The sequence below is a fragment of the Pelmatolapia mariae genome, linkage group LG7 (assembly GCF_036321145.2).
Source record: "Pelmatolapia mariae isolate MD_Pm_ZW linkage group LG7, Pm_UMD_F_2, whole genome shotgun sequence".
Taxonomy (NCBI): Eukaryota; Metazoa; Chordata; class Actinopteri; order Cichliformes; family Cichlidae; genus Pelmatolapia; species Pelmatolapia mariae.
In genome coordinates this window covers 28,595,014-28,655,961 of record NC_086233.1, presented here as the reverse complement: position 1 = coordinate 28,655,961, position 60,948 = coordinate 28,595,014, and the positions used below count along the sequence as shown (strand labels likewise).

General features: G+C 41.3%; 2 protein-coding genes and 1 long non-coding RNA gene across 8 annotated transcripts in view; 1 reads left to right on the top strand and 2 right to left on the bottom strand.

Moving 5' to 3' along the window:
- Positions 1-6,707: 6,707 nt before the first annotated feature.
- Positions 6,708-10,413, top strand: LOC134632132 (G-protein coupled receptor-associated protein LMBRD2B-like). Of its 6 annotated transcripts, none has more exons than XR_010573756.1 (5): positions 6,708-7,911; positions 8,757-8,944; positions 9,118-9,221; positions 9,520-9,625; positions 9,762-10,413. XR_010573756.1 is itself a non-coding variant. In XM_063480736.1 (5 exons), exons 1-4 carry the CDS (start codon positions 7,861-7,863, stop codon positions 9,605-9,607), a joined length of 435 nt encoding a protein of 144 aa, XP_063336806.1. In that variant the 5' UTR covers positions 6,708-7,860; the 3' UTR covers positions 9,608-9,625; positions 9,762-10,413. The 6 variants fall into 6 exon arrangements, 5 of the variants coding, with proteins under 5 accessions (XP_063336806.1, XP_063336810.1, XP_063336809.1 ...); XM_063480736.1 differs by having other exon boundaries at positions 9,516-9,625; XM_063480740.1 differs by lacking the exon at positions 9,520-9,625 and having other exon boundaries at positions 9,626-10,413.
- A 14,922-nt stretch (positions 10,414-25,335) lies between these two features.
- On the bottom strand, positions 25,336-39,296 carry LOC134630940 (uncharacterized). The gene is made up of 3 exons (XR_010094324.1): positions 39,211-39,296; positions 38,494-38,556; positions 25,336-25,557 (listed from the first exon to the last, which is right to left on the bottom strand). It is a non-coding gene; the product is annotated as an uncharacterized LOC134630940 (long non-coding RNA).
- Positions 39,297-56,130: 16,834 nt separating this feature from the next.
- The window catches only part of LOC134630939 (G-protein coupled receptor-associated protein LMBRD2B-like), a 5,880-nt gene continuing 1,062 nt past the window's right edge, over positions 56,131-60,948 (bottom strand). Inside the window, exons 2-5 of the mRNA XM_063478765.1 lie at positions 58,727-58,815; positions 57,694-57,881; positions 57,417-57,520; positions 56,131-57,122 (exon numbers count right to left, since the gene is read on the bottom strand). Coding sequence (XP_063334835.1) covers positions 57,031-57,122; positions 57,417-57,520; positions 57,694-57,881; positions 58,727-58,777 — 435 coding nt within the window. The 5' untranslated portion in view covers positions 58,778-58,815 and the 3' untranslated portion in view covers positions 56,131-57,030. The remainder of the gene's footprint in view (positions 57,123-57,416; positions 57,521-57,693; positions 57,882-58,726; positions 58,816-60,948) is intronic.

Here is a 60,948-nt window from a genome sequence, read left to right as displayed (position 1 = left end):
TAGAATTGAAATGGTTAATTTGTTTTTGCTGTCTTTGATTAAAATGAGTGGTTCTAATAATTTTCATACACACATTGCAAATGTGCTCATAATGAGTTAGCGCTCGGTCTTGAAGGTCATAAGCTTCGTTCGGCGTGATTGTCCGGACTGATATATTGTAGGTATTGGCCTTGAGTGCAGAGGGGTAAATGCAAACACGCTTACACACACATAGATTATGGTTAGAATAAGTTGCTGGGTCAGAGAGCCCTGAACATGATATTCTAAACCAAATTTGCAGTACTGAAAGAACAATGAACAATAAAGTTAGATTATGAAGATTAGGTAGGGCGGTGTTTTGGTTTTCTGTCTCTTACAAAGAAAGGCACGGACACCAGACGACGTGTCTGACGAGTGTAAGGGGGATTTCAACGGGGTAAGGGGGTGAGAACGCCTCTTTGAACACCTGAGGTTGTTGACTCATTCCTGAGCCAGAGGACGGCTTGAGAGGGTCAGAGCGAGGGCAGTGGACCTGGGAACGGTGGTTCCGGGGCCCATGATGCCATTAATGGACATGGAGAGGTGGCTGTGTAGGTCGAGGAGTGACACAAAACTAAGTGTGGTGACCTCTGGAGTAATCCAGAGGTCATGAGAAAATATATTTTACTGTTATTTTATCATTGCATCAGAATCATATAATAAGCATTACATTAAAGCATTTATTGAAGCTATTGACATTACATTAAAGTTTGGATGACAGTGACTGTTATAACCTCATGTTAATCTTCTATTTACAGGTGTTAGTATAATCATATAATCTTTCATTGCAGGTGTAACCATGATCATCTTTATACATATTGCCCCCTGGTGCTTATTATGGAGTTGTGCTCAAGTCAGTAAGGGTTAAAAGCTACAGTCAGCGGGATGTCTGACTGATCTATTGAGGGAAGTGGCTCAGAGCGTAGAAGGCCGCACACGCTTACAAAACACATATACCATGTTATGCATCATTATCCTTTATTCATTTATATTCTTTTATTAAGCGTTGAGTAGTGGCATTTGATTAGAACATTTATTCAACATATTAGCTGTATGGTTTCAGTTAGGTTATTCCACATATGAAGAGTTGGCCTCTGTCCTTACAGACAGAGTGAATGCTGAGGTCGAGGCACACACGCACACACACAAGCAGTAGTTAAACTCATGTGAAGGGGAGAGTTCAAATATTTAGAAAACAGTTTGCAAGGCCTTGTAGCTGTTTGATTGTGCTTGCAGGAGAGACTGTTTGTTCCAGGGGATAAGCAGAGTTAGAAGATTACTGGGAAGGATCTGGCCTCGGGAAGAGGAAGATGTTCTTTTAATGTGTTAAAAGTTGTCAACATTGATTGTATTGTACCTACTTTACGCATGAGGGGGCGTTCTAATACCCTGAGGTTCATAAAAACTATTGTTCTGTGGTTTTCGGTGAGAGATCGATGCTGTCGGCGCGCAGTATTCATCTCCCACACGTGTGCATTAAAATCATCGTTTTGACTTGACCCGGCCGGACCAGTGTTGTTATTTTGGTTTTCCTCTTGTATCCATCCCCAATATTTTGAACTCGTAACAGTGTTGGTTGGTGGTCAGGGCTATCCAGACTGACAATTGGGACATTGAATGTCAACTCTCCAGTGGGGAGGGAGCCTGAGATTGTCTAAATTTGAGTCTGTTCTATACCAAATGCAGAAAAAAATATTTTAAGAAAGCAATTAAGTTCATGTTCCAAAAAATATGATTGTTTGCTTGCAGGACAACAGGAGAGATGGGTCCTCCGTCACAGATGGTGTGGTCAGTGAAGATGGTCGCCTGCAGGTTCAAGCTCATTGCATCTCCAACCCACATCCACTGCCACTCTACTTAAGGGAAGTTAAAGACTAGAGCAGGGCGATATGGCCAAAAATAATTATCACCATATGTATTTGAAAATTTGCGATAACGATATAACTGACGATATAATTGATGCGAGACAAAATACAACTCCACAACTTTACTAGCGCAAAAAAAAAAAAAACCCATCCATTTATTTTCACTTAAACAAGCAGCTGTTTTTTTTTATGCATTAAAGCTATATCAAAATTTAACAGTGCAAATGCAAATTCCTTGCTGAAAGTTTAACCCAAATGCATTTCCAGTAGAAATGGGCTGACATATCCTGAGCATAACCATTTATAATATCCACTGAAGTTAAAAAGAGGTGCTTTGCAACATTAAACTGCAGTGTGTCTGTGAAGGTTCTCAGTCATCCAGGTCATCGTAGACTAAGGAGCTTGGAAAGAAAAGCGTCTGGACTTCTTGAGTTGCTTGAAGACGTTTCACCTCTCATCCGAGAAGCTTCTTCAGTTCTAAGGGGAACTGAAGAAGAACTGAACTGAAGAAGCTTCTCGGATGAGAGGTGAAACGTCTTCAAGCAACTCAAGAAGTCCAGACGCTTTTCTTTCCAAGCTCCTTATTAAACTGCAGTGTGCCAAATAAAAAAGCCAAATATGTATTTTTCGGACCATAAGGTGCACGGGATTATAAGGCACTTTAAGCGAAACAAAGCAGTCAGATAAATCAAACTTTATTCAACTCATTCTTCTTGCTTCCTCCACTTCTGTACCATTGATTCATTAATGCTGTATTCTATCACAGCTGCTCTATTCCCATGTTGTTGCTGTATATTAATGACTAACCTCGTATTGTGGATGGATTATCTCAGTTGTTCTCCTGACTGAAGTTTGGTCCGTTTACAGCATCTTGCCATGTGATTGCATTTGTCCCTAACCACCACGAACCCTCACGTTAACCTTTATCGAGTGGAAAAGTGTTAGCGTTTATCCTCCAGCTTCACTGTTTATGTTATGCTAACATAGCTGTGTCGCTAGCGATCACGTAGCACATCATTATATACCACATAGCCCAACTTCAGTAACCCTACAAACGTCACTGCTGTTTAATTTTCTGTCTTCATTTATGTTGGAAGTGATAGCAGAGCTATACGTTTGAATTTTTTCAGAAATCACTCAGTCAGAACATGCTATACCATGCTTAGGTAACTAGCGAGCTAACTTCCGCTTAAATGTAATAAATTCTGTTTTCATGGATGCCTGGATGTTAAACACCTGGTAAAGCAGCAATGCTGATCGTTTTATTAAAGATGAAAGAATTTAGACAGTTTTTAACTCTCAGTGATGCTGTGTGTTCGGTTGACTTTGGGACCTGAAGCGACGGAGATTAGGACCCAGATTACTCCCAGATTTACAAGCACCTTAGTCCGACAAATATGGCAATAACGACGGCCCGCTTGCATGTTCTACAAAAAAATGTGCTTTGCTGTGTATCTGACGGACAAACACCAAACCAGTTCCACATCACTGAAGTTGCACCATTTTTACAAACCGATTCTGGTTCATCCATTTCACTCAACAATCAGCCATGTGCGTATGAAAACAAAGGCACTGCGCATGCGCGTTTTACCCATATTCTATCGCGATATTTCATTTTCTTATCGTTGCCTAACATTGTACCGGTATTACCGTGAACGGTATAATATGGCCCAGCCCTATTAAAGACTTTCTTCTGCACCTACATTTGGATCACCTCGATCCATGACAGTCATTCAGGCAGTAATGCCTGGACTGGAAACAAGTCATCTTTAAAATATTACAATATTCCAGCTCCTGTGTTGGAATGAAAAACAAATGTGTTGTTTAAATTAGAGACTGCACTTGTGACAGAACAATAAATATATTTTATCTTGATTATATAAGTAATGTAGGAGCCATATGAGTTGCTCTTTTTTGACTAAGTGGGTTGGTTTAAATGGACTCACTGTATTGGTGCACGGGTGTGGGGCGTGCCTCATGGGTGTGGTAGATGATAAATGTGGTTGCACTCACCTGTTCACTGCACCTGATGTTGGTGAGCAGAAAGGTAGGGTGAGCATGAGGCAAAACTTTCTGTTGATCGCAGCTTGAGCGCAGCTTGAATGACTTTGATAGATTTTGACTGTAACTTGATGTTTTTTGTATAGTTGTGCACTAATTGATGCCATAGGCCAAGTTGTTATTTGGCATACTAATTGGTAGTGATGGGTAGATGAGGCCTCGTGAAGCGTTTCAGCACATTCCCCAAACTGTGTGGACACAGTTTTGCTGTTTTGCTCCATACTGACACCTGCTGGACCTTAAATATCATTGTAGGCAACTTACTTGAGACTCACAACATTTCACAACTATTCAATGACCTAGTCATACTTATACACTGTAAGGTATTGTACTTTCTATGGAATCATTTTATATCTTTTATGTTGCAAATATTGTAGACATCACCAGTGTGTGAATGGGTGGATGACTGGATGTGTAAAGCGCTTTGGGGTCCTTAGGGACTAGTAAAGTGCTATACAAATACAGGCCATTTACATCTTTAAAATATAGTGTGAATCACATTAAATGAAAATTAAGATGAAAGTATTGTGAATGTAATATTACCCATTCGACTCAGTTTATTATAAATTTCTATTCAGAAATATAAGTTTATCCAATCTTTTTGCATTTAGTCTATTGTGTTGTTTTTTTTTTTTTTTTTGTTTGTTTGTTTGTTTGTTTGTTTGTTTGTTTTTTACACCTTTTCCCCAGCTTTGGAAAACTCACAGGCACAGATGAAGCTGGGGTACACAAAAGCTGTAAAGTCAGGTGGAAAAGGTTCTGATAAGATGTCTTCCTATTCCCCCAGTACGTTAAAGGATCCTCTGATCTTGGAATTTTTCTCTCTGACACTCTCCACAATACTAAGGGGTTGGCAGTCCTTTATAATAAAATTCAGGACTGCTTGGTCCAGAACAGTCTTCCTAGATGCTTGATTTGAAAAATAAAACGCATACTAATAAAAAAAAAAATGATGATAAAGCTGTTCAGTGTCAGTATAGGCCGACCTGTGTTCATTCTCAGTGTGTTTGTCTCCTCATTTTCATGTTTGGCTCTGTAATGCCTCTGTAACACTGAGGATTTGCTTTTGTTTGTAAGAAAGCTCTGCAGAACAGATGCAACATTTATCCTGCATAAAATGAAATAAATAATTTACACTTCAAGTCAAATTGCTGTTTTTCCTATTCTGATAGATTACACTGAAACAAACAGTTACCTTATTTGCAGTTAAAAGATCAAAATGATCCCACACAGCAGAAACGTTTTTCTTTCGGGCTCCATTTTGTTATGGAGAGATGTGTATTTTTTTTTCTTTGCCAGAGTAATTTTGTGGGGGGTTTTTTGGTGGCGACTCATTCCGTTGGCAGATACGGATGCGGTACCTGTTAAACAGAGTTCAGGGAACAAATGAGCCTGTACAGAGTACTCAAAATAAATAAGTTGTCCAAATTTAGTCATTTTTAGCTAAGCTTTACTCAACTTTTTTTTTAGTTCTGGGAACCAATTAGATTTTACAGTACACTTATACTTGTTTGCTATACCATAAAACAATAAAAGAAGGTACAACCTCTTCTCGTGACCGCAGGATGTGAGTGTGTATGCCAGAACACTCTGGAAGGCACACAGAGTCTTTACAGACTGCTAAGGATCAAACCTCTATCAACATGCAATTGATTATAAAACTCTAAGCATATAGGAGTAAATATTTCTAAGCATAAATGACTTATGAATAAAATAAGGGTGGAGGGGCCATGGTCATTTAGGGTGGGGGTGGTGATTCCAATGAGACCAAAATATTGCACATGAGCCAAAAATATTGCACAGAGCATGGAAAGAGTGAGATATTGCACATAAGACATTGCACATAATCTTCTTGCCAGCTGTTGTGCAACCAGCGTACCACACGGGGATGGCGTGTGGTACGCTGACCTCTTCCTTTGTTTCCTTGGTGTTTAGGGTAGAGATGGCACGATACCACTTTTTTATGTCCGATACCGATATCATAAATTTGGATATCAGCCGATACCCATATGAATCCGATATTGTGTGTTTCTTAATCAATAAAACTGTTTTTTAATATCTCGCTGCATTTTGTATAAGTTCATACTCAAGTTTAAATAAACAACAACACTAAAGCTATTCTGCATTATACCTGTGTGTGGGGAAAAAATACACTGCACCCAAAATATTTCATAGTTCAGCAACACTGATCAATCTAATAAACTTAAACCTACTCCATCCTCCCTATTCTGGTAGAGTACTTAGCATAAATATTAAGCAACCTAACTAATAGGGTTGCAAACTCCCAGCAAAAAAAAAAAAAAAGAAAAAATAGGGAACCACCCTCCACCTCATGATGCTTAATCGATGTAATCAACTTTAATTTGATGCAGGATGAAAACAAAATGCACAGAAACAAATAATTTTTCAAGAATAATTAAATAGATTCAACATCTTTCTTCAACAGAATTGCAGGATTCACAGATGGTACTTTCCCAAAGGAAAAAGTACTATAGCTTACTAGGGTATATTAGACTTAACAGTTACTATATACAGTAATGGACTTCTACACATTTTACATCAGATTAAAACTTTGGGTGTAAGATTCAGATAATTATTTATTAAAAGCTAGACATTTTAAATGAGAATAAGAAAGAAAGGTATGTCTTTGTGCCCCCCTTTTCCCTGTTCATGCCCTATCGGCCCCCCTGGCTAAACTTTGCTAGATCCGCCCCTGCACAGTTACCAGTTGTCAGCTGCGTAGAAAACGATCCTGGTCTAGAAAGTAATATTAAATATATTCTAACAACAGCTTATCAAGCTTAAACGTGCTGCTGTTGTTCAGCCGCTGGTTTTACTCTTTCTGGCGCAAAGTGGGCCAAAAACAAAGAAGAGAGACGGACTCGTGACAGAAAAGCCGATCACCTGATCATTAAGCAGTTTCACAATTGAAGTAGCAGCAGGAGAGCGACAGGCAGTCGCTCCATATATCGGTTGTTAAGCTTAACATGGGAACGCTTTACAAACATTCAGAGATGAACTTACACACTTGCTTTACTTCTCTCCGAGATAACTTCGGCGGAGATGAAATGGTCTGGGTCTAGGTTTAAAAGCTTGTCTATACGAATGTCTGGGATGATGGTATTGAAGGCCGAGCTGAATTCAATAAAGAGCATCCTTACTGATTTCCCAGGATACTCCAGGTGATGCAGAGGAGAGTGAAGGGCGGTGCAAATTGCATCCTCTGTGGACTTTTTTGCCTTGTAGGGTGGGAGGCAGTCCTTTATGTGCCTTAGGAGCAGCTTCTCGAAGCACTGTGCAATCACTGGAGTCAGTGCGATGGGTCTGTAGTCGCTGAGGCTACTGATGGTGGTTATTTATGGTCTGCTCTTGCTCTGCTGTACATGTCCTGGTCCCCAGATTTGTGTGTTGAGTTGCATGCCTTTAACAATGCCTGAACCTTTCTCGTCATCCAGGGTTTACGTTTGGGGTAGAGCCGGACAGGCTTTTCCGTGGAGACAGTGTCCATGCAGTGCTTGATGTAACCTGCGGTTGTGTGAGTCTCTAGTTCATCATGTTAAAAGACACTCCACTCTGTGAGGGTACTTGAAAGGGTTCTGAAAGCGTGAGGAAACACATTCCTGTAAACCAAGAGAAGACACAAGTACACGTGTTTCTTTCGGGAATGTTCCTCCTCATATACAGGGCGAACATTTGTACTGTTTTAAAAGACCTTAAAGTCTCCTCTTATTTTTCTTAAAGCACACAAACTACAGAGTTGTGCAGTGAGTCAACGTGTTATTAAACAACATATCATGTGACCCAGATGTTGACCCGGAGATAATGGAGGAGTCAACTTGATGGAGGTTTTGTGACTTTGTGGTGTTTTCCTCCTGCAGGCTGTCCTGTCGTCTCACTCCTCCCCTGTTTGATCCACATGGACTCGGCCATCTCCCACCACAACAAGCTGCAGACTGCTCACACCTCTGTAAATACCCACACTGTGTAACACACCTGCTGTTACACCTTTTTGGTGCAACCCTTTAAATTTGGGGTACCCCTTTGGCCTCTCCCCTTTTCTACAATTCCCTGTAGGAGAGGAACTGGAGCGGGCAAGTTAATTACTTGGAGGTCTTTCATTCTTTTTACCTTTCATCGCAGGAACACAATGCAGGAACACAGCGGTTACATATACAGTAGTGTGCCAAAGGTTTAGGCAGGTATGCAACAACGCTGTAAACATAGAATGCGTTCAGAAAAATAAATAAGTAAATAAAATTATATATATACTGTAGATATATAGCGCCTTTCTAGACAGAGTCATAAAGTGCTGCACATAAGATAACCAGTCATAGAAAGGTAAAACAGACAATATCAAACAGACAATTTAAAACAGGCAAAATTAACCAAAAGCAGTTTTTTTTTAAAACAACTACTCCATCCACAATTCTTAAGGTTTGGGGGAGAGAGTTCCACAGTCTAGGGACGTAGGGCTGTAGCAGATCAGAGATGTAGGCTGGTGCCAACATCTCTGATCTAAAAGTCAAGACCAGGATCTTAAAATGGCCTCTGAATTCAACAGGAAGCCAGTGTAGCTGAGATAGCAACGGTGTCACATGTGAATACAGATTTTGTCAAAACCCTAGCGGCAGCGTTTTGCACAACCTGCAGACGATCCAGAGAACCTTTGCTTAGATACATCAACAGTGAGTTACAGTAGTCCAAGCGTGAGGAAATAAATGCATGTATAGCAATCTCCAGTTCAATTCATTCCATTCAATTCAGTTCATGAATGATTAATGATTGTTTATTAACCCCAAATGTATTCTACAGCAGGACAACGACCCCAAACACACAGCCAAAGTCATTAGGAACTATCTTCAGTGTAAAGAAGAACAAGAAGTACTGGAAGTGATGGTACGGCCCCCACAGAGCTCTGATCTTAACATCATCGAATGTGTCTGGGATTACATGAAGAGACAGAAGGGGTTGAGGAAGCCTGTATCCACAGAAAATCTGTGGTTAGTTCTCCAAGATCTTTGGAACAACCGACCAGCTGAGTTCCTTCAAAATGCGACGTGATTTAGATTTCTCTTTTGTTCATTCACTGCATTTTGTTGATTGATGAAAGCTTTGCACAGTACTGTATGTAATTATGTTTGTGATTCTGTGTCGTAATCAATGTTCTCTTCAGTTTAAGGACCCGCTGCCTTGATCTTCTGGGCTTCCAGCAGTTTATGGAAGACAGTGAAATGACCTCTGACCTGATGGACGAGGGAAAGGAGCTGAACCGCCAGGGTGAGACTGTCGCCACCATCTGAATTCTGTTTAACAAGACAGTTATAATAAAATATAATATTTGTACAGTTATAGGAAGAGGCGGAGGGTAAATACCTCTTTGTTTCTTCTGTTTAGATTTCAGAGAAAACTAATCAGTGTATGATATAACAATAGAAGTCACTCACACACATCAAAGTCCTTTTACACATCTTATTCTAATAACATAAAATATATATTTTCATTGTGTATTAAGTGCACAGACTGCAGTTTACAGCAGGTTTCCTCACATATACTATATGATTCCAAAATAAGAAAGTCATCTGCTGGGAGAAGAAACAACAGTGAAACGGGAAGTACAAAGAAGCTGCTCATCACTGGATATTCTGCTTAAGATTGAAGATTGAACATCTGCCTCCCAGCAGGTCAGTAAAACCGAGACAGCTCTTCAGAATCGGCGACAACATCTCCAGCACCATCAGACTGAGAACAGGAGCTCCTCGAGGCTGTGTTCTCACCCCGCTGTTGTTCGCTGTCCTGACACTGCACTGCTCTACACAGCTCCAACCACATCATCAGGTTCGCTCATCAGCAACGACGACGAGTCGGCGTACAGAGATGAGTTTGAGCAGCTGGCGTTCTGGTGCAGCGAGACCACCAACACCACCTCCATCACCAAAATAGCCTAGCAGCGCCTCCACTTCCTGAGACGCCTGAAGCGGGCCAGCCTTCCTCTTCCCATCCTCACCGTGTTCTACAGGAGCACCATAGAGAGTGTTCTGACCAGCTGCATCTCCGTGTGGTTCGGCAATCTCATCCAGCTACAACGGATTGTTAAAGCAGCTGCCAAGATCACTGGAACATCTCTCTCCCTCACACGCACTCTTTTCTCTCCTCCCGTCTGGCTGACGCTATCGCAGCATTGGGGCCCAATCCTCCAGGCTGCGAAGTAGCTTTTTCCCACAAGCCATCAGACTCTTGAACTCACTACCGGCTCTCCCACTCCCCCCCAACACCCACACCCACACAAACCGTTACCTAACTCTATTGCACTCCACATACCACTGCCTTTGTAATGCAGATGCTGCTCTATGGACAATCCTTACACTCAAGAACTCTGCTCATGTTTACAAGCTGCTACGCTGGTCACTTTAAATCACTTCAAGGTCACTTTAAATCATTCAAATTGTAAATTGTTATTAATACATTTACCTCCAAGTCTTAAAGTGTATATTTATTTTTTCACTCTTCTTATATTATTATTTCTTTGGGGGGGGGGGGGGGGGGGATTGCACTGAATGTAACTGGAGCCTCATCATCTCATCTCTAGATACTGTACTGTATATAGCGGAGATGACAATAAAGCGTACATTGGCTTGACTTTGATGTGACAGACTGCAGGCCTGAGCTTCTAAACAGATCAAATCCTCAATTTACTGCCTGTCATGCCGGCAGTAGAGACAGTCTGAGCACATGAATGTGAATCACTTTAAACGCAGGTTTTATGAAGGTCTTGCTAATATATTTCATTTCTAGTGTTTAATGTTGTAGATTTATTTATCTGTCTGTCACGATGGGAGCTGTTAGGATCAACTGATTCAGTCACTGATAAACCTGAAGTCCTTCAGTCATGTAGGAGGTCAGAGCTTCATGTTTATGGGATTCATGTGCAGTTTAATTGCATCTGTATTTATGTCATTTAAAGTTGATTGGCAGGTGATTGTGTGTGAAACCATGTAATCACTGTAAGTTCATCAACACCTTCACCATGTTTAAATAAGATAAGATAACATGACCTTTAGTAGTCCCACACGTGGGAAATTTGTTTTGTCACAGCAGGAAGTGGACAGTGCAAAAGTTCTGAAGCAATAATTAGACTACAATAAGAATAAATACAGTACACAACTGTACAGAATAGAATAAAATCAAATACTATATACAGTAGAATAAAATATACAATAGGATAAAAATAGAATAAAATGTTGTACACAACTGAGTAAAAATACAACGATGCCAGAAAGGAGTATTGCACTTAGTGTTATTGCACATGTGTGGGTATGTGTGTTTGATCAGTTAAAGTCTTTGTTGTGGAGTCTGACAGCAGTGGGTTGGAAAGACATGCGAAATCTCTACAGAGTTTCATCTGTGTGCTGTTAGATTTCTATTTGTTTTTGTTTACATTAAAATAAACTGGAAATATGAAGCAGATCCCCGATGAACCCCAGGAGTCATTGTGGGCTTGTACTGATTGCTAAACCAAGCTGCACAAGATTGGACTGAAGTAAAGCAAAGGCTGCCTTGAATGTAGGAAAACGATATGAAACCATGACAGTGAGCTTTGGAGGATTTCTTCAGTCACGTTTTTATGAAGCATTTGTTTATAGCATTAAAATGAAGTGAGCTAAAACTGTAAAAACACAGAACTGGTCCTTTAAATGTGTTTAGCAGTAAGTGTTGTGGTGCTGGCAGAAGTGATCTTCAGTCAGAAAGGTTGATGGTCAGGATGAACCTGGACAATTCTCTGTTTATATGTGTCATATCTTTTGTATGATATGGGATAATTATTGATAGAGACAGACGTAGCCTTGTACTTACATTTCTTGCCGCCTGTCAACACTGCATCTCCTGCCGTTACAAACGGCTCTTCTGTGTTTGTGTCTCATCGTTCTAGTGATGAATATTTATCGTCCACCATGAACTCAGCCTATTGTTCTGGTTCTGGTTTTGGAGAGTAGACTGTGTGTTGATCTGAGTCCTGTGAATTATTCCCAAGACAAATTAAAAATGTCCTCTGGTGCCGTGTTGTTGCACAATAAATATGATCGAGGTGTCAGAAACGGTCTGGCCCTGGTTATTGTCTCAGATATGGTGCACGTCTTATCCTTTCTGCTTCTGTGGGTTTCCTTCTTTTACTTCTTGTTATTTTCCTAAAATGTTTTTCATTGTGACAAAAATATCTGCTGGAGTTTATGGTGCACTAAAACCTTTATGAAACAGTTGCACTCACCGTTAAAAGGCCAGCCAGAAAAGCAGTGTAATGCAAAGTTATTTAAGGGCTAGATTTATTGCAATGGGTGTGTTACGTTCCCCTAAAAGGGTCCAGGCGATGAAGGGGAAGTAACAAAATGTGTCTGGGTCAGAAAAAGGAGACAGAGGCAAAATGGTTAAATTAAAGAGTTTTATTAAAGTTTCTATCGATACTAACTGAAAGAGACGGACAAGCCGCTATCACCATTTAAAGAAACAAAACAAAACTCAAACGTTGGTCAATTAAACTGAGAAGTAAGCCAGAGAAGGATAAATTGCCAAACACACTACTCCCCACCAAGTAGGAGCAGAGCACACGCAGCTTACTAGCTGCAACCACCAATAGGCACAAAAAGCACCAGCAGCTCACTAGCTGCAACCATTCACATGGCACTCTGGCCCAGAGCTCACCTTTCCCTGGGCTTAAATACCTTTAATTACTGATGTGAGTTAGCTGTGTAAAAGAGAAAGGTGGCACCTCAGGCAGAAGAGATTGTAGGACACGCCCACACAGGCACCTTCAGGAGGAGGCCCTGCTAGGGCCGTAGCAGGATGAGTTTAACTGACTTACGTGCAGAAGAAAAGTTCTTTAGGAGCCCAGATGGTGTGAATGATGAGACCATAGACAGCAATTTTTTTGTTAAGGAAAACCAGAAATATACTGAATAAATGGGGCAAAGGGGAAGTGGAACAAAATAATAAATACTGTCTTGTGTCTGTATCGTCCTGTTCTGTCTAGTGTTGCACTGTCTTGTCTTGGTTTTTTTTTTTTTACAATTTTTGCATATTGCACTTTATGTAATCCTGTCTTGATTGTCTGTTATATGTCATATGTAGCACCAGCCTCGGAGGAACATTGTCTCGTTTCACTCTGTACTGTAGCACTGTACATGGTTGAAATGACAATAAAAGCCAATTGACTTGACCATCTCAACTTTTTCCTTTTATTGGCTTCTTCTTTGCCGCTCTACCCGGAAGCGCAGCAGCCTGGAGACCACTCTTCAGTGTGGATGTTGTGACTGGTGTTTGGTGGAAAACATAAAGTAAAGCTGTTAGTTTAAGACCTGTGGGACTCTTATGTACTCCCGGGTCATTCCATCTCAGTCCATCAAACATTTCCTTCAAGACTGTGATCACCAGTCTGTCTTGAATTAATTCCAGGGAAAGATGCACTAATTACTAGGAAATGTGCAGAAATGCCAGGACCTTATTTTCATTAGTTTTCTCCAATTTCAAGTGTTTTTTATCGTTGTATTAATATTCGATTATTTAGAAAACTGTCATAAGGGAGGAACGGACTCAGGCATAGAGCAGCTGAATTCAGAATAAAAGTCCCAAGTTTATTAACAACAACACTAGATGAAACTATATACAGTGCACAGGGCTGGGATTTCCAGGGATGCAAGGGAAACGGTTCCAAAACACACCACACGTCCGCTCCTCACTCTCCACTTTCACAATCCTCTTCACCACTCACGCTCTCCTTTGCTCCACACCTCACTGCCAGACTCAGGAGAACAGATCAGGAAACAGAAATGGGTCCAGGAATCTATATACAAGAAAACGTAGTTACAACAGACTAGTACTAGTAACAGGGCTGTACTGACGAGTGCTACTCAGCAAACCAGCGAAAAAAAATTCTTCTTCTTCTTCTTCTTCTTCTTGTGCTTCTTCTTCTACATTTTAATGGCGGTTGCAAACAACTTTTAGTTGCATTATCGCCACCTTCTGGACTGGAGTGTGGGTCGGAGAGGTTTCTCCGCCTCCGTTTATCTCAGATAAACACCTGTCGTTCTTAAAAATCCAAACACTAGCCTATAGATTACATCCCCTGTACTCCTTCGAAATATGTCAGATAACTGAATGTTGTTTTACAGTTTTTTTTCTTCTTTACTTTAATAAATTCAACTAATCCAGGTTTACTGTGTGGCTTGGCCACACACACACACACACACACACACACACACACACACACACACACACACACACACACACACACACACACACACACACACACACACATGTGTGTATTTATATCCTTGTGGGGACATCTCATTGACACAATGCTTTCCCTAGCCGCTTACCCTAACCCTAACCATCAAAAATGAATGCCTAACCCTGACCCTGACCCTAAACCTAACCATAACCTAATTGTAACCCTGACACTAAAACCACATTTTGAGTTTCAAAAATGCCTTCAAACTCGTGGGGACCGGGATTTTGGTCCCCACGAGGGCTGATTGTCCCCACAAGTATAGTAAACTACCAATTTTTGGTCCCCATGAAGATGTTAATACCCGTCCACACACACACACACACACACACACACACACACACACACACACACACACACACACACACACACACATTGTCTGTAGGACCTTTACTTCATCCTAAGTCACTGAAAAATTAGTTATAGCAGGCTGATGTTCATGTGATGTTCTGGCCAGTCTGAAATAATTTACTTAGCAGTAAATGAGACAGTGGCCAAAATGTAAAACTGTTCATTTAAATAAATAAACAAAGCAGTAGGAGATTTTTTAATTTTTATTTTCTTTATTTTCATTTGCTTTTAACTACATTTTCTCTTTTTCCATAGTTTTTTTAGTGCTCCCCATCAAGTGAACCCCTCACCTGAAGTTTTTCACTTCAAGCCAATTAATTTCAATCCAATTGGATTGAAATTATCAACCCCAACAATCAAATGATCCCCTATGAGCAAGCACTAGGCAACTGTGGAAAGGAAAAACTCCCTTTTAACAGGAAGAAACCTATGACAGAACCAGGCTCAGGGAGGGGCAGCCATCTGCCATGACTGGTTGGGAGATGAGGGGCCAAATAAAACATAAAGGAGAGCACAGTATAGTTACCACAGGTTGGTATGGTCAGTAGAACGTGGTTGGAAAACATCATTACTGTTCTTTAAAATGTAACTGGCGCACATCGACAATTGCAGTAGGGCTTGAGTAGATAATGAGCACAATTCCACAAATAACAGCTGGGACATTCACTTCAGTTGAACATCTTTGAGTAGGCCCAGTAAACTGCAGGAACAACAAGACCCACTGTGGCAAGCCCTAAACCTACTTTAGGTAGATGTTTAGCACCACGATGCCCCGAATCACTAGTCTGAACCTCTTCATGAGTGTCAGGAACTGGTTTTGCAACAGGAGTCTCAAGTGCCTCCGATTCAGGAGCAAGATTCTCCAGCTGCAGAGGTTCACCAGCAATCTGACATTCCTCTCTAACATTGTTCACGTCAACCAATACATTTTCGTTTTGCTTCATACTGACCAGCTCTTTAAGATCTTGGACCATCTGTCTTCTCATTTCTAAATCCTTATAAAGCTCATCTATCTGTTTCTGCTTGTCCACAATTGTCTTGCTCTGTTTTTCTATTATTTCATTATTTTGAATTATTAAACCCTGTGCTTCTCCCATTTGGCACTCAAGAGTTTCTAAATCTTTCCTGAGATCTGCATTCTCTTGACTGAGATCTGTGTTTTCTTTAATTTGTCCATCTCGCTCACTTTCAACTATGGAAAGCTCAGCAGTAATGCTGCTGTTCTGCTCCAGTAGAAGATCTTGGTTTTCCCGAAGCTCATACAGATGCATCTGAATGGTTTTAATCTCTGCCCTGGTCTGTTTTTCTATTACTTCATTATTTTTAATTAGTAAACACAGAGCTTCTCCCACTTGCCACTCGGGATTTTCCAAACCTGTCCTGAGATTTGTGTTCTCTTTCTGTTGTTCATTTCTCTCGCTTTCAGCCTGGGACAACTCAGCAGCAATGTTACTGTTCTGCTCAAGGAGAAACACTTGGTTTTTCTGAAGCTCATGGAGCATCATCTCAATGGTTTCAAACCCTGCCTGCATTCTCTGTCTTTGTGACTCCTCTCGATTCTCTCTGTTAGAAGGTGAATTATTTAATCTTTCCTGTGACATTTCTTTAAAAACTTAATGCAAAGTGTCGAAAGAAAAAAAAGAACGCTTGTTGAATTCTTTAAATGTAAAAGTATTCCCTTTCTCAAAGAATACTAGTTTGCAAGGACAAATCGCTGTTTCTGAAAATGCTCCAAGTGAAACTGTGTTTAGGAAGGTGAAAGTGGGGTATTTAAGCATTTCTGTGGCGGCGACAGTGACGTCAGCGCTTTGATCTTCTTTGATCTTCTCATACAAAAGCGCTGACGTCACTGTCGCTGGAACCCATCAAAGTGGAGCGTTTGCATTCCGCGCATGCTCAGATCATGCGTATTGAAATGAACGGGAGTGTGTTTGGGTTTCAATTGTTTACCTCTGTTTTAGCCATTGCTTAGGCTTCGGTTCTTTGTTGTGCAAGAAAAACAACACCACCGCAACTATAAAAGTGTATTTTTAATTTTTATATTTGTTAAGCTTGAACAGCGAACGTTTCCTTTGTTTGTTTTTCCACTGAGCGTCAAGAGCAGACCGATGTTATTTGGTGCGTAAACAAAAACTCCAGTCAGTTTAGACCCATGGAGTCGGCTTTAGGTCTGAGCTTTAATTATGTTTACATTTTGATTTCTAAAAGACAATATACTAGTTATATAAGAAAAAAAGTGCTAAGTTTGATGAAAATAAGTTGTATTCCAAAACTGACGGATCATTTAAAGTATGAGAAACCCGTAATGAGGTTTTGAGCTGAATCTTTGCGTTGTGGGGCAGATTTTTGCAGTTTTTGCTGGTTTTTTGAACATGTTGTTTGAGGAATTGGTTGACTTTAATTTCTGTATAGAGTGCAGCAGAGATGAAATGTTTTGTTCAGAAAATATTGTTCTCAAATTAACAACTTTTTGTTTTGTTCTCTTACACATTTTCACTAAAGGTGCAGTGCTAACATTTATGCTATAAAAGAACTACACCAGAGTAATAAGACTTGAACTTCACTGTAAGAGCCAAAGGGAATGTTTAGGTTTTCTTTATTTGTTATGGTGGCACTTTAGATTTTCCCCGCACCTCAGATAATTGCATCCTGGGGTCGCACGTTATTTACCTGACGTTCTCAACACGGAGGTTGGGGGAGTGGTTTGGTTGCAAACTTTTCTGCTGACCGTCATTTTAGCACGTCAGTTAATACATTTGTACATTTGTTTTGAATCAAAGCGCAAAGTTTGTTGTTTTGTTTTAAAATAAATACGCAAACACAAATGGGACTAAGTGGCTCATTGGAGACACGTCACACATCCACATTTGCGGATGGAAGTCCCAACATTCAAATGTGTTTTATCGCATGCATCAGAACAATGAAGAGGATTTGTGGATATACGTTTTGGAGTCACGAAGCTTTCAGATAGTCGGACGCTGTTCTCAAAGGAGTTATTGGAAACGGCACCGCCACAGTGACACGAAAAAGATTGACGCAACATACACATCAGAAGCGGTAGGACACGCAGATTCACTCTGTGTATTATTGAATGTTTTGAACACAGTTTGTGTCACCGCTTGTCCATTGGGTACATTGGTTTGCGTTGTGTGCTTGCATGTGCTTGATTTGGCAAGCTGGAGGAAGCTGGTCTGATTTTGACAGCTTGTGACGCTGTGGATACTGCGCATTGTTTGCACGTAAGAAAAGCATTGGATATGACGTGGTTGAAATGACAATAAAAGCCAATTGACTTGACCATCTCAACTTTTTCCTTTTATTGGCTTCTTCTTTGCCGCTCTAAAATCAAATCAAATCAAATCACTTTTATTGTCACATCACATGTGCAGGTACACTGGTACAGTACATGTGAGTGAAATTCTTGTGTGCGAGCTTCACAAGCAACAGAGTTGTGCAAAATACAATAATGTAAAACAAGCAAAATATAAAAATGGCTAATCTAAAAAGTAATAAATATATGTTCAATATGTAAAGGTATATACATTACTGAATGTGTATACTAAATTTGTTTTTCTACGTGTGTGTGTTTGAGTGTGTATATAGTGTGTATATACATGTTTTACAAATGAAATAAAGTAAACAATAAAATAAGATATATAAAATATACAGAGGTTGGTATGTGCAAAACAGTGGTATTTATATACAGTATGGAGTGCATAATGTTGAAGTTCCAGTAGTGAGGGTGAGGTGTCTATGAAGTGTTCAGCAGTCTGATGGCCTGATGGAAAAAGCTGTCTCTCAGTCTGCTGGTACGGGACCGGATGCTGCAGAACCTCCTTCCTGATGGTAGTAGTCTGAACAGTTTATGGCTGGGGTGACTGGAGTCCTTGATGATCCTCCCCGCTTTCCTCAGGCACCGCTTCCTGTAGATGTCTTGGAGGGAGGGAAGCTCACCTCCAATTATCCGTTCAGCACACCGCACTACTCTCTGGAGAGCTTTGCGGTTGTGAGCGGTGCTGTTGCCGTACCAGGTGGTGATGCATCCAGTGAGGATGCTCTCAATGGCACAGCGATAGAAGGTCCTGAGGATGCGGGGGCTCATGCCGAATCTTTTCAGTCTCCTGAGAAAGAAGAGGCGCTGCTGCGCCTTCTTCACTGTTTTGTTTATGTGTACTGACCACGTAAGATCCTCAGCCAGATGTACACCAAGGAAGCGGAAGCTGCTCACTCTCTCCACAGCGGCGCCATTGGTGGTGATGGGGGTGTGTACTCCTCTGCACCTCCGGAAGTCCACTATCAACTCCTTTGTCTTTGCGACGTTGAGGGTGAGATGGTTGTCTTGACACCAGTGGGTCAGGGCGCTGACCTCCTCCCTGTAGGCCGTCTCATCACCGTTGGTAATAAGACCCACCACTGTAGTGTCGTCCGCAAACTTCACAATGATGTTGGAGTTTCTAGTGGCCGTGCAGTCGTAGGTGTAGAGTGAGTACAGGAGAGGGCTCAGTACACACCCCTGTGGAGCACCAGTGTTCAGTGTGATGGGGGATGAGGTGGTGCTGCCCAGTCTGACCACTTGGCGTCTGTCAGACAGGAAGTTAAGGATCCAGCTGCCGAGGGAGCTGCTCAGTCCTAGATCCTGCAGTTTCCTGTCCAGCTTCGAGGGAACGATGGTGTTGAATGCTGAGCTGTAATCTACAAACAGCATTCTCACATACGTGTCTCTCTTCTCCAGGTGTGACAGGGCAGCATGGAGTGTCAGGGCTATGGCATCATCAGTGGACCTGTTGTGGCGGTATGCGAACTGTAGAGGGTCCAGTGAGTCGGGTAGTGCAGAGCAGATGAAGTCCCTGACCAGCTTCTCGAAGCATTTGCTCACGATGGGGGTCAGGGCTACGGGTCGCCAGTCGTTCAATGAGGAGATGGTGGAGGATTTGGGTACAGGGACGATGGTGGCCATTTTGAAGCAGGCTGGGACTACAGACAGAGAGAGGGAAAGGTTGAAGATGTGTGTAAACACTCCAGCCAGCTGAGCCGCGCATGACTTGAGGACGCGGCCGGGAATCCCGTCCGGACCAGTAGCTTTGCGTGCGTTCACCCTCCTGAAGCACTTCCGCACATCCTCCTCAGACACAGTGTGCGCACTGACGTCATCCGCGGTGCGCACACTGTCCGGTCTCGTGGTGTTCGCTGTGTCGAATCTAGCGTAGAATACGTTTAGATCCTCACACAGAGAGGCCGTGGTCTGCGGTGTGCTGGTTTTCCCTCTAAAGTCTGTGATCGTGTTTAGTCCCTGCCACATACTCCGAGGGTTGTCAAAATGTTGCTCCACCCTGTCCCTGTACTCACGTTTGGCTGCTTTGATCGTCTTCCGGAGTTGGTAATGTGCGTGTTTGTAGTCCGATGTGTTCGCGGAGGCAAAAGCGGTGCTCCGTGCCGCCAGTGCTGTGCGAACATCTCTGTTAATCCAGGGTTTTTGATTTGGGAAGGATTTAACTGTTCTGGATGGGACGACATCTTCCACGCATTTTCTGATAAATCCGCAGACTGAGTCTGTGTACTCATCAATGTCTTTAGCAGCCACGTGAAACATTTCCCAGTCCGCGTGATCAAAACAGTCCCGCAGCGTAGACTCCGATTGGTCCGACCAACGGTGCACCGCCCTCAGGGTTGGAGCTTCCTGTTTCAGCTTCTGCCTGTAGGCGGGCAGGAGCAGGATGGAGCGGTGATCTGATTGGCCGAATGGGGCGCGGGGGAGGGCTTTGTATGCATCCCGGAAAGAGGTGTAGCAGTGGTCAAGAAGCCGGTCTCCACGAGTGCTGAAATGGATGTGTTGGTGGAGTTTTTGTGAGACTTTCTTCAGGTTACCCTTATTAAAGTCCCCGGTCGTGATAAACGCCGCCTCTGGGTGTGCGGTTTCCTCACTGCTGATCGCGCTGTACAGTTCCCTGAGTGCTCGGTCAGTGTCAGCTTGTGGGGGAATGTAAACAGCCGTAATAATCACTGCTGTGAATTCCCTCGGTAGCCAGAATGGCCGGCACTTAATCATCAGGTACTCCAGGTCCGGTGAGCAGAAAGATTTGACCGGGTGCACGTTCGCATAATCACACCAGCTGTTGTTGATCATGAAACATACACCACCGCCTCTGCTTTTCCCAGTAAGCTCCTGTGATCTGTCCGCGCGGTGCACAGAGAACCCCGGTAGTTGTATTGCGGAGTCCGGTACCTTGTCCGATAGCCAGGTTTCTGTGAGGCAGATCACGCAGCAGTCCCGCATCTCTCGCTGGAATGAGATCCGTGCCCGAAGCTCGCACAGCTTGTTCTCCAGAGACTGCACATTAGCCAGTAATAAACTGGGTAACGGTGGTCTGTTAGTGCGCCGTCTCAGTCGAACCAGAACGCCAGATCTTCTCCCTCTGCGTCGGCGTTTGCGGCCTCCACGGGCCCAGAACAAGGCGTCTCAGGTGGGATGAATGGGGGGTCTGCAAACGGAGGGTCCGTGTTGCAAAACTTGAACTCCGGAAAGTGATGAGAAAGTCCATCTTTTATGTCCAGTAAGGTTTGTCGGTCGTACACAAGGAGACATGTGCTACTCGTGAAAAAATAAAGAAAAAGTAAAATTAAACACAAAAAACAGCTGTTGCTTGGGGGAGCTCGCGACGAGGCTGCCATACTCGGCGCCATCTTAAAAAAAGGGGCTCTACCCGGAAGCGCAGCAGCCTGGAGACCACTCTTCAGTGTGGATGTTGTGACTGGTGTTTGGTGGAAAACATAAAGTAAAGCTGTTAGTTTAAGACCTGTGGGACTTTTATGTACTCCCGGGTCATTCCATCTCAGTCCATCAAACATTTCCATCAAGACTGTGATCACCAGTCTGTCTTGAATTAATTCCAGGGAAAGATGCACTAATTACTAGGAAATGTGCAGAAACGCCAGGACCTTATTTTCATTAGTTTTCTCCAATTTCAAGTGTTTTTTATCGTTGTATTAATATTCGATTATTTAGAAAACTGTCATAAGGGAGGAACGGACTCAGGCATAGAGCAGCTGAATTCAGAATAAAAGTCCCAAGTTTATTAACAACAACACGAGATGAAACTATATACAGTGCACAGGGCTGGGATTTCCAGGGATGCAAGGGAAACGGTTCCAAAACACACCACACGTCCGCTCCTCACTCTCCACTTTCACAATCCTGTTCACCACTCACGCTCTCCTTTGCTCCACACCTCACTGCCAGACTCAGGAGAACAGATCAAGAAACAGAAATGGGTCCAGGAATCTATATACAAGAAAACGTAGTTACAACAGACTAGTACTAGTAACAGGGCTGTACTGACGAGTGCTACTCAGCAAACCAGCGAAAAAAATTCTTCTTCTTCTTCTTCTTCTTCTTCTTGTGCTTCTTCGTCTACATTTTAATGGCGGTTGCAAACAACTTTTAGTTGCATTATCGCCACCTTCTGGACTGGAGTGTGGGTCGGAGAGGTTTCTCCGCCTCCGTTTATCTCAGATAAACACCTGTCATTCTTAAAAATCCAAACACTACCCTATAGATTACATCCCCTGTACTCCTTCGAAATATGTCAGATAACTGAATGTTGTTTTACAGTTTTTTTTCTTGTTTACTTTAACCTCCCAAGACCCGAACTCTGCCACAACATGCATTTTTAATTTCTCTTGGATATTTGTGCATATTGGGGCCCAATGAATGTAAAAACAAAGAATTTCCAGATTTTTACCTTAGTTTTTGTTTTTTAAAAAATGAGAGCCACAAATGAGGATATTCATTTAAAATGTTGATAGAACAGTAGCAGTATAATGTCCTTGTAAGTAGATATCAGGCCCGTGTAGAGCAAATTTGGATATTTTGGTCTAAATAACGCAAGATGTGATGTCCACATATGTGGACGGCAGGTCCTAGGAGGTTAATAAATAAATTCAACTCATCCAGGTTCACTGTGTGGCTTGGCCACACACACACACACACACACACACACACACACACACACACACACACACATTGTCTATAGGACGATTACTTCATCCTAAGTCACTGAAAAATTAGTTATAGCAGGCTGATGTTCATGTGACGTTCTGGCCAGTCTGAAACCATTTACTTGGCAGTAAATGACACAGTGGCCAAAATGTAAAACTGTTCATTTAAATAAATAAACAAAGCAGTAGGGAATTTTTAAATATTTGTTTTCTTTATTTTGATTTGCAAATAACTACATTTGATGTTTTTCCGCAGTTTTTTTTAGTGCTCTTCATCAAGTGAACCCCTCACCTGAAGTTTTTCACTTCAAGCCAATTAATTTCAATCCAATTGGATTGAAATTATCAACCCCAACAATCAAATGATCCCCTATGAGCAAGCACTAGGCAACTGTGGAAAGGAAAAACTCCCTTTTAACAGGAAGAAACCTATGACAGAACCAGGCTCAGGGAGGGGCAGCCATCTGCCATGACTGGTTGGGAGATGAGGAGCCAAAAACATAAAAGAGAGCACAGCATATTTCCTTAAGATCTGAGTACAGGCTTTTCATTATTTTCAGTTTTGATTTTCTTATTTACTCGAAGGGCATGAACCTTTAGCTGCAGATTGTAATTTTCTGCCTAATTTTTTCTGACGATCATACAGGGCCGCTCTGAGACTTCTCATCTCTTTTTGATATTCCTCCATCAGATGTTCCAGATGGGCCACTTTATCATCGAGGTTGTCTTCAATCTCATCTGAAACTAATCTCTCTTTTTCAAGGTCTTCTGATGATAATTGATGATAATTCTTTTCGAGCTTTAGAGTGTTCATCTCCAACTGGAGATCTTTAATTTTCTGTTTAAGCTCTATATGCTCAGATAGTTCTCTCTCCACTGACTTATACACTCTGCGTAAATTCAGATGGCCAAAAATCTTTGAGAATCCCCAATAAGCTGCAGGAGCAAGAAGGCCCAGTGTGGCAATACCTAAACCTATGTCAAGTAGGCGTTTGGCACCACGACGCCATGAACCACTAGTCTGAACCTCGTCAGCAGGTGGTTCAGAGGCAGGACTCTCTGAACTGCCTGCTGTGGCAAGATGTAAACCTACTTCAAGTAGGCGTTTGGCACCACGACGCCATGAACCACTAGTCTGAACCTCATTAGGAGGTGGTTCGGAGACAGGAGTCTCAACTTCCTCAGGTTCAAGAGGAGGATTCTCCAGCTGCAGAAGTTCATCAGCGATCTGACATTCCTCTTGCACATTGTTCACATTAGCCGATACATTTTGTTTTTGCACCATACTGAGCACATCCTTAAGATCTTGGGCCGTCTGTAGCCTTGTTTCTAAAATTTTATAAAGGTCATCTATCAGTTCCCACTTGTACACAATTTCCCTGTACTGTCTTTCTATTATTTCATTATTTTGAATTATTAAATGCTGAGCTTCTCCTGCTTGGCACTCAAGATTTTCTAAAGCAGCAATGCTCCTTTTCTGCTTAAATAGAAACGCTTGCTTTTTTTGAATCTCATGCAGATGCATCTGAATGGTTTTAATCTCTGCCCTGTTCTGTTTTGTTATTATTTCATTGTTTTTAAGTATTAAACCCTGTGCTTCTGCCACTTTGCACTCAAGATTTTCCAAAGCTTTCCTGAGATTTGTGTTATCTATCTTTTCTCCATCTCTCTCACTTTCAACATTGGAAAGCTCAGCAGTAATGCTTCTGTTCTGCTCAAGGAGAAATTCTTCCTTTTCCTGAAGCTCATGGAGCTTCAGATTAATGTTTTTAATCTCTGCTGTGTTCTGTCTTTCTATTATTACATTATTTTTAATTATGAAAAACTGAGCTTCTCCCACTTGGCGTTCAAGACTTTCTAAGCCAGCAATGCTCATTTCCTGCTTAAGGAGAAACTCTTGTCTTTTCTGAATCTCATGCAGATGCATCTTAATTGTTTTAATATTTGCCTGCATTCTTGTCTTATGAGATACCTGTGCCTCAGTCTGTCTTTGTGATGAATTATTGAATCTTTCCTGTGACATTTCTTTAAAAACTTTACACAAAGTGTCAAAAGAAAAAAAAGAACGCTTGTTGAATTCTTTAAATGTAAAAGTATTCCCTTTCTCAAAGAATACTAGTTTGCGAGAACAAATCGCCGTTTCTGAAAATGCTCCAAGTGAAACTGTGTTTAGGAAGGTGAAAGTGGGGTATTTAAGCATTTCTGTGGCGGCGACAGTGACGTCAGCGCTTTGATCTTCTTTGATCTTCTCATACAAAAGCGCTGACGTCACTGTCGCTGGAACCCATCAAAGTGGAGCGTTTGCATTCCGCGCATGCTCAGATCATGCGTATTGAAATGAACGGGAGTGTGTTTGGGTTTCAATTGTTTACCTCTGTTTTAGCCATTGCTTAGGCTTCGGTTCTTTGTTGTGCAAGAAAAACAACACCACCGCAACTATAAAAGTGTATTTTTAATTTTTATATTTGTTAAGCTTGAACAGCGAACGTTTCCTTTGTTTGTTTTTCCACTGAGCGTCAAGAGCAGACCGATGTTATTTGGTGCGTAAACAAAAACTCCAGTCAGTTTAGACCCATGGAGTCGGCTTTAGGTCTGAGCTTTAATTATGTTTACATTTTGATTTCTAAAAGACAATATACTAGTTATATAAGAAAAAAAGTGCTAAGTTTGATGAAAATAAGTTGTATTCCAAAACTGACGGATCATTTAAGTGAAAATAAATGAATGGGTTTTTTTTTTTTTTGCGCTAGTAAAGTTGTGGAGTTGTATTTTGTCTCGCATCAATTATATCGTCAGTTATATCGTTATCGCAAATTTTCAAATACATATGGTGATAATTATTTTTGGCCATATCGCCCTGCTCTAGTCTTTAACTTCCCTTAAGTAGAGTGGCAGTGGATGTGGGTTGGAGATGCAATGAGCTTGAACCTGCAGGCGACCATCTTCACTGACCACACCATCTGTGACGGAGGACCCATCTCTCCTGTTGTCCTGCAAGCAAACAATCATATTTTTTGGAACATGAACTTAATTGCTTTCTTAAAATATTTTTTTCTGCATTTGGTATAGAACAGACTCAAATTTAGACAATCTCAGGCTCCCTCCCCACTGGAGAGTTGACATTCAATGTCCCAATTGTCAGTCTGGATAGCCCTGACCACCAACCAACACTACTACGAGTTCAAAATATTGGGGATGGATACAAGAGGAAAACCAAAATAACAACACTGGTCCGGCCGGGTCAAGTCAAAACGATGATTTTAATGCACACATGTGGGAGATGAATACGGCGCGCCGACAGCATCGATCTCTCACCGAAAACCACAGAACAATAGTTTTTATGAACCTCAGGGTATTAGAACGCCCCCTCATGCGTAAAGTAGGTACAATACAATCAATGTTGACAACTTTTAACACATTAAAAGAACATCTTCCTCTTCCCGAGGCCAGATCCTTCCCAGTAATCTTCTAACTCTGCTTATCCCCTGGAACAAACAGTCTCTCCTGCAAGCACAATCAAACAGCTACAAGGCCTTGCAAACTGTTTTCTAAATATTTGAACTCTCCCCTTCACATGAGTTTAACTACTGCTTGTGTGTGTGCGTGTGTGCCTCGACCTCAGCATTCACTCTGTCTGTAAGGACAGAGGCCAACTCTTCATATGTGGAATAACCTAACTGAAACCATACAGGTAATATGTTGAATAAATTTTCTAATCAAATGCCACTACTCAAAGCTTAATAAAAGAATATAAATGAATAAAGGATAATGATGCATAACATGGTATATGTGTTTTGTAAGCGTGTGCGGCCTTCTACGCTCTGAGCCACTTCCCTCAATAGATCAGTCAGACATCCCGCTGACTGTAGCTTTTAACCCTTACTGACTTGAGCACAACTCCATAATAAGCACCAGGCGGCAATATGTATAAAGATGATCATGGTTACACCTGCAATGAAAGATTATATGATTATACTAACACCTGTAAATAGAAGATTAACATGAGGTTATAACAATCACTGTCATCCAAACTAATGTAATGTCAATAGCTTCAATAAATGCTTTAATGTAATGCTTATTATATGATTCTGATGCAATGATAAAATAACAGTAAAATATATTTTCTCATGACCTCTGGATTACTCCAGAGGTCACCACACTTAGTTTTGTGTCACTCCTCGACCTACACAGCCACCTCCATGTCCATTAATGGCATCATGGGCCCCGGAACCACCGTTCCCAGGTCCACTGCCCTCGCTCTGACCCTCTCAAGCCGTCCTCTGGCTCAGGAATGAGTCAACAACCTCAGGTGTTCAAAGAGGCGTTCTCACCCCCTTACCCCGTTGAAATCCCCCTTACACTCGTCAGACACGTCGTCTGGTGTCCGTGCCTTTCTCTGTAAGAGACAGAAAACCAAAACACCGCCCTACCTAATCTTCATAATCTAACTTTATTGTTCATTGTTCTTTCAGTACTGCAAATTTGGTTTAGAATATCATGTTCAGGGCTCTCTGACCCAGCAACTTATTCTAACCATAATCTATGTGTGTGTAAGCGTGTTTGCATTTACCCCTCTGCACTCAAGGCCAATACCTACAATATATCAGTCCGGACAATCACGCCGAACGAAGCTTATGACCTTCAAGACCGAGCGCTAACTCATTATGAGCACATTTGCAATGTGTGTATGAAAATTATTAGAACCACTCATTTTAATCAAAGACAGCAAAAACAAATTAACCATTTCAATTCTAACATTTGCCCCCTTTTCACAAAAAACATGTGTTTCCTTTAGCCTACCGTCCCAGAGTTTCCTCTCCAGTGTGATACTCAGCATCTCGTGAACACAGGCATTTTATCTTCTAAACGCTATTCAGTTTATTTAAATCATTAACGCTCAAACATGGAAATATTGATATATGCTTCCCAGTTGCTCCCTAAAAAATTCTGGGAACAATAAGGTCATTATCAGCTTAAGTTTTACCATACCGACATTATTAAACACACAAGTAAAGTCATAAAAATGTTCATAACACCATTGTTTTATGTTAAACTCAACTTCCCCCCCTTTTGACACAATCCCTTGTGTCGGATTCATCCGAGCTAGAAAATTAAAAGAAAAGGTTAGTGACATCATATCTCAGAAAGTATCAGAAATTCTCTTCTCCCGTGTTGTTGCTCCAGCCTTGTCTTCCTGTGCTAGGGAATGAAATCAATTTAGTTATCATGATTGACCTGTTACACTCCGGGCTCCGCCCAGAGCCTGCATCCGCAGAATTGCCTAGAAACAAAACCTGTATTAATATGAACTTCACATATAAAACACCTTTCTAAATTTTTATTTCCCCCTTGTTTTCCCTCGCTGACCACAGCAGGGGAATCTATGTCTTGATTCAGCCATGAATCCAGCTCACCTGATTCATCACTGAGCCCAACCGTCACTGGCATCTGATAGTGTGGCACTGCATCTTCTTCTCTTAGTGTCACTATTTTCAATCTGTTAATTACAATTCTTGAACATGAAGTAGACTGTGTTTATAACAAGTCAATACAGCTGTAAATGTGGCCAATTATCAATCAATTAACAGTCAATAACAAAATCATAGCTTTTATTTTATGCATGTTTAAGTCAACCACTTACCCAGAGGATCCTCAATCCCAGAAAATTTCTTCTCCACCTTTAATACTGTCTGTCATCCGTCCATGCCCTGGCAACTGGGCTATCCAGAGCTGTATCATTTTGAAATATACATACAACAAGCCAAACCATACCTTGGTCACACCAACCCCTCTCTCCACCCTGAGGATGTCCAACGCCATCCTAGTCTGGACTGTGAAAGGTGACTTTAACGCCGACTGTTTCAACAATCCAGTTTACTGCCTTCCCTGGTCAGGTTAGCCAATGTCTGCACACTAGTATAAACATAATCAACATGGTCCGCATTATATTGCATGTTATTTCACAGTATTATAGACTCCAAACCTCCATCCTTCTGTGGGTCGCTAAATTACGTTTATCCAGAACTCCGTTCTGTCTCTAAATTTTGGAGAATTTTATGCTTGTTGTCAAGATTTGAAGAACCTTGAGTTGTTAAGTTCTCCCAATTCTTTCGGTCCTTTGGTCTAAAGGAAGGACACTGCTCGGTGTATAAATCTTGATCGACCATTACTTTATTCCATACAATTCAACACTTTTAAGCATAAACCATCGTAAAAGCCTAAACATGCACATTCTTTCTCTCACACGGCGCCTAAGTAGCGGCCTTGGCTCCCGTTTTATCTCCTCCTGATGAGATGAGGCAGAAAACCTCTCCGGTATATTCTGCTCTCTTCTAATCAGACAAATAAGGTCATAATTCTCTAAAAACAGTATTTCTTATAATTCCCCGGTATAATGCATTATAAAACAATATCATTCATGCACAATAAATCAGCAGTCCAATGTAATACAAATCAGTTTAAACAAGTGTAATAGTTATCACCTTCTTTTAATCCAGGAGAACAATGCAAACTAAAACTACATAATAGTTTCACCATCTAGTTTCACAATATAATAATCTTACAATTCCCCCTTTGTGATCTCTTTTTTAAAGAGATCACCTACACCTCATAATCCAGTTTTGTGAGGTCCATTGCTTTTTTTTGCTCCTAAATCTAAGGTCCTCTGTCCCCCTTTAACGAGTGGAGTATAATGACTTCTATGTTAGCGCATATCAGATGCAACACAAACTAAATTTACAACAACAACCCAGTTTTTAATTATAAGAATTCAATTCAAATCTATGGTTTTATCACCCCCATCGGGGCTTACCTTTCCCACTACTGATAATATTTCTCCCTCGAATATTGGCAATTGCCCTCCTTTGGTGGCGAAAAGCTGTTGGTGTGGTCAAGCGGGTGCTATAGGAAACAAAAGCTCAGGACAGAACAGTTATCAGTCATGTACTTCATACAGAATTTGCATACATTTTGATTTCATATTGATCCTCTGAGTGTAGTGGTACATTTCACCTGAATTTGTCAAAAGGAATTTTATAAAATACACGAAACACAATAGGTTTTCTTTCTTCACTTTGCTCTTGTTCTTATGCAGCGCCACATCCTATCACATGGCCCTGTCGGTTATATTCTACTTTTTAAATTTCTGACCGTTTCAAGAAAGAACCTAATTCACATGGACCAGTGTTTGTTATTACATATCTCTTATTCTGAATGTGAAGTTTTCCATTTCCCTGATAATCATGCATTTTATTAAAGTTTTGGCTTTTTCTCCATAAACGTTAATTGACTTTTTACAGTGGCCTGCTATGGTTAATAATAACATGTTCAGTCATTAGTAACATCAAACCTTTCCTTCACTGTAGCCTTTGACATTCCCCAACATTTTTAAGGTGGATATAATGTAATGACTTTAATCGAAACACAACTAATAAAACACAATTTTCTTAATGCAAACATCAATAACTCAAAATTAGCAACCAAACGGTTAAGTCCGCAGCTCCACACTCTCATGTGAAGCTACATTCTCCCCCTCCAGTCTCTGTTATCTTCCTACAAAAACAAGGCAAGACAAAACATCCACCCTTCTCTCACAGGCTGGGTGAATTGTCTGTCGACATTTATTAATCCTAAAGTTGGTGCAGTCTTTATCTCAGTCTCAAGTCAGTCCATCACAGTCCAGTTACATGCATACATTCACACACATTCGTACCAGATATTGCTGATAATGGAGTCTCACACGCAACCTATTCGAGTATCCATCACCAGCAAGATGACGCCATCATTTTAAAGGAAACAATTCCTTGTTTTTTAGACTGGATTGACTCGCTGCAATCCTTATAGACTCAGGACTTCTCATGTGATCAGTGTCCCATATAAGTGAAGTTCTCCCAAGCCCATTTTAATCATGGAGAAAAACACTTTGCGACTGTTTTCAGTAAGAATATTTTATCGAGCTTTAAAGTTCAATCTCTCAGGCCTGGATTAAAGAGCTGATTTGTTAAATCAGGAACTCTCAAAATACCAAAATATCACCACCGGTGGATCACACCTCTCAGATTTTCTTATCTCAGTGCACTGTAACAAAAGCAAAAACAAACGTCACCAATAAAATACTAATAAAATACCAAATACTGGGGCCCGTTGCAGACATGTCCACGCATAGACCCATCTCTCTCTCTCTTAGAGAAAGAAAACAACCCAAACCTCACTTATAAAAATCGACCTAGTGTTAAGCAAAACCCAAAAATTAACCAAAACTTCACCACAAAGTTCTCCTAACTCCACGGACAATATCGTGTAGGAATGCAGGTACCATAACTCCTTTTGCACTGAAAAACATGTTGGATTTACTTGATTCAATAGTGGACACCGGTTGCACACAAATATTTTGTATTGGCAGAAACTTAAACAACTGAGTTAAATCAACACAACTTTTCCATATTCAGTAAACCTGTGCCTTTTGTGTTCATAGAACATGATTGAAACATATTCAGATCAAGTAAGTTGAGCTCTTGGAATATTTCAATCCTTCACAATTCTGTCAATTTATTTCAACACTATTCAATAACACTTATATAAATACTACTCGGTCACTTAAATACTACATGTTGTCTTCATATCACATACTGTTTAACAAAATCTAGGTCCCGGTTACCATAAAAATTGAATGGGCCTACAACAACTACCATCCTCCTATCTTTATCCTGGTTGCAGGAGGGCTGGGAAACAACCCTGAAGAGATAGGTTACTAGGCGGGGACGGCTCGCCAGTTTATCACATAAAAACAAACAACCATTTACACTTACATTCACTGGTAATTTAGAATCATCAATTAACCTAGCTCTAATAACTGCATGACTTCTACCTGTGGCAGGAAACCAGAATACCCAAAGAGAAACCACTGCAAACTAGCCAGACTGTGGACTTGAACCCAGGACCTTCTTTTTTTCTTCCAGTGTGTTCCTCCTTTAATTAAGTCTCCATCACCAACATGTGGTGCTCTGAAATAAAACTCACACCGTTAATTCAACATTTTCACTCTGTACCACACAGGCTGTGTGAAGCACAGTAAACAATTCAGTCGAGGCCCTGAGCCATAAACAGACATTGTTTTCATAACCAAACTGCTTTAGACCCTGTCCCTTAAATCTACACAAATGCCCTCTGGGTGACATGAAACACATTTACCAATAAACAATCAATGGCTTCTTGTTGTTGTGACAGATTCTGTGTTTGGATGTTTGTGTGCAGCATTTTTTCTTTTTTTTTTTGCGTATCAGCATAAGCATTTGTTAGCAAAGCATTCTTCATTGCATCAGCGCATGTGTGTGTGCGCATCACTCTTCATTGCACAAGCGTGTGCATGTGTATGTATCACTTCTAATGCCTCAGCATTTCGATTCAGGTGTGTGGTTGTGTGTGTGTATGTGTGTGTGTCATTTCTCACTCAATCAACGAGTGCACATGTGTTCATGTGTGTGTTTCTCTTCATTCTGAGTCAGTGTATATATATGTGTGTGTTTGTGTGTTCATCACTTTCCTGTTCTGGTGTCTTGGGTAAACCACGGCCTGAAGCGTGCCCTGGGGTCCTGCCCTCCTCCATTTCAGCCTGTTCGCCACCCTTGCTGCTGTTCAAAGTTCAGTCTGTCCTGGTTCTGGCCCCAAATCAGGCAGTGCTTTTCTCCAGTGTCTATGTTCACCGCAGGTGAAACCTGCATCTTCTCCTTGTCCAGCTCCTCCTGAGCCATGCTCAGTTTCTGCTCTGATGCCTTGAGCTCTTACTGAGGACAGAAACCTCAGAGTCTTTTCCGTACACGTCAGATTGAAGTTTATTGATGTTTTCCTTGCTTTGCTCCACAGACTTCTGCAGCTCTGCTGTCCGGCTCTTCTCAGAGGTCAGCTCCTGGCTGAGCCCCGACACCTGTGCCTTCAGCTTATTTTCTTCTTGTGCTTTTGTCCGTTCTGAGGTGCCTCCTGACCTCAGTTACTCCTCCTGTCTCTGGCACGCCTTTTTTGCTGCCGTGTTGGTCCATCACTGTCCTGCACAGTGTTAATGCAGAGTTGTTAAGGTCAGCATTCTGTTGCTCGGCCTCACCTTTCATCCGGGCTTAATGGGCGTCTCGTCACAGCTCTGTCAGCTGAAGCTGTCTCAAAATCTCCCCCGTGTAGTGAAACGAGCCTTGGGTTTAACGCGCTCCGTCTCTGCTGCATGAGATCGCTTTCCTGCAGCACTGTTTACATTTTCAGGTTGTTGTTGTGGGTCCAGCTGCTGCAGCGTTTGGTCAGGGTCACATCAAAGATGGCAGAGGGGAGAGCAGGAGTCCAGGTCAGCCTCGGCTTTCCGGGCTGGCAACGCAGCCTGCAATTAAACATAAAGAGATAAAACAAAACAAAACAAAAACAGACGAACAGGAAAATGATGTTGTTTTGGCTGTGTTATTCAGAGAGGGGAGAAACACCGGGCCAGGCCCTGTGTCAGCCTTCTCTCACCCTTTTGTTTTTTCTCACCGTATAATCAACCCACCAAGTTGACAGGACAACACAGGTACATGTTAAAATTCTTAGGATCGTGTTTAAAAGCCCAAAAAGCAATTTCCTTCCTTCAGTAATCACTTATATTATTCAATCAGCAGAAAACATCTCACAATTTGACTCTTAACCACTAAATCTGTTGTTTCAACACTGGTTGGTCATACCAGTATCTTTCTTTTTGAAGTTAAGTTGTTGTCCTGCAACCCAGAGAGTTTATTTGTTAGTAGTGGATAAACTTCATCATTAAAACAACAGGTGTCTGTTCATTTTCGCTGCTTTAACCTTGCTGGAAAATCTTCACGTTCATGAGTGTAAGCTGTTTCTTCATTGCATGTGTGTGCGTTTGTAGGTGGGTTATTTTAACTTGCTTCTCCAGCAAGGCATTCCTCTAACAAGTGCCTTTCTCATACATTTCTCTGGTTGTGTGTGTGTTTTTATTTTGTTTCCCAACTTTTGATTTCCCACCTTAAATAACAGCATTCCTTGTCTTCAGCCAGGAGTTAGGGCTTGCTCGTGAGATTCAGGGACACATGGTGCTAACAACAATTTAGCCAAAAACTTGCCTGAAAATTTCCAGTGATGGTAACCGATAACCGGATGAGAAGATGTCTTTTAAGCTTCTTCTCAGGGTGGGGACCAAGTAAGAGGTCAAGGCTGTAAAATTTTGAGCCAGTCTGTCGTCCTAATCCTGTTAATCTATCCTTTTTCGCTGTACTCAGGTTTCCAGGTTGAGAGAAATCCACCTGTATTAACACACTAAAACATTCAATTAGTATTCCATTTCTGAAAACCGCCATTCACTTCATCTACCTAGATTTTACTCTCTCTCTGTCTGGGTGCATACTCCACACAGTCTGGCAGTTGCCTTTTATGGGCATGCAGAGTTCCTGTCACACACACACACAGCTACTCACACCCAGCAGCTGCAAAGTTGTCTTCACGGTATCTATCCGCACACTTAGCCACAATCATCCGCTCCTCAATATCAATGTATAAAACCAGTATTACCCCTAGAAACACACACACCCTCAAGAATTCACTGTATTTAATCCTTTATTCATACTCACTGAGACAAATGCAATTCATGTAAAGAAAATCCCCTATAGGTGAAATTTCAATTTGGCACGGCCCTGAAATAAGCATGCCCTTTATCTACACAAAATTAAGTTGCTACACCACATATAGTGGTGAAATTCATGCTTAATCACACCCTATATAATGATAGAACCAAACAGTAAAGTAAATTAAATGTAAATGCTTATATTATTCAACTAAAACAATAACCACTTAAAGATCTTATAAAATCATGCTTCACACCGCAAACATGATCCAAATCATTTTATGATTTTATCATTACAAATACAATTTTCTTTAAAGTCTGTCTGTAAGTACAAATCAATTTAAACTTTTCACCAGACTTAAGTTAAACTGCCCCTAACAAGTCCACTTTATTGCGTGCTCATAGATTTTTTTTATCAGAGAGATTCACCAAATGTACTTTGTTTAAGCTTATTGCTCTGTCACGCTCATTAGGCTACGTTCACACTGCAGGCGAAAGCGCATCAAATCCGATTTTTTCGACCCTATGCGACCCGTATCCGATCATGGTATGACAGTGTGAACGGCACAAATCCGATATTTTCAAATCCGATCTGGGTCACTTTCGTAAGTGGTACTGAATCCGATACGTATCCGATGTTTTAGAAAGCGACTGCTGTGTGAACGGTCAGGTCGCATTAAATCCGTCTTTTACGTCACTGACACAAGACAGACGCCGATTATCAGCGCCGGAGAAGCGCCCGATAGGACATCGCGAACGCTTCCTGGCCATCCAGTGTAGATGTTAGTGAAACTGTTGGGAAGACAACGTTGGAGAAACGTGAACATTTTATTTGTACTGTATAATCTGCAGAATCTGACAGTAATCTGCAGCTATCCTTTGAAGCACCGCTCCTCTAAAACAGCAATAAGGATAATTATTAGGTTATATACATTATTATGTAAATAACAAAATAACTTAAAGCAAAAATTGTGAAACGTAAAGTCCGAAGTCTTTATTTTAAGGGCCATCAGTCAAACAATATTGTTTGCTCTGGGTCTAAACAGCACCTTGTGTGTGACATCTTCTTTTGCGCATGCGGGCCGCTTTGAGCGTTCACACTGGAGAGCGTTTGCTGTCGCATTTTATGTGTAGTGTGAACAAGCAGACAAAAAAATCGGATTTGATCAAAAAATCGGAATTGAGCATTAAGACCTGCAGTGTGAACGTAGCAGCTCATGACTGCTTAAAGCCTGTGTCTGGAGTTGACCACAGAGGCAGAACATCATTCAATCCTCCACGATGGCAAACTCCACTTTCTCTGTATCAAGATAGCTCATACTCTAAATACACCATACATTATACTAAAGCCAAACGGTAACTTGATTTATCAAAAATATCTATCTATGTGTTTTCAAGCTGAGAGAAAAAGAAACTCAACCTTTTGTATCATCATGTATACATTACTTGAATCAAAAGCATTTTCAAACTCTAAAACATCCAGCTTTGCATCACAATATGCCAACCACAGCCATTAATCACATATTCACAACAATACACTTCTCATGAGGTTTTCACCAAAATCAAAACAGACCTTTACCAGTAATTTCAGTGAGCAGACTTTTAATTTTGTCAATGTCCAATTTGGCACACTTCGGAATAAATCAACAGGTAGTGCCTCACCTTTTAGATGTGACCGGTCTGCCCACTCACTTCAGCTCACTGGCTCGCGCCTGTCCGTTCGACCACCTCGGACCGTCCAAGCCTCCAGATTCAACTTCCACCCCAATACCTCAGGACGAGCCCCCATAACTGTTATGAGTTCAAAATATTGGGGATGGATACAAGAGGAAAACCAAAATAACAACACTGGTCCAGCCGGGTCAAGTCAAAACGATGATTTTAATGCACACGTGTGGGAGATGAATACTGCGCCGACAGCATCGATCTCTCACCGAAAACCACACAACAATAGTTTTTATGAACCTCAGGGTATTAGAACGCCCCCTCATGCGTAAAGTAGGTACAATACAATCAATGCATTAAAAGTAGAGATGGACCAATCCGATATTACGTATCGGTATCGGTCCGATACTGACGTAAATTGCTGGATCGGATATCGGTGAGAAATAAAAAATGTAATCCGATCCATTAAATATCAAAAAAGCACCTCACAAAACTTGCGACACGGCGTAACTCGGCTCATAACCGTAGCATGTCGGAGCAGTGTGCTCACGTGATAGAGCGGCTGTGTGTATTTGTAGCCTCGCTAGCAAACCAGCATTTCATCTCCGAGGAAGTTATCCCAGAGAGAAGTAAAGCAAGTGTGTAAGTTCATCTCTGAATGTTTGTAAAGCGTACCTACGTTAAGCTTAACAACCGATATATGGAGCGACTGCCTCTCTCTCCCTCCCTCTCCTGCCGCTACTTCATGAAACTGCTTAATGATCAGCTGATCGGCTTTTCTGTCGCGAGTCCGTCTCTCTTCTTTGTTTTTGGCTCACTTTGCACCAGAAAGAGGAAACCAGCGGCTGAACAACAGCAGCACGTTTAACCTTGATAAGCTGTCGTTAGAATTTATTTAATATTACTTTCTAGACCAGGATCCTTTGTATGTAGCTGACGGCTGGTAACTGTGCAGGGGCGGATCTAGCAAAGTTTAGCCAGGGGGGCCGATAGGGCATTAACAGGGAAAAGGGGGCACAAAGACATACTTTTCTTTCTTATTCTCATTTAAAATGTCTAGCTTTTAATAAATAATTATCTGAATCTTACACCCAAAGTTTTAATCTGATGTAAAATGTGTAGAAGTCCATTACTGTATATAGTAACTGTTAAGTCTAATATACCCTAGTAAGCTATAGTACTTTTTCCTTTGGGAAGATACCATCTGTGCAGTCTGCAATTCTGTAGAAGAAAGATGTTGAATCTATTTAATTATTCTTGAAAAATAATTTATTTCTGTGCATTTTTTTTTCCACACTGCATCAAATTAAAGTTGATTACGTTGATTAAGCATCATGAGGTGGGGGGGTGGTTCCCTTTTTTTTTTTTTTTTGCTGGGAGTTTGCAACCCTATTAGTTAGGTTGCTTAATATTTCTGCTAAGTACTCTTTAAAATACCAGAATAGGAAGGATGGAGTAGGTTTAAGTTTATTAGATTGATCAGTATTGCTGAACTATGAAATATTTTGGGTGCAGTGTATTTTTTACATACAGGTATAACAGAATAGCTTTAGTGTTGTTGTTTATTTAAACTTGAGTATGAACTTATACAAAATGCAGCAAGATATTAAAAAAACAATTTTATTGATTAAAAAACACACTATATCGGATTAATATCGGTATCGGCAGATATCCAAATTTATGATATCGGTATCGGTATCGGACATAAAAAAGTGGTATCGTGCCATCTCTAATTAAAAGAACATCTTCCTCTTCCCGAGGCCAGATCCTTCCCAGTAATCTTCTAACTCTGCTTATCCCCTGGAACAAACAGTCTCTCCTGCAAGCACAATCAAACAGCTACAAGGCCTTGCAAACTGTTTTCTAAATATTTGAACTCTCCCCTTCACATGAGTTTAACTACTGCTTGTGTGTGTGCGTGTGTGCCTCGACCTCAGCATTCACTCTGTCTGTAAGGACAGAGGCCAACTCTTCATATGTGGAATAACCTAACTGAAACCATACAGCTAATATGTTGAATAAATGTTCTAATCAAATGCCACTACTCAAAGCTTAATAAAAGAATATAAATGAATAAAGGATAATGATGCATAACATGGTATATGTGTTTTGTAAGCGTGTGCGGCCTTCTACGCTCTGAGCCACTTCCCTCAATAGATCAGTCAGACATCCCGCTGACTGTAGCTTTTAACCCTTACTGACTTGAGCACAACTCCATAATAAGCACCAGGGGGCAATATGTATAAAGATGATCATGGTTACACCTGCAATGAAAGATTATATGATTATACTAACACCTGTAAATAGAAGATTAACATGAGGTTATAACAGTCACTGTCATCCAAACTTTAATGTAATGTCAATAGCTTCAATAAATGCTTTAATGTAATGCTTATTACATATGATTCTGATGCAATGATAAAATAACAGTAAAATATATTTTCTCAACACACAATAATGTCATGAAAGCATCATTTTAAAAAGGGCTATGCAAACATGGCCAATAACTTTCATTCTAATGATGTGCAAAATGATTTGGGCACAAAACAAATTTTGCTGTTAGAAAACTTGCAGACTTCACTATATACAGTGTAAACCCTCTAAACTAAGTTTGGGGGATGTGATCTTTCAAGAAATGCAGACCAAACTGTTGTTGTTTGTTTACTTACACAGCATGTCTTGTAGAATTAACTGGAGTCACAGCAACAGCATAGTGCAGTCATATCTCAAGTCTAATAACAGAAGACAGGAAAAGATCAGTAAAGAAACAACTTTCCCAAACCATAGCAAAATTAAACAATAAGTAAAACAGGCTGATCTAAAGTATGATTAAAGTTCAGCCTGATTAATATAAATCTCACTGACAGTTGCTAATATATTGGAAAACCAAAACACTGAGTTGATTTCTTTTTGTCCAACAACAGGAGTGCTGGTCCCGAGCCTCAAAGACAGTAAGAAGCAAGCAGAGGGAGAAAAAAACAGAACATTTTTCAGAAACTGATTTCATCCTTAATGGCTGTGCAATCACGGGCGACCGTGGCTCAGGGGGTTGGGAAGGGCACCTGTAACCGGAAGGTCGCCGGTTCGATCCCCGGCCTCTGTCCTGGTCGTTGTGTCCTTGGGCAAGACACTTTACCCTACCGCCTACTGGTGTTGGCCAGAGGGATATGGCAGCCTCGCTTCTGTCAGTCTGCCCCAGAGCAGCTGTGGCTACAACCGTAGCTTGCCTCCACCAGTGTGTGAATGTGAGCGTAAATGAATAATGGCATTGTAAAGCGCTTTCGGTGCCTTAAAGCTCACAAAACTATTTCCACAACCACCAAACAGCAAATGAGAGCAGGGACCCGACGCATCAGAATCAGCTTTGTCTTTCTCGGCTTTCTCACCCGATGATAACATCTTGAGCTGACGCTTCTCCAGGTTTGATCAACATATTCCATAACAAATGCTGGCACTATGAACATGCGGACTGATCCGCGAGGGAGAAGGACGGTAGTGACCTGGCATTTTCAAAACACATCTTTCATCCTTCCGCAGTGAGAAGCAAAACTTCCAGCTTACTTAGTATTTTCTAAATTAAGACAACTCAAATAAATTGAGTTTATCAGCATTTTTGCATAAAAAGTACTGGTAACTTTTGACCAGTTGGTCTTCCTCGTATACGAGAAACAGCCAATGATGCTGCCAAAATGCTGCTGTAACAAAGATTTTCTGAATCCTGCTTCTGAAGTCATGTGTAGGCAACTCCTCACAGGTTCTCTTGGTTGTCCTTTTGTGTATTGTTCTAAATAATAAAGAAAACCTCTAGGGTTTTATTTCTGCTTTCAATGTTGTGTTCAAATCATTTAATAAAAGTCTGCGTCACAGTTGTAGCCGACCCGAGAGAAAAGGACTCCAATGCAGGATGCAGATGGAGCACAGGGAACGTTTAAGTGACAAAGTTTATTTAGAAAACAAGTGAATGCAACAAGGCTATTCAACTGTGAACTAAGCAGCGAGTTTACACTTGTGCCGTGAACAAAGCCAAAACTATGGAGCACTTATGCAATCAATCTGAGCTAAGCAAACAATAAGTGAGATTTCAATTAATGAAACTGCAGTTCTGCGATTTGGGGGCCAAAGGGAGAGTCAGACTGGATGGAGGGTCCTGGGCAAGGGTCAGAGTCACTGAAACAAGAGTAACCAAGTTCAGGTATGGTTCCAGAAGAATGCTGGCAGATATTGGCTCTGAAAGTTCCTGTAAACTGCTTCCTTGTCGCAGGTGGATCAGCAGCGTGGAGGGGAGAGTGATCCGGATGAGTGGTAAGAAATCCAAAACTCCTGATGTTGAGGCATGCAGGTACAAGGGCAAGGTAATTTACTATGACGTTTACAAAACACAACAGTGGCCTGCATTAACTGTGGTTAGCTGCGAATCTGGCAAAGCGAAGTTGAGAGCGCTGGCCTTATAATTCGACAGCTTTATTACCCACAGGTGAGAGCAATTAGCAGGGACACTGTGGATCCTCCCAGAGGGAAACTGCCGGCTCAATGAAAGAAAAAAAGAAAAAAAACAAAACACTGGCACACAAACACACCCAGACCATGACAGGTACTGAAGTAGATCACCATCAAAAACTGGGCTCTCCTTTTTAGGTAATGAAGAAAAATCATGCTGTTGGATTAATCAAGCAGTGGGTTCATTTTGCTTACTTGTGACAGATAAGATGTAACATTCTTCTTCATGACTAGAAACTTGAGAACATTGTGACAAAGTGGGTAAGAACACCACTTGTCCATATTCTTAGTTAACATTCTTGTTTTGATTTAACCATATTTCATATGTAGTCTGCAATAGGCAAACATCTACTATCCCGGGTTTGTTTATGTTTTGCTTTTTTACAGATTATGTAACATAACATCTTGGTTTAAATCAATTCCTACAAGTTTGTTAAGTTAACATGTATTTATTTTAACTGTTAATTGGTTTTGTTTGAACTCACCTACCTGTGTTCTAGGAACAAAAGGAGGAAATATTGTTTTACTTCCTGCATTTATAGCTTCCTGGTTAATCTGAGGTCACAGGAAGAGACCAGGAGAAGAAGGGGGAGAATCCCTGTAATTTAATAAAGCTGATTTTAGAGTGTTAGTAGAGAAACAGGATTTGTTGTAAGATGTCTAGAGTATACCGTAGAGTTTTATTGCTAGGAAGAGTAGCAGTATAGGTCGGAGAATATGTTTGCCTTACCTGCCCTAATGGAATAGTCCAGGGTGAATTGACTATTTAAGCAGATGAACGCAGGTGTTCAGGAATAAAAAAACAAAACAGGTCAGTTTAGCTGTGTGCAGTTTGACCTTAAATCCGTTGATTTAATTGGTGAATAAATCACTTGCTACACTGGACAGCATTTTTCTCCTGCACTTCTTTGGCCACTTCAGTCAAGTCTTACCACACACACTTTTATTTTCATGTGAATTTCTAATGTTTGACTGCTATGTCAAGGGATCTTCAGAAAAAGTCTGTGGTTAATTTGGAACTTTGCCTCCAGTTAAGAGCGTGTCAATCTGCAACATTATGCTCCTTAAAGATATGCACATGTTGCTTTTCATGTACAGGATCATCAGGACTAGTATTCAATGTATTAGTTACCTTTTGTCCCTTTTCAAAATAAGACTCCATACCATCACATATTTTGGTAAGTTTACTTTTAATGCTGGATCCTTTTGAGTCTCCAAGTACTTTCATTTTTGCAACCGTGGCAGCTATATTTGTTTCCAGCTCCAGTTGCTGCCGCTGTCAAACAAAATCATTATTACTGGTAGGTTTGTAGCTTAAACCTATTCGCTGGAACGTTAAAGGCAATGTGATTACACAGCAAGCAAGACACGAAGTAGGCAACGTTCTTTGTGTTACTCATGCATGAGGGAGGCCTGCCTGGAGCCAAGTGTCGTTCCACCTACTTGACCTCCATCAGACTCTCAGCCAGGTTCCCCATAGCACTCCTTTTATTGAGGTTACTTGAATATGCATAGGGTCATTAACATATGATGTATACATACACACAAAGAGTACCTTGCCTGTGGTTTTGTAAGTGCGTGTGCGTGTGTGTGTGTGTGTGTGTGTGTGTACTGCTGACCAAAAGGGTCATAAAGCAGGAACAACATCCTAGGTCATAAAGAGGGTAACCTCCCCACACCCAATCTATGGTTCACCCTAGATAACACAGTGAAGCCATACAAAGGGCAGGCAGTTTTACCACATCAGACCTTCACAAGGATGTTTGCCTGTGATAAAACACTACAGCCCCCCACTCAGAACCTCGAGAATCTGGGGAGGGGAGAACAAAAGAATTCCTTTCAACACACAGTTAAAGTACAAATGGTAAGAATAAAAATGACAAACATTTAACAATTCACTCTAACATTTCCCTCCTGTTTTGTGATTTTTATGCTCCAAATTATTCCTATGTAGTATATTCTCAGCCATGCACCTCTTGCTTAACATTTCCAGTGCAGGCGTCATTCATACACAGGCCTCTGTCATGTCATTCATTTCAGTCATTTCATATTGTTGTAAAAGTACATAATTAACAAATGTATCAGAAATCATTTTAGTTAACAGTGATCTTATACATGGTAAAATGCATCCTATACATAAGCAAACAAATGAATTGTTACTTTAATAGTTAAAATAAGAAAGCAACACTTCAAAAACACTCCAGCTTGGTGGTGCTCCTCCGCAAGACATGTAAATAGCATGCCTCTCTGTAGAGTGGTTTAAGCTCTATAGGGCGTCATAATTGTCTCTTCCAGATGTTCCCATCACTGTCCATAGGACCAGAGTCCAAATGTATGTAGAATAGACATTCAAACATACCAGTTGAGTTTGTTGTTTGTCAACATGGGTCTCATCTTCAAAGCTGCAGACCTCGTCAACACTCTAGATTTATGGCCTCTACCAACCCCCATCACCTCACTTCAGGCCTCCTTGTCCTGTGGGGGATACATATCCTCCATTGTCCATCCTCTGCAGGAAAACCCTCTGTGGAAAGGGTGCTGGATCCAGTTATCTTACTGCTGTTATGATCCCAGCAGTCTTCAGTGTGCTATCGTATGCACAGTACAGTGACACAGCATTAGGTGATGTTCATAGGAAACTGCTGTCATCACCTCCATAGCTCCTGGTTCCTGTGCTTTTCACAGAATCATGATGCCATCCTTGGACTCCGCCTGCGCTGTCGATGGAGCTTGGCACACTCCCCTCATCCTTCAGGTGCCCGTCTGTCGTCCACAATCTCCTCTGTTGGCCTCTGGAAAGCCCCCTTGGCACAGCTCTCATTCCAACGCAGCTTCGTGGTCCTTGCTGTGGCTCCAAAGTCTGATCTCATGATGGGTCCCAAACAGCTCGACCTTTGACCTCAACCACTGCCTGGACTGTCAGCTATGCCTGGAATGGGTTGCATCTCACTGGGCCTCAGAAGATTTCTCAGGAGATTCCTTTCAGCAATACTCTAACTGCTGCAAGATAGTTTCATGTAACTCTATAATTCTGGACCCCTCCTCTTGACGCATGGACACTCCCATGAGTCAACTCATCAAACCTAGATTCCTGTCTGAAAGAAAAAGGTCAGCTAGATCATGTCCCAGGCAACATCAGGGCGTCTCCTCTGGAGCAGCCTCGTAACCCTGCAATAAAAAGATGTTAGTGTGTTTTGCATATTAGGTTTGCTTAAAATCCGGCTCCGCCAGGAGCCTGCATACACACCATCATGGCCTGGAAAACAAGATCTAGAAGTAAAATCAACCTTCACGCTTATAAACAATTGTATAATAAGAGTAATAAAGCAGTCAACATCAACAGGACAAGTACCATGTGCAGGTTTTCTCAAATCAATAAACTGCAATTATTGGCATAATTTGCCTCGGACATGGATCATCCCATGTACTCAGTTAACATTAATGTAATCGGTGACTTCCCTTAAGCAAAGTCACTCCACTTAGCTATCACTAGGAGCTCAGTAGTGGCCAGCTAATGAGCCCCATATTAAACTATTACATAAACACTGCATCTCTCATTTGCTTTCTCATGTTACTTGTCCGTCTCTGCTGAATCCTCTACATGCACTCTTAGAAAAAACAACATTAACAACACACATAGATTCATCTGCACCTTTGTCAGGTGGGGGTTAACTTCGCACAGCGATGTCAGTCAGTCTGTCAGCTTCTGTCCGCTTTTACCAGTCAGTCAATTTATTTTCTCTCACACATTCATTCACGCATTCATTCATTCTTTCTTTGCTGACGGTGGAAATTATTGTCGCATTTTCATTTCCACTTCTCAGCAAAATGACGTCATTTCAAAAAGAAAAGAATTTAGACTGGATTTTCTCGTTGAATCCTTTTGGACAGGAACTTATTTTCTAATTGTCTCAGATAAGTGACTTTCTCCTGAGCCCATTTTAATTTTTTGGAGAAAGTCAACAGTTTGCAACGGTTTCCTCGACATGTCGTATAGTGCTTTTGTTCCAATCGTGCAGATCTGCTCAAACAGAGATTATCAAACAAAACTTTCAGTGCACTGTGAAAGTATCAAAATAAAAAGGCCTCGTTCAGTCATGACACACGCTCCTCATCACAGGAGGGTAAATCATACGATTAGCATGATTTATCAAACCATCATACTAATTGGCAGGCTCAACTTCACAACAAAAGAAAAATCATCAGCAAGATAAACTTCAAACCAACCATCAGCCACACAACACACAACATAAGCCTAATGTCTTATTAGCTATGAATTTAATCTGTACTTTTTTACTCATTTAGGCCAAAGATCTCATTTAGTTTTCCTTTTTAGTTTTCCTTTTTTTCCCCATCATCATAAAACATGTGACATGTTGTCATGCATTTTACAAAAGAAGTTTGTTCTTATGTATTCAGAATTGTGTATCTGGGTGCAGGATTCACTCGCACATCACAACAGGAAACTCAGTGTTTTAGAGTCTCCATTCTTACAAACTCCAACACTTCCCATTCACTCGTGCTAGAATTCAGTCACCTTTCATTAATCTAAGAACGATCAACTAATTTGCATATCAGCTATTAACCCACTAAGATGACAGGACAACAGAAATGCATGTTCAAAATATTATCACAAAAATAGAATTTCCCTCATACAGTAAATTACTTGTGCTGCATCAATCAGGCAGAAAGCATCTCCCAATTTACTAAATGAACAACTAAATTTATTGTCTGATCACTGGTTGGTCAAACCAGAATCTTGTTTCCCACAAAAATTAAACTGTTGTCCTGTAACCTAGAGAGTTAACTGTCAGCATTGGGTAAATTCAGCATTTGATAACAAGTCTCTGTTAAATTTATACTATTTTAACACTGATGAGAGATAACAAGCTGATTTTCATTGCATGTATGTTTGTTATTAGGCAGGTTTAATCAATGTGTCTGTGGAGCTACATCTCCAGCAGGGCATGTTCTTAAAGCTGCCTTTCCTACACACTTCTCTGCTATTAATTGATCATTTTCAACTAATGTGCTATGAGTCCACTGGTCTTTGCATCACACGAAGTGACTTGGACAAGATGATAAACAGACTCACATGCTCAAGATGGTGTCTAATCTTCATGAGCTCTCTTGTGTTTGTGTTAGTAGGGTTAATGCATGTTCTGCTTGTGTGTGTGATTTTGTATATGTTTCTTCTTGCAGTGTTTCAGATCCCTTCACAATTTTCCAACTTAAGCAGTCAGTAGTCAGCAGCCAGGTTTGCTAACCCAAATTTTGATTTCCCACATTAAACAACAGCTTTCCTCTGTGTCCTTACTTACTCTCACTCTGTTGTCTTCTCCCACTTCAACAGTCCAACAGCCGGCAGTTCTTCTTCAGCTTTGCCCTGTGTTCCACTGTCTCTTCTTGCCATTTTACTCCGAAAGTGTCAAATGTCAACCTCCAACAGTCTCCTCAGTTCTCCTCAAACGTTCTCTTCACATGCACAGTGAACTTTGCAGCTTGTTGGAAACACAGTGTCATTCATCAATCAGTCAGGATGATGGGTTTGCTCTTCTTCTCCGATGCTGTTTGTCCACACTGCTGCTGCTTGCTGGGTCTCTTTGCTCAGGACTTTGCTGCTCTCTCTTTATCTGCCATGTTATTGCTCTTTGGAACTGCATTCCTTGTCTTCAGGGAGGAGTGAGAGCTCACTTGTGAGGATGAGGAACACATGGTGCTGTACATAAGTTAGCCAGAAATTGCAGAAATTGGCCTGAATGTTTCCAATGATGTCAAACTATAACTTTATTCCGACTGCTGCATGTGGAAAACTGATCCAGGTCTGCTTTTCATCTGAAAGTGACAAAACTAAGACATTTCCATTATTATTATCATCCCTGCTTAACCAACACACAGAACTCTCCTTTCTTAAAGCAGAAAATGAGATTGTAGTTGTTCTTGGCTAATAAACACAAAACCTTTTTCCTATGATTTTTCATCTACAATGTAGATTTTGTCTCTTTTTTTACTCTTCCTTTCTTTACACTAGCTGGTGACCTGCAGAATCACCGCTCTCACAATTGGAGACAATTACGTTTACACAACGCACACACACACACACTGTGACGTCAGGCACATTCACACTCACTTTTTCATCTGCATAAATGAAACATATGGCTGATGATATGTGCCATGGTGATCCATAAGTATGATCACAAGTTTATTTAATTATTTTTCAACCCAACAAAGCAAATAAACAAGAACATGATGCTGATGCTATGAACACTCTACACACATGAGTCAAGATCCAGGAAAACTGCTGCGAAGCTGAACTCACGGATACGCTACATACTCGAGTTATCATAGTTCTGTTTCTCTCTCTTTGATGAGTTCTCAGCCAGCTCCTGATCTGATAATGTGTAGCTTGCTCATCAGCTCAGACGAGACAGCAACGCAACCTCACACAGTGGTTGCGTGCTTTGCCCACAGTGGCAAAGACTTACATTTTCATATTCAACTCAGCTTCTCCATCATGTAGGTGTCAGCTGTTTCACACAGGGTTCAGCATACTAGTTGTTTTCACAGGTGTGCTCTATATCTCAACAACGGCTCATATTAGGATGACAGTTTTCAAACAGGACAAGTGCCTCTATGCACGTAATTAGGTAAAATATTTATCTATTTTACTTCATCTCATATGTCATTGTACTGACTTTGAGCAACCCTAAGCTTAATGCAGATTGCTTTTAACAACTGGTTAAAGTAATGGTCTGGAGCACAGGCTGTTGTTGATCAGGGAAATCATCTAAACATTTTGTGTCAGCAAGGGGTGGGGGAAGCCATTCACCAGAGCATAGCTTAACTGTTGCTGATGTGGGCTGGCCTTCTCCACACGCTCTTCAAGGCTGCTGTTTTCCTGAAAACTTCTAACTTTTGAGATTCTCCCGCGACAAGTTTATGCTCATGACAATTATGAGAATATAAATGGCTCGCGCTGCCGGGAGTGAATTCTTGCATGAATGTGTCATCTCCCTGTGAGGCAGTCTTACTTGCTCGGGAACCCATGATAACAACAACAACCGTGTCACAGACCGCCTGCTCCGCAGCATTCACACAAACACAGCAACACTCTTCTGGGACCCTAACCCAGTCGCGCGACTCAAAACCCAGTGAAGGGACGCTCGGGACACAAACCCAGGGCGATTTCAAAACCGGACACTCACCGGACGCTTGGGTCCTTGGGCGATTTTACCAAAACCTCTCTCTCGGGACCCTAACCCAGTTCTGGGACACTAACCCAGTCAACTCTTCCAACTTACTTGGCGTTGCTTAGCGTGTAATATCAGCCTCGGATCCCGCCGATCGTCATTCATCGAGGAAGAAAGACAGACAGCTAATCCACAGGAACTTCCTGGCTGACGTCGGTCTTTCAGCGTGTCTCCTCTCCCCTCGGTGAATGTCGACTCCAGGGATCCGGCTCGAAGGACCAATTAATGGTAGGTTTGTAGCTTAAACCTATTCGCTGGAACGTTAAAGGCAATGTGATTACACAGCAAGCAAGACACGAAGTAGGCAACGTTCTTTGTGTTACTCATGCATGAGGGAGGCCTGCCTGGAGCCAAGTGTCGTTCCACCTACTTGACCTCCATCAGACTCTCAGCCAGGTTCCCCATAGCACTCCTTTTATTGAGGTTACTTGAATATGCATAGGGTCATTAACATATGATGTATACATACACACAAAGAGTACCTTGCCTGTGGTTTTGTAAGTGTGTGTGTGTGTGTGTGTGTGTGTGTGTGTGTGTGTGTGTGTGTGTGTGTACTGCTGACCAAAAGGGTCATAAAGCAGGAACAACATCCTAGGTCATAAAGAGGGTAACCTCCCCACACCCAATCTATGGTTCACCCTAGATAACACAGTGAAGCCATACAAAGGGCAGGCAGTTTTACCACATCAGACCTTCACAAGGATGTTTGCCTGTGATAAAACACTACAGCCCCCCACTCAGAACCTCGAGAATCTGGGGAGGGGAGAACAAAAGAATTCCTTTCAACACACAGTTAAAGTACAAATGGTAAGAATAAAAATGACAAACATTTAACAATTCACTCTAACAATTACATTTTGTGATGCGTCCCAAACAGTCAACATGAGTGTCTTGTTCATCTTCCGGAATCAGTAAAATGAATGGATCATGAACTGCTTCAGCATTTTGATACAAATCATTCAGTTTTTCCAATTTGAACTGCACAGCTTTTGCTTCTTTTTTTTTTTAATCAGTTCTTTACGGTGACCCTTTCTTTCGTTACGGTTTCCAAAAGCAATAACCCAACAGACCAGTTGCAGGAATCCAAAACATGGTAGATGTGTTTTATCAAGATTCATATAATACTGATGACGGATTTTTAGGCTAACCCACTTACCTCTCATCTTTTTTCCCCCTCACAAAACCGATAGATCCTCCACTTCTTTTAAATGTCTCCCAGCGCAATTCTTGGCATATTTTGGTTCCTGCAACTGCTCCGTCGGGTTATTGTCTCCCCAGAAACACTTCCCTTGTGCTTTTGGAATTTTTTTCCCCCCATTTCAGTTGCGTTTTGCGTTTTTGCGGCGTTTTTCTTATTGCGGGTGGTTTCTGTGTTTTCTTAAGTTGCGGGCCGTTTGGCCTCTCAGGGCAACCGTAGTTCTTTAACAAAATTCAAGGGTTAACGCGTGATATTAACCTGAGGTTTTCGCTCTTTCTGTGGTTTCCATTTTATAAGCACGTGATTTACCCGTCAGTTTTGCAGATCTTTTTTTTCTTCCAGTTCATGTGGCTTCTTATGTTTCACTAATTGTCACTTTCTCACATGCAGCAAACACAATATTATATTCCACAGCTTGAAAGATCGATCATATCCAATGCTTTTCTTACGTGCAAACAATGCGCAGTATCCACAGCGTCACAAGCTGTCAAAATCAGACCAGCTTCCTCCAGCTTGCCAAATCAAGCACATGCAAGCACACAACGCAAACCAATGTACCCAATGGACAAGCGGTGACACAAACTGTGTTCAAAACATTCAATAATACACCGAGTGAATCTGCGTGTCCTACCGCTTCTGATGTGTATGTTGCGTCAATCTTTTTCGTGTCACTGTGGCGGTGCCGTTTCCAATAACTCCTTTGAGAACAGCGTCCGACTATCTGAAAGCTTCGTGACTCCAAAACGTATATCCACAAATCCTCTTCATTGTTCTGATGCATGCGATAAAACACATTTGAATGTTGGGACTTCCATCCGCAAATGTGGATGTGTGACGTGTCTCCAATGAGCCACTTAGTCCCATTTGTGTTTGCGTATTTTAAAACAAAACAACAAACTTTGCGCTTTGATTCAAAACAAATGTACAAATGTATTAACTGACGTGCTAAAATGACGGTCAGCAGAAAAGTTTGCAACCAAACCACTCCCCCAACCTCCGTGTTGAGAACGTCAGGTAAATAACGTGCGACCCCAGGATGCAATTATCTGAGGTGCGGGGAAAATCTAAAGTGCCACCATAACAAATAAAGAAAACCTAAACATTCCCTTTGGCTCTTACAGTGAAGTTCAAGTCTTATTACTCTGGTGTAGTTCTTTTATAGCATAAATGTTAGCACTGCACCTTTAGTGAAAATGTGTAAGAGAACAAAACAAAAAGTTGTTAATTTGAGAACAATATTTTCTGAACAAAACATTTCATCTCTGCTGCACTCTATACAGAAATTAAAGTCAACCAATTCCTCAAACAACATGTTCAAAAAACCAGCAAAAACTGCAAAAATCTGCCCCACAACGCAAAGATTCAGCTCAAAACCTCATTACAGGTTTCTCATACTTTAAATGATCCGTCAGTTTTGGAATACAACTTATTTTCATCAAACTTAGCACTTTTTTTCTTATATAACTAGTATATTGTCTTTTAGAAATCAAAATGTAAACATAATTAAAGCTCAGACCTAAAGCCGACTCCATGGGTCTAAACTGACTGGAGTTTTTGTTTACGCACCAAATAACATCGGTCTGCTCTTGACGCTCAGTGGAAAAACAAACAAAGGAAACGTTCGCTGTTCAAGCTTAACAAATATAAAAATTAAAAATACACTTTTATAGTTGCGGTGGTGTTGTTTTTCTTGCACAACAAAGAACCGAAGCCTAAGCAATGGCTAAAACAGAGGTAAACAATTGAAACCCAAACACACTCCCGTTCATTTCAATACGCATGATCTGAGCATGCGCGGAATGCAAACGCTCCACTTTGATGGGTTCCAGCGACAGTGACGTCAGCGCTTTTGTATGAGAAGATCAAAGAAGATCAAAGCGCTGACGTCACTGTCGCCGCCACAGAAATGCTTAAATACCCCACTTTCACCTTCCTAAACACAGTTTCACTTGGAGCATTTTCAGAAACAGCGATTTGTCCTTGCAAACTAGTATTCTTTGAGAAAGGGAATACTTTTACATTTAAAGAATTCAACAAGCGTTCTTTTTTTTCTTTCGACACTTTGCATTAAGTTTTTAAAGAAATGTCACAGGAAAGATTAAATAATTCACCTTCTAACAGAGAGAATCGAGAGGAGTCACAAAGACAGAGAATGCAGGCAGGGTTTGAAACCATTGAGATGATGCTCCATGAGCTTCAGAAAAACCAAGTGTTTCTCCTTGAGCAGAACAGTAACATTGCTGCTGAGTTGTCCCAGGCCGAAAGCGAGAGAAATGAACAACAGAAAGAGAACACAAATCTCAGGACAGGTTTGGAAAATCCCGAGTGGCAAGTGGGAGAAGCTCTGTGTTTACTAATTAAAAATAATGAAGTAATAGAAAAACAGACCAGGGCAGAGATTAAAACCATTCAGATGCATCTGTATGAGCTTCGGGAAAACCAAGATCTTCTACTGGAGCAGAACAGCAGCATTACTGCTGAGCTTTCCATAGTTGAAAGTGAGCGAGATGGACAAATTAAAGAAAACACAGATCTCAGTCAAGAGAATGCAGATCTCAGGAAAGATTTAGAAACTCTTGAGTGCCAAATGGGAGAAGCACAGGGTTTAATAATTCAAAATAATGAAATAATAGAAAAACAGAGCAAGACAATTGTGGACAAGCAGAAACAGATAGATGAGCTTTATAAGGATTTAGAAATGAGAAGACAGATGGTCCAAGATCTTAAAGAGCTGGTCAGTATGAAGCAAAACGAAAATGTATTGGTTGACGTGAACAATGTTAGAGAGGAATGTCAGATTGCTGGTGAACCTCTGCAGCTGGAGAATCTTGCTCCTGAATCGGAGGCACTTGAGACTCCTGTTGCAAAACCAGTTCCTGACACTCATGAAGAGGTTCAGACTAGTGATTCGGGGCATCGTGGTGCTAAACATCTACCTAAAGTAGGTTTAGGGCTTGCCACAGTGGGTCTTGTTGTTCCTGCAGTTTACTGGGCCTACTCAAAGATGTTCAACTGAAGTGAATGTCCCAGCTGTTATTTGCGGAATTGTGCTCATTATCTACTCAAGCCCTACTGCAATTGTCGATGTGCGCCAGTTACATTTTAAAGAACAGTAATGATGTTTTCCAACCACGTTCTACTGACCATACCAACCTGTGGTAACTATACTGTGCTCTCCTTTATGTTTTATTTGGCCCCTCATCTCCCAACCAGTCATGGCAGATGGCTGCCCCTCCCTGAGCCTGGTTCTGTCATAGGTTTCTTCCTGTTAAAAGGGAGTTTTTCCTTTCCACAGTTGCCTAGTGCTTGCTCATAGGGGATCATTTGATTGTTGGGGTTGATAATTTCAATCCAATTGGATTGAAATTAATTGGCTTGAAGTGAAAAACTTCAGGTGAGGGGTTCACTTGATGGGGAGCACTAAAAAAACTATGGAAAAAGAGAAAATGTAGTTAAAAGCAAATGAAAATAAAGAAAATAAAAATTAAAAAATCTCCTACTGCTTTGTTTATTTATTTAAATGAACAGTTTTACATTTTGGCCACTGTCTCATTTACTGCTAAGTAAATTATTTCAGACTGGCCAGAACATCACATGAACATCAGCCTGCTATAACTAATTTTTCAGTGACTTAGGATGAAGTAAAGGTCCTACAGACAATGTGTGTGTGTGTGTGTGTGTGTGTGTGTGTGTGTGTGTGTGTGTGTGGCCAAGCCACACAGTAAACCTGGATTAGTTGAATTTATTAATGTAAAGAAGAAAAAAACTGTAAAACAACATTCAGTTATCTGACATATTTCGAAGGAGTACAGGGGATGTAATCTATAGGGTAGTGTTTGGATTTTTAAGAACGACAGGTGTTTATCTGAGATAAACGGAGGCGGAGAAACCTCTCCGACCCACACTCCAGTCCAGAAGGTGGCGATAATGCAACTAAAAGTTGTTTGCAACCGCCATTAAAATGTAGAAGAAGAAGCACAAGAAGAAGAAGAAGAAGAATGTTTTTTCGCTGGTTTGCTGAGTAGCACTCGTCAGTACAGCCCTGTTACTAGTACTAGTCTGTTGTAACTACGTTTTCTTGTATATAGATTCCTGGACCCATTTCTGTTTCCTGATCTGTTCTCCTGAGTCTGGCAGTGAGGTGTGGAGCAAAGGAGAGCGTGAGTGGTGAAGAGGATTGTGAAAGTGGAGAGTGAGGAGCGGACGTGTGGTGTGTTTTGGAACCGTTTCCCTTGCATCCCTGGAAATCCCAGCCCTGTGCACTGTATATAGTTTCATCTAGTGTTGTTGTTAATAAACTTGGGACTTTTATTCTGAATTCAGCTGCTCTATGCCTGAGTCCGTTCCTCCCTTATGACAGTTTTCTAAATAATCGAATATTAATACAACGATAAAAAACACTTGAAATTGGAGAAAACTAATGAAAATAAGGTCCTGGCATTTCTGCACATTTCCTAGTAATTAGTGCATCTTTCCCTGGAATTAATTCAAGACAGACTGGTGATCACAGTCTTGAAGGAAATGTTTGATGGACTGAGATGGAATGACCCGGGAGTACATAAGAGTCCCACAGGTCTTAAACTAACAGCTTTACTTTATGTTTTCCACCAAACACCAGTCACAACATCCACACTGAAGAGTGGTCTCCAGGCTGCTGCGCTTCCGGGTAGAGCGGCAAAGAAGAAGCCAATAAAAGGAAAAAGTTGAGATGGTCAAGTCAATTGGCTTTTATTGTCATTTCAACCATGTACAGTGCTACAGTACAGAGTGAAACGAGACAATGTTCCTCCGAGGCTGGTGCTACATATGACATATAACAGACAATCAAGACAGGATTACATAAAGTGCAATATGCAAAAATTGTAAAAAAAAAAAAAAAACCCAAGACAAGACAGTGCAACACTAGACAGAACAGGACGATACAGACACAAGACAGTATTTATTATTTTGTTCCACTTCCCCTTTGCCCCATTTATTCAGTATATTTCTGGTTTTCCTTAACAAAAAAATTGCTGTCTATGGTCTCATCATTCACACCATCTGGGCTCCTAAAGAACTTTTCTTCTGCGCGTAAGTCAGTTAAACTCATCCTGCTACGGCCCTAGCAGGGCCTCCTCCTGAAGGTGCCTGTGTGGGCGTGTCCTACAATCTCTTCTGCCTGAGGTGCCACCTTTCTCTTTTACACAGCTAACTCACATCAGTAATTAAAGGTATTTAAGCCCAGGGAAAGGTGAGCTCTGGGCCAGAGTGCCATGTGAATGGTTGCAGCTAGTGAGCTGCTGGTGCTTTTTGTGCCTATTGTGCCTATTGGTGGTTGCAGCTAGTAAGCTGCGTGTGCTCTGCTCCTACTTGGTGGGGAGTAGTGTGTTTGGCAGTTTATCCTTCTCTGGCTTACTTCTCAGTTTAATTGACCAACGTTTGAGTTTTGTTTTGTTTCTTTAAATGGTGATAGCGGCTTGTCCGTCTCTTTCAGTTAGTATCGATAGAAACTTTAATAAAACTCTTTAATTTAACCATTTTGCCTCTGTCTCCTTTTTCTGACCCAGACACATTTTGTTACTTCCCCTTCATCGCCTGGACCCTTTTAGGGGAACGTAACACACCCATTGCAATAAATCTAGCCCTTAAATAACTTTGCATTACACTGCTTTTCTGGCTTGCCTTTTAACGGTGAGTGCAACTGTTTCATAAAGGTTTTAGTGCACCATAAACTCCAGCAGATATTTTTGTCACAATGAAAAACATTTTAGGAAAATAACAAGAAGTAAAAGAAGGAAACCCACAGAAGCAGAAAGGATAAGACGTGCACCATATCTGAGACAATAACCAGGGCCAGACCGTTTCTGACACCTCGATCATATTTATTGTGCAACAACACGGCACCAGAGGACATTTTTAATTTGTCTTGGGAATAATTCACAGGACTCAGATCAACACACAGTCTACTCTCCAAAACCAGAACCAGAACAATAGGCTGAGTTCATGGTGGACGATAAATATTCATCACTAGAACGATGAGACACAAACACAGAAGAGCCGTTTGTAACGGCAGGAGATGCAGTGTTGACAGGCGGCAAGAAATGTAAGTACAAGGCTACGTCTGTCTCTATCAATAATTATCCCATATCATACAAAAGATATGACACATATAAACAGAGAATTGTCCAGGTTCATCCTGACCATCAACCTTTCTGACTGAAGATCACTTCGGCCAGCACCACAACACTTACTGCTAAACACATTTAAAGGACCAGTTCTGTGTTTTTACAGTTTTAGCTCACTTCATTTTAATGCTATAAACAAATGCTTCATAAAAACGTGACTGAAGAAATCCTCCAAAGCTCACTGTCATGGTTTCATATCGTTTTCCTACATTCAAGGCAGCCTTTGCTTTACTTCAGTCCAATCTTGTGCAGCTTGGTTTAGCAATCAGTACAAGCCCACAATGACTCCTGGGGTTCATCGGGGATCTGCTTCATATTTCCAGTTTATTTTAATGTAAACAAAAACAAATAGAAATCTAACAGCACACAGATGAAACTCTGTAGAGATTTCGCATGTCTTTCCAACCCACTGCTGTCAGACTCCACAACAAAGACTTTAACTGATCAAACACACACACCCACACATGTGCAATAACACTAAGTGCAATACTCCTTTCTGGCATCGTTGTATTTTTACTCAGTTGTGTACAACATTTTATTCTATTTTTATCCTATTGTATATTTTATTCTACTGTATATAGTATTTGATTTTATTCTATTCTGTACAGTTGTGTACTGTATTTATTCTTATTGTAGTCTAATTATTGCTTCAGAACTTTTGCACTGTCCACTTCCTGCTGTGACAAAACAAATTTCCCACGTGTGGGACTACTAAAGGTCATGTTATCTTATCTTATTTAAACATGGTGAAGGTGTTGATGAACTTACAGTGATTACATGGTTTCACACACAATCACCTGCCAATCAACTTTAAATGACATAAATACAGATGCAATTAAACTGCACATGAATCCCATAAACATGAAGCTCTGACCTCCTACATGACTGAAGGACTTCAGGTTTATCAGTGACTGAATCAGTTGATCCTAACAGCTCCCATCGTGACAGACAGATAAATAAATCTACAACATTAAACACTAGAAATGAAATATATTAGCAAGACCTTCATAAAACCTGCGTTTAAAGTGATTCACATTCATGTGCTCAGACTGTCTCTACTGCCGGCATGACAGGCAGTAAATTGAGGATTTGATCTGTTTAGAAGCTCAGGCCTGCAGTCTGTCACATCAAAGTCAAGCCAATGTACGCTTCATTGTCATCTCCGCTATATACAGTACAGTATCTAGAGATGAGATGATGAGGCTCCAGTTACATTCAGTGCAATCCCCCCCCCCAAAGAAATAATAATATAAGAAGAGTGAAAAAATAAATATACACTTTAAGACTTGGAGGTAAATGTATTAATAACAATTTACAATTTGAATGATTTAAAGTGACCTTGAAGTGATTTAAAGTGACCAGCGTAGCAGCTTGTAAACATGAGCAGAGTTCTTGAGTGTAAGGATTGTCCATAGAGCAGCATCTGCATTACAAAGGCAGTGGTATGTGGAGTGCAATAGAGTTAGGTAACGGTTTGTGTGGGTGTGGGTGTTGGGGGGGAGTGGGAGAGCCGGTAGTGAGTTCAAGAGTCTGATGGCTTGTGGGAAAAAGCTACTTCGCAGCCTGGAGGATTGGGCCCCAATGCTGCGATAGCGTCGGCCAGACGGGAGGAGAGAAAAGAGTGCGTGTGAGGGAGAGAGATGTTCCAGTGATCTTGGCAGCTGCTTTAACAATCCGTTGTAGCTGGATGAGATTGCCGAACCACACGGAGATGCAGCTGGTCAGAACACTCTCTATGGTGCTCCTGTAGAACACGGTGAGGATGGGAAGAGGAAGGCTGGCCCGCTTCAGGCGTCTCAGGAAGTGGAGGCGCTGCTAGGCTATTTTGGTGATGGAGATGGTGTTGGTGGTCTCGCTGCACCAGAACGCCAGCTGCTCAAACTCATCTCTGTACGCCGACTCGTCGTCGTTGCTGATGAGCGAACCTGATGATGTGGTTGGAGCTGTGTAGAGCAGTGCAGTGTCAGGACAGCGAACAACAGTGGGGTGAGAACACAGCCTCGAGGAGCTCCTGTTCTCAGTCTGATGGTGCTGGAGATGTTGTCGCCGATTCTGAAGAGCTGTCTCGGTTTTACTGACCTGCTGGGAGGCAGATGTTCAATCTTCAATCTTAAGCAGAATATCCAGTGATGAGCAGCTTCTTTGTACTTCCCGTTTCACTGTTGTTTCTTCTCCCAGCAGATGACTTTCTTATTTTGGAATCATATAGTATATGTGAGGAAACCTGCTGTAAACTGCAGTCTGTGCACTTAATACACAATGAAAATATATATTTTATGTTATTAAAATAAGATGTGTAAAAGGACTTTGATGTGTGTGAGTGACTTCTATTGTTATATCATACACTGATTAGTTTTCTCTGAAATCTAAACAGAAGAAACAAAGAGGTATTTACCCTCCGCCTCTTCCTATAACTGTACAAATATTATATTTTATTATAACTGTCTTGTTAAACAGAATTCAGATGGTGGCGACAGTCTCACCCTGGCGGTTCAGCTCCTTTCCCTCGTCCATCAGGTCAGAGGTCATTTCACTGTCTTCCATAAACTGCTGGAAGCCCAGAAGATCAAGGCAGCGGGTCCTTAAACTGAAGAGAACATTGATTACGACACAGAATCACAAACATAATTACATACAGTACTGTGCAAAGCTTTCATCAATCAACAAAATGCAGTGAATGAACAAAAGAGAAATCTAAATCACGTCGCATTTTGAAGGAACTCAGCTGGTCGGTTGTTCCAAAGATCTTGGAGAACTAACCACAGATTTTCTGTGGATACAGGCTTCCTCAACCCCTTCTGTCTCTTCATGTAATCCCAGACACATTCGATGATGTTAAGATCAGAGCTCTGTGGGGGCCGTACCATCACTTCCAGTACTTCTTGTTCTTCTTTACACTGAAGATAGTTCCTAATGACTTTGGCTGTGTGTTTGGGGTCGTTGTCCTGCTGTAGAATACATTTGGGGTTAATAAACAATCATTAATCATTCATGAACTGAATTGAATGGAATGAATTGAACTGGAGATTGCTATACATGCATTTATTTCCTCACGCTTGGACTACTGTAACTCACTGTTGATGTATCTAAGCAAAGGTTCTCTGGATCGTCTGCAGGTTGTGCAAAACGCTGCCGCTAGGGTTTTGACAAAATCTGTATTCACATGTGACACCGTTGCTATCTCAGCTACACTGGCTTCCTGTTGAATTCAGAGGCCATTTTAAGATCCTGGTCTTGACTTTTAGATCAGAGATGTTGGCACCAGCCTACATCTCTGATCTGCTACAGCCCTACGTCCCTAGACTGTGGAACTCTCTCCCCCAAACCTTAAGAATTGTGGATGGAGTAGTTGTTTTAAAAAAAAACTGCTTTTGGTTAATTTTGCCTGTTTTAAATTGTCTGTTTGATATTGTCTGTTTTACCTTTCTATGACTGGTTATCTTATGTGCAGCACTTTATGACTCTGTCTAGAAAGGCGCTATATATATACAGTATATATATAATTTTATTTACTTATTTATTTTTCTGAACGCATTCTATGTTTACAGCGTTGTTGCATACCTGCCTAAACCTTTGGCACACTACTGTATATGTAACCGCTGTGTTCCTGCATTGTGTTCCTGCGATGAAAGGTAAAAAGAATGAAAGACCTCCAAGTAATTAACTTGCCCGCTCCAGTTCCTCTCCTACAGGGAATTGTAGAAAAGGGGAGAGGCCAAAGGGGTACCCCAAATTTAAAGGGTTGCACCAAAAAGGTGTAACAGCAGGTGTGTTACACAGTGTGGGTATTTACAGAGGTGTGAGCAGTCTGCAGCTTGTTGTGGTGGGAGATGGCCGAGTCCATGTGGATCAAACAGGGGAGGAGTGAGACGACAGGACAGCCTGCAGGAGGAAAACACCACAAAGTCACAAAACCTCCATCAAGTTGACTCCTCCATTATCTCCGGGTCAACATCTGGGTCACATGATATGTTGTTTAATAACACGTTGACTCACTGCACAACTCTGTAGTTTGTGTGCTTTAAGAAAAATAAGAGGAGACTTTAAGGTCTTTTGAAACAGTAAAAATGTTCGCCCTGTATATGAGGAGGAACATTCCCGAAAGAAACACGTGTACTTGTGTCTTCTCTTGGTTTACAGGGATGTGTTTCCTCACGCTTTCAGAACCCTTTCAAAGTACCCTCACAGAGTGGAGTGTCTTTTAACATGATGAACTAGAGACTCACACAACCGCAGGTTACATCAAGCACTGCATGGACACTGTCTCCACGGAAAAGCCTGTCCTGCTCTACCCCAAACGTAAACCCTGGATGACGAGTAAGGTTCAGGCATTGTTAAAGGCATGCAACTCAACACACAAATCTGGGGACCAGGACATGTACAGCAGAGCAAGAGCAGACCTTAAATAAGGCATCAGAGCAGCAAAGCTGGACTATTCAAACAATCTATCAGACCACCTCTGTGATAACAACTCCAGAAAGGTATGGGAAGGCCTGAAACACATCACCAATTACAAAGGCAGTTGGACAAATATAGATAATATGGACATCTCATTAGCAGAGGAACATAAGCACTTCTTTGCCCGCTTCGAGAAAACTGCAGTCAACCCCACCATGCACGACGCCCTGCCCACAGCCTCCTCTGAGCACAGTCCCCACACATTTAGCCTCCAAGAACATGAGGTCGGCAATGTGTTCAGAGCAGAATATCAGAGGAAAGCAGCTGGCCCTGACGGAATACCTGGTAGATTGCTCAAAGCCTGCGCCGACCAGCTGGCTCCCATGTTCACCAGACTATTCAATCTCTCCCTGTCACATGCCACTGTCCCTCACTCTCTGAAATCTGCAACAATAGTCCCCAAGTCCACCACCATCAGTAGCCTCAGCGACTACAGACCCATCGCACTGACTCCAGTGATTGCACAGTGCTTCAAGAAGCTGCTCCTAAGGCACATAAAGGACTGCCTCCCACCCTACAAGGCAAAAAAGTCCACAGAGGATGCAATTTGCACCGCCCTTCACTCTCCTCTGCATCACCTGGAGTATCCTGGGAAATCAGTAAGGATGCTCTTTATTGAATTCAGCTCGGCCTTCAATACCATCATCCCAGACATTCGTATAGACAAGCTTTTAAACCTAGACCCAGACCATTTCATCTCCGCCGAAGTTATCTCGGAGAGAAGTAGAGCAAGTGTGTAAGTTCATCTCTGAATGTTTGTAAAGCGTTCCCATGTTAAGCTTAACAACCGATATATGGAGCGACTGCCTCTCGCTCTCCTGCTGCTACTTCAATCGTGAAACTGCTTAATGATCAGCTGATCGGCTTTTCTGTCACGAGTCCGTCTCTCTTCTTTGTTTTTGGCCCACTTTGCGCCAGAAAGAGTAAAACCAGCGGCTGAACAACAGCAGCACGTTTAAGCTTGATAAGCTGTTGTTAGAATATATTTAATATTACTTTCTAGACCAGGATCGTTTTCTACGCAGCTGACGGCTGGTAACTGTGCAGGGGTGGATCTAGCAAAGTTTAGCCAGGGGGGCCGATAGGGCATGAACAGGGAAAAGGGGGGCACAAAGACATACCTTTCTTTCTTATTCTCATTTAAAATGTCTAGCTTTTAATAAATAATTATCTGAATCTTACACCCAAAGTTTTAATCTGATGTAAAATGTGTAGAAGTCCATTACTGTATATAGTAACTGTTAAGTCTAATATACCCTAGTAAGCTATAGTACTTTTTCCTTTGGGAAAGTACCATCTGTGAATCCTGCAATTCTGTTGAAGAAAGATGTTTAAGCTATTTACTTATTCTTGAAAAATTATTTGTTTCTGTGCATTTTGTTTTCATCCTGCATCAAATTAAAGTTGATTACATCGATTAAGCATCATGAGGTGGAGGGTGGTTCCCTATTTTTTCTTTTTTTCTTTTTTTGCTGGGAGTTTGCAACCCTATTAGTTAGGTTGCTTAATATTTATGCTAAGTACTCTACCAGAATAGGGAGGATGGAGTAGGTTTAA

What these genes read in the sequence shown, in the direction of transcription:
- LOC134632132 (XM_063480736.1), top strand. Translation starts at nt 7,861, where the DNA reads ATGGACTCGGCCATCTCCCACCACAACAAGCTGCAGACTGCTCACACC. An exon ending in GTATCCACAGAAAATCTGTG is followed by an intron (nt 8,945 to 9,117) that starts GTTAGTTCTCCA and finishes TGTTCTCTTCAG; the next exon opens with TTTAAGGACCCGCTGCCTTG. An exon ending in AAAGGAGCTGAACCGCCAGG is followed by an intron (nt 9,222 to 9,515) that starts GTGAGACTGTCG and finishes TTCCAAAATAAG; the next exon opens with AAAGTCATCTGCTGGGAGAA.